Genomic DNA, 72,089 nt, shown 5'->3' with positions numbered 1-72,089 from the left:
CCTGAAATCAGAGGGAGAGGAGCCTGAGGTCGTGGTACATATTGGTACAAATGACATAGGTAAAAAGAGTGAAGAGGTCTTGAAGGGAGGATTTAGGGTGTTGGGAGGAGAGTTAAGGAAAAGGACCAAAAAGGTAACAATCTCAGGATTACTGCCTGTACCACGCGACAGTGAGAGTAAGAATAGAGCGAGGTGGAGGATAAATGCGTGGCTGAAAGACTGGTGCAGAGGGCAGGGATTCAAGTTTCTGGATCATTGGGACTTCTTTTGGGGAAGGTGGGACCTGTACAGAGAGGATGGGTTGCACTTGAACCCGAGGGGGACCAACATCCTGGCGGGGAAATTTGCAAAGGTCACTGGGGAGACTTTAAACTAGAATGGTTGGGGCGAGGGACTCAAATAGAGAAAGCTAGTAGACCGAATGGGAGGCAGGAAGCAGAAAAGGGAAGCACTCGGACACAAGAGGAGAAAGAAAAAAAAGGAAATAAACAGAGAAGAAGAGACGGGGGGTTTCTTAAATATGCATATTTTAATGCTAGGAGCATTGTAAGAAAGGTGGATGAGCTTAGAGTCTGGATAGACACCTGGAAGTATGATGTTGTGGCGATCAGTGAAACATGGTTGCAGGAGGGCTGTGATTGGAAACTAAATATTCCAGGATTTCATTGCTTCAGGTGTGATAGAATTGGAGGGGCAAGAGGTGGTGGTGTTGCATTGCTAGTCAGGGAAGATATTACAGCAGTGCTTTGGAAGGATAGATTGGAGGGCTCATCTAGGGAGGCTAGGGAAGCGGAAAATCAAAATGTGACAGGAGGATCCAGAATGTGTGAAGATAAAGCTCTAGATGTAAAAGGGGCAAAAACGGAAAGGAAGGGTAGTAAAAATCATCTGAAAGTGCTTTATCTAAATGCGCGGAGTATTCGAAATAAGATAAATGAATTAACGGTGCAATTAAGTATATATAGTTATGATATCGTGGCCATTACGGAGACATGGCTGCAAGGGGATCAGGACTGGGAGTTAAATATAGAGGGGTACTCGACAATTAGAAAAGATAGGCAGGAAAGAAAGGGAGGAGGGGTGGCCCTTTTAATAAGGGAGGGAATAACGGCAATGGAGAGGAAGGATATTGCGTTGAAGGATCAGGATAGTGAAACAGCTTGGGTACAGATAGAGAATAACAAGGGGAAAAAAACACTAGTGGGTGTAATTTATAGACCTCCAAATAGCTGTGACGCTGTTAGTCAGAACATAAATCTGCAAATAGTTGACGCATGTAAAAAGGGAACTGCTGTAATCATGGGGGACTTCAATTTTCATATTAATTGGGCAAACCAAACTGGGCAGGGTAGACTAGAGGAAGAGTTTATAGAATGTATTAGAGACGGGTTCCTAGAACAGTATGTCACAGAACCGACAAGGGGGGAGGCAATCTTAGATCTGGTCCTGTGTAATGAAGCAGGATTAATTAAAAATGTCATAGTTAGGGACTCGTTGGGAACAAGTGACCACAATATGGTCGAATTCCATATTCAAATAGAAGGGGAGCAGGTTGAAACTCAGGCTAGGGTGCTTAGTCTAAATAAGGGGGATTATGAAGGTATGAGGACTGAGCTGATCAAAGTTGACTGGGATAGCAGACTCAAGAATAAGACGGTACATGAGCAGTGGTGTACGTTTAAGGATCTACTGTATAACATTCAAGAAAAATTTATTCCTATGAAGAAAAAAAGGGGTAAGGGTAAGAACAGTCAGCCATGGCTCAGTAAAACTATAAAGGATAGTATTCGGCTGAAGGCAAGGGCATATAAGGTAGCCAGAGATAGTGGGAGGGTAAAGGATTGGGAAGCATTTAAAGGTCAGCAAAAAGTAACTAAGAGATTAATTAAGACGGGGAAAATAGACTATGAAAGGAATTTAGCGAACAACATAAAAACTAATAGTAAGAGTTTTTATAGCTATATAAAAAGAAAAAGGGTGGCTAAGGTGAACGTTGGTCCATTGGAGGGTGAGACTGGAGAGTTGTTGGTGGGGAACATGGAAATGGCAAAGGCATTAAACGAGTATTTTGTATCAGTCTTCACCATAGAAGACACAAAAAATATTCCAACGCTGGATAAACAGGAGGCGGTAGGAATGGAGGAGCTAAATACTATTAAGATCACCAAGGAGGTGGTATTAGGGAAATTAATGAGACTGAAGGAGGATAAATCCCCTGGGCCTGATGGATTACATCCAAGGGTCTTGAGGGAGATAGCAGTGGGGATTGTGGATGCATTGGTGATAATTTTCCAAAACTCCCTGGAGGCAGGAACGGTCCCAGTGGATTGGAAAATGGCCAATGTAACACCTATATTTAAAAAAGGAAGTAAACAGAAGGCGGGTAACTATAGACCGGTTAGTCTAACATCGGTGGTGGGTAAAATGTTAGAGACAATTATTAAAGAAACACTAACGGGGCACTTGGATAAACATGACTTCATCAGACAGAACCAGCATGGTTTTGTGAAGGGGAAATCGTGTTTAACGAATCTGCTCGAATTCTTTGAGGAAGTAACAACCCGGGTGGATAAAGGGGAACCGGTGGATGTGGTATATTTGGACTTCCAAAAGGCTTTTGACAAGGTGCCACATAAGAGACTATTGCTAAAAATAAAAAATTATGGGATTGGGGGTAATATATTAGCATGGGTAGAGGATTGGCTAACAAATAGGAAGCAGAGAGTGGGGATAAATGGTTCATACTCGGGATGGCAACCGGTAACTAGCGGGGTTCCGCAAGGGTCGGTGCTGGGACCCCAGTTGTTCACAATTTATATAAATGATTTGGAGGAGGGAACCAAGTGTAATATATCAAAATTTGCGGACGATACGAAAATGGGAGGGAAAGTAGGGGATGAGGAGGATAGGAAGAGTCTGCAAAAGGATATAGATAAGCTAGGTGAGTGGGCAACAACTTGGCAGATGAAATTTAATACTAATAAATGTGAAGTCATTCACTTTGGGGAAAAAAATGATAGGGCAAGTTATTTTCTAAATGAGGAGGAGCTGCGTTGTAATGCAACGCAAAGGGATCTAGGGGTATTAGTACATGAATCACTAAAAGTCAGTATGCAGGTGCAGCAAGCAATCAGGAAGGCCAATGGAGTTTTGGCCTTTATTGCTAGGGGGATTGAGTATAAAAACACGGAGGTCTTGCTGCAGCTGTACACGGTATTAGTGAGACCACATTTGGAATACTGTGTACAGTTCTGGGGTCCATACTTAAGAAAGGATGTACTTGCCCTGGAGGCAGTGCAGCGAAGGTTTACAAGATTAATTCCTGCAATGAGGGGATTGACATATGAGGATAGGTTAAGTAAGCTGGGACTCTACTCTTTGGAGTTTAGAAGAATGAGAGGCGATCTCATTCAAACGTATAAGATCGTGAGGGGCCTTGATCGGGTGGATGCACCGAGGATGTTCCCAATGATCGGGGAGGCTAGAACTAGGGGACATAGTTGCAGAGTGAGGGGGGGCTCTTTTAAAACTGAGATGAGGAAGAACTTCTTCACCCAGAGGGTAGCTGCCAAGGGGATAAGGGGCTACGGGGAGAGGGCAGGGATATGGACCTAGGTATGGTTAGTATAGTAAGACCTGAGTGATCTCCTGGACAAGTGTCGATCGCCTGGATTGGGGTCGGAGAGGAATTTCCCGGATTTTTTTCCCGAATTGGACCTGGGTTTTTATCCGTTTTTTTGCCTCCCCCAGGAGATCACGCGGTTCTTGGGGTGGAGAGGGGTGATAGCGGTATAAAGGGGAGGGTAGTGTCTTGTGTTCTGTGTCTTGTGTCTACTGTTTGTGGGTAAGTGTGTCTGTTTAGTGTTCAGCCATGAGTGAATGGCGGTGCGGGCTCGACGGACCTGGTGGTCTACTCTCGCACCTACTTTCTATGATTCTATGATTCTATAACCCTGCTGCCCTTGTCCTGAAGTCACTAGCTTAGGCAATATTATCAAAGAAATCCTGACAAGATGCTGTAATGCATTTTCCAAATGGCATCCCATGTAATCACAATGGCCCAAGGGTAGAAGGAGTGAATATTTTTGGTGGCGGGTGGAGTGTCAATGAAACATTTCCTGTAGTGTGTCAAATTTTGTGAGTGTTGTTGAAGCTAAGTGGAGATTTTTCCATCACATTCCTAACATTAGCTTTGTAGATGGTGTGAAGGAACTGGAGAATGGTGTGATTAATTCATTGCAAGATATCCTGTTTCTAGCATTGTATTTGATGTGGGTTTTCTGTTTAAGATTTGGATCATATATTGTGCATGTGTGAACCAAATTGAACTCAGCTGATAGCTAACTAGTTAGACTACTATTGCTCATATAGTAGATGCCCACATCAAGAATAGTCACTTAGCCAAACTAGCCGAAGCAATATAACACTCTACAGCACTGGGAACAGCAAATATGAACACCTGCTGAACACAAAGAGAAGAATCTATATCTATCTAATATCTATCTTATAACAGGGAATTTAACAGGGCCATTGTATATTTACCATTTGGTGTTTACTAATGGCAATGCATGGGTTATTTGAAGATCTTCCCACGTCATTTGATATGTACGATTTACAAATACGTTTACATTTTTAAACAACTTTTGAACCTTAATCATCTCATCTCTGCATTGCAGTTTGTGTTTGTGTGCTATATGCAGGTAATTAACTGTTTATTGAATACTGCTGAAACCTAAAGATAACTGTTCTGAGTGTCTTGCCAAACCCTGCAGGCATTTCAGTTTTGAAGAGGTTTATCATCAAATAGCCTATATTTAATGTATAAGGAATAACAGATGGTCTGTGGTGAGTTACAGATGTTTATGAGATCCTGCGTGATTTTCAACTGAGCCAATACAGAACTTCATGCACATCTGTAATTCATCCCCTGACCATCCATTTATTTGTATAATGTAAATAAAAAGTAGATCATTCCTTGTTTCTCTTGATGAAAAATTGTTGCCATCATGTCAAGGATGGTGAGGAGGTTGTCAGTGATGAAGAATCATGACATTTTAACCTCACAGGTGCAACATAACATCCAAAGTTAAATGCACCTTGTCTGGCATGCTTGTTGCAAATATTGGTGAAAAAGTAGCTTTGACTTAATATAAGAGTAATGGAGTTACATCCCAGTGGACACCCTATCCATGTGCTACACTTTGAGATTGTTCCAATGCATACTCAGTTTATGGCTAGTTTCCATAAGAAAAACAAATCCCCTAAGCAAACTGAATCCCTTAGGAAATAGCTGACTTCATTCTCCATTGGATTAGATTAGCGTAGTTCAGGCTTTTAACAGTTCTGAGTTATGATAAACAGCCAACTGGTGATTGTATGGGATGCCGTACAAAGGTAAGGTATTGGGCCATAATGTCTAGCATACTCTTTTAGGACAAATGATATACAACTACAGGAGGTGATAGCCACCAAATGCAGGAATCAAGTGCAGATATGTATTCTAACCCTAATGGAAAAGGCAGCACAGGTCACTAGGAATTTATTCTAGTGGCTACAAATCTATTGAAAATGATTAGATATTCATATCCAATACTTCTTTCCAGAGCAAACTAACTCTTACTCTGAAGTTAAATTCAGCCAGCAGGCACTATATAGCCTGCAATTCTTCCGCTTCAGTTCAATTTTTTTGGATTGTAGCAGAGGCACATGGAGCCAGTTGTCTAAGGTGAGAGGGGAGAGATTTATGTTGAGGGGGAAGAGATTTAAGAGGGACCTCAAGGGTAACATTTAAACTCAGAGGGTTGTCTATATCTGGAATGAGCAGCCAAAGGAAACTATAGTAATGGATTCAATTATAAATTTTAACACATTTGGGCAGATATATGGATATAAAGGGTTTAGAGGGATATGGGCCAAATGCAGACAGATGGGACTAGCGCAATATTCCTATGTTGGTATGGGCAAGATGAACTGTTTTCTGTGCTATACATTTCTATGACTATGACAATGAATATGACTCTTTGGCATAGTTATGGGATATGAACATGCACCAGCAATACTGGGCAGCAAGTTCAATGTTCTGTATCTCACAGTTCCAACACTTTTATGCTCTCTCTCTCTCTCCTTCATCCTCTTCCATCTCCCTCTATTTCCTCCATATAGATCAGTCTTGATTAACAAACCTTCACTGCCCTATCTCCACTGGCTGTATTATCAATTACCTCATTCAATCACTCTTGGCCACCACTCCACCATTGATATTTACTTTCCTCTCTCCACCCTCTTCCTTCAAACATGCTCGATGTCTTCCCTTTCCTAATTCTAATGCAAGGTCACTGGCCTGAAACATTAGCTCTATTTCTCTTCCCTCAGATATCATATACTCAGTATTTCTCAACATTCTCAGCAGTTTTCTTTTTCTTTGAATGCAATTTTCATAATTTAACAAGACTATATTGATTTATTCCAATATAAACTGATTGTATAATTGTGTGTTAAAACACTTGGTGACTTGTAAAGTTCATTATTTTTTAAAAGGGAAGCAATAAAGTGTTCAAAGTGTAGGTATATCTTTAAGAACTGAGGGCAGCAGTTACCTTAACTATTGAGAAATTGTTGGACACTTCCTCTTCTCTCTTCTCCCATCAGGCAGAAGGTACAGAATGTTGAAACCACATACCTCCAGATAGGAGGAAAAAATTCTTCCCAGCATTCATCTGGCAATTGAACGGTTCTCTCATCAATTAGAGTGCAGTCTTGAACCCCCATCTGCCTCATTAGAGACGTTTGTACTTTCTTAATCAGACTTTATTGGACTTCAATGTTATATCTTTGCACTAAACTTTGTATCCTTTATCCTTTATCTTTGTACTGTGGACAGCTTAATTGTATTCATGTATAGTCTTTTTTGACTGGATAGCACACAAACTAAAGCTTTTCATTGTATCTCGGTACACATGATAATAATAAGCTTACAGTCTAAGACTTTTGCCTCCATCACAGTGAGGAGGTGTTTGGTGAACTCACTGTGGTGGATGTTAATTTGTGTTTATTGTGTGTTGTTATTATTACATGTATGGCTGCAGGCAACAGCATTTCGTTCAGACCGAAAGGTCTGAATGACAAATAAAGGATAAAGGATTCAATTCAATTCAATTCAATTCAGCTAAACTAAACTATTGTACCATGCACTTCTGTTAATTGTGAGTTTACTACCATCGGTGAAGGATACTCAATTGATAGTTACATTTCTGTTATTTGCCTTTGTATGCAGTAATACCAAGTAGACTACAGGCATTACACCGTTATCCCTTCTTGCTTTCAGTTATCCAGGACTGTGGGCAGGTTAGGCTATGTAGAAAGGGCATTAGGATAGTGAGGACATAGATTACTGTTATTAAATGTCATGCCACAGACACCAGCTAAACTGCTGACTCTACTTTTAACAGTCTGCAATAAGAAAGAATCATGGATATTTTGAACACAGCAGGAAGAATGTTTAGATCATTATATCCATGCCAGCCAATTCAAGAGCTATTTGGACCAAATCCCACTTCACTCCTTAGCCCCTTGGGTTCAATCTATAAAGTTCATCCAGAGGTTTTCTGACTTCAAAACCCTTTGAGATGGTGGATTCCAGAACAGCACCTCACCAGTGAAAATAGTTTTGTCTCAATTACCCTCTAATCGTTCTAACAAATATATTAAAACCATGCCCCCAGACCATTGCCAAATCCCAGGTGAACCAGTGCACCATATCTGGACATCTCATTATTTTAATCCTCTGAAGTAAATCTCACCTCGGCCTTCACTACTGCAAAGGAAAAAAAGCATATCCAGTCCTGGTAACATCTCCGTAGCTCCCTTCTGCATCCCCTCTGACACCATGGCATCCTTGCTGTAGTATGGTGCGTATGCAGTAACCTGGTTGTGCCCCAAGTTGTGTTTTGTATGCTTTTAGCAGGACCCCTCTGCTCTAATAAATTAAGCCCCTGTCCCACTTAGGATACCTAAACAGCAACCTCTGGCAAGCTATTTTTAGTCGAGGCTGGTTTTAAACATGATGAAAAAATAGCAGCAACCTAGATGAAGCTTCGACCACGCGGAAACCACTTTTGACCATTAGGGAGAGTGACCAAAACCTCCGGTAACCTCATGGAAACCTTGGGTGGTGGGCAAGGTCACCAGAGGTTGTTGTTTAGGTCTCCTAAGTGGGACAGGGGCTGAATTCAGCTCATAAAATGCAACCATTCCATATGCCTTATATGTTATGTACCTGCCCTGCTACCTTGAGGCATCTGTACCCAATCTATTCATTTATACTGGGCAAGATTGTGTATTTACTTGCACCCCCAAAAATACACCAACTTACACTTTTCCAGACTGAATTTAATTTTCCACTTTTCTGCTTGCCTGCCTGATTGATATATTCTTGCAATCCACATGTTACTTACACACATTAAACAATCATTGTTTGCATCTTCTGCAAGTTTCTTTATCAAGGCTCTGCACATAATCTGAATCATTTATATGTCACGAAAAGCAAGCAAAGTAAACTGAAGTCTGTAGAATCATAATGCACATAGTCTTGGACTCACCATGGTAAGACGTACTGTAAGCCTGTGACTATTGATCTGGAGAAATGAGTTTGAATTGCTACTATAGCAGCTATGGAATTTAAGTGAAAGTAAATAAATCTGTATTAAGAAGTTCGCCAACATCAATAATGAAGGACATGAAACAACCAAATTGTTGTAAAACAAACAACATTCAAAAAACAGTAATGTTCTTAAGGGAGTGAAATATACACTTGCTGCCCAGTCTGGTCAACATGTGTCTGAAGGCCAACCTATATCATTGACCCTTTGCCTAGAAAGCCACACAGTGAAGAATGCAGTTATTGGCAGACAAATGTGTCAGCCTTTTTCCAATGAAACTCAGTGCCCATGAATGAACATGTTGGATTGGTGCTCTAAAGAGGCAGTAGGCCCTTATTAGACAAGGGCTTAATTTAGGCATCAACATCAGGCAGCAACATTTCCCTTCGCCAAAGACAGACATTTGGTCACCTAATTTGAGGAAGGACATTCTTGTTATTGAGGGAGTGCAGCGTAGGTTTACAAGGTTAATTGCCGAGATGGCGGGACTGTCTTATGCTGAGAGAATGGAGCAGCTGGGCTTGTACATTCTGGGGTTTAGGATGAGAGGGCATCTTATTGAAACATATAAGATTGTTAAGGGTTTGGACATGCTAGAGGCAGGAAACATGTTCCCGATGTTGCGGAAGTCCAGAACCAGGGGCCACAGTTTAAGAATAAGGGGTAAGCCATTTAGAACGGAGATGAGGAAACACCTTTTCTCACAAAGAGTTGTGGGTCTGTGGAATTATCTGCGTCAGAGGGCGGTGGAGGCCGGTTCTCTGGATACTTTCAAGAGAGAGCTACATAGGGCTCTTAAAGATGGTGGAGTCAGGGGCTATTGGGAGAAGACAGGTACGGGGTACTGATTGGGGATGATTAACCATGATCACATTGAATGGCGGTGCTGGCTCAAAGGGCCGAATGGCCTACTCCTGCACCTATTGTCTATTGTCTATTGTCTAAAGGGGAACAAGAGATATAACCGGTACTTAGGACAAATTAATGGAAGATATGCAAAAAGCTATGATAATCAAGGAAATGTGGAGCCCACAATGGTCCATTGTTGGCTGTGGGATAGGTAAATTTGGTGGGTGGAGGCCATTGTTATGTTTACAACATACTCATTCCTCAAACAAAACGATCCTTGCATTTACTTTTATGCATTGATGCTTATGCCCCCAGCAGCTATTTAACTGCCATTTAATTAAGGAACTCACAGAGAGGAAGCTTGCAGGAAAAAATACAATGTGGAATATCACTGATAGATTCTTGTATCTGCCTTCCAGTTGAAACATGATGCACTGAAATGCTGACTGTTCAGACCAGCTATAAAAACTTCTCACCAGCTGGTGGTCCCACTGATTGAAGTTGTTTATAATAACCCTGCGGCATTTCTTGTGAAGTCTTCTTCCATGGGTTTAAAATGTGCTTATTTATTTTCAATAATCAAGAGTCTATTTAGAAACTGAAGTTTCAGTTGAAATTGCTTTTTGAATAAGAGATCGCAAATGGGTGGGAAAATAAAAGTTGAATAATTTTGCGTAACACATCCTGCAGAAATGGGATTCAGTTTACTGGTAACATTCATTGCAGCTTGCATTGAGAGTTGTTCTCTGCCTTTTTGCTGTGTTTCTTTTTCCATGCAGGTTAAATTCATGGCAGATGGACTCTGATACTGGGTCTCTCAATGCATGAACAATGTAAAATGTGTCAGTGCATTAATTGTTTCTGTGTGGCTTTCCTGGGTTACTTCTGGGTTTGCTTCGTATTATGTCTGTCACAAGCACTGCAGGTTCCAACACTTGCAGTGGGCTCCCGCTGAGTCCACTTGATGGGGAAGCAGAACTTTGTGTGGGGCAGCGGCTATGCACAGGCACTGAAGCCTCTAGCATAGACCACATGCCAGCTCCCAAAGCATCTTCAGCTAGCTTCCTAGTGCCAGAGTTTCAGACTTTCTGAGCTAATTTGTGAACACTGAGATTGTTGCTGGATAGAACCCTGGCACCTAATAGCCATTGAAGAACAAGTAAGTTTCTGCTAGGTTACTCCATTGGCAAACTGGGAGTGCTGGATTTTGCCATCTTCGACAAAGTAGTAATTAACTTTTAATCATAAAAATGCCACTTACTTCTTATAACCCAGGATACCAAGTTCCTGATGAATGGGGTGCAGAAGCATTGTGTGAAGATGGGTAATTCCTTGCTCTTGATGTTAAAATAAGCTCCGTCACAAAATTGGTCCGGACCTCCCACTGATGTTGTAGTGAAGATGGTTATCAGGAATTTCAGTGGAATCTTGATCAACTGGACAGATGGGCCAAAGAATGGCAAATGGAGTTTTATTCAGATAAGTCTGAGGCACTGCATTCTGTGAAGTCAAACCAGGGCAGAATCTTCACTATGAATGGTAAGGCCCTGGGATTGTTGTATGGCAGAGGGGTCTAGGAGTACAAGTAAAATAGCATCACAGAAAGACAGGGTGGGGAAGAATTATTTTGGCATGTTGGTCCTCATCAGTTAGGGATTTGAGCATAGAACGTGGGATGTTATGTTACAATTTATATACAATGCTGATGATGCCACACACAAAATATTGAGTTCAGTTTTGGTCACCTGCTGTAAGAAAGTTGCCATTAAGTTGGAAAGAGTGGAGAGAAGATTTACGAGGATGTTGCAGGGCTCGACGGGCTGCACTAAAGTGAGAAGTTGGGTGGAATAGGAGTGCAGGCGAGTGAGAGATGATCTTATAGAGGCGTATAAAATCATGAGGGGAATAGCTCGGGTGGATGCACAGATTCTTTTCCCAGGACAGGGGAATCAAGATCCAGAGGACATAGGTTTAAGATGAGAGGGAAAGATTTAAAAGACATCTGAGGGGCAACTTTTTCCACACAGAGGGTTGTGAATATATGGGAGGAGCTGCCAGTGAATGGTTAAGGCAGGTATAATAACAACATATGAAAGACATTGGGACAGATACATGGATGGGAATTGTGTAGATGGATATTGGTGGGCACATGGGGCAACTTAGAAGGGGCATCTTGGTCAGCATTGGAGTTGGGCAGAGGGGACTGTTTCTGTGCTATATGACTATGACTCCAAGCAGTCTATCTTTATCATATCTCAGAGCAAAACTGCATGTCAGGCGGAAGGTGGCAATTGTTAATGTCTTCTGATGGCTGCTTTGCTTCTTACCTCACTGTTCCACCTCCTTCTCCATTGATGTCATTGAGATACAAACCATTGAGATTGTACCAACATCTCTGGTCAAATAAATACATTAGGTGGCAAATACAAAGATGAGCTGGAGCTAAATCACTTAGTGGTTGGGAGGTGGGAGGTGTTGCCATCACCATTCTGACATGCTCTCTGGTCAATGGTAAATCTCCATGAGAAAAGCTTTGAAAAAAAAAGGTTTAGAAAACATTTTCAAAGCCAGAAATCAGCAAAGTTTATTTTATTTCCCAAGTCTCCACTATGGCTCACTTCCACCTGAAATAGTTGACTGAGAGAAACTGCTGTTCTGTTTTTCAAGGGATTTTAATTTTCCAGGAGTGCAGTGGTGGCGTTAAGGCAGGAATTCCCAGACATAGCATCAACAGATGATGGTGTTCCTGTGGGAGGAATATGGTGGAGTTTGGGTAGGCAGATTGTCAAAGTTAAAAAAAGATCAAAGGATCTCCTGTTGAGCACATTAAAGAGCAGAAGTGGCACGTTCACTAAGTGAGAGTTTCCTAGATGGCTTTTTAAAAAATACAAGTACAGCAAAAAAACAAAGTAAGCAGTGAAGATTTTGGGGATAAAGGTACATGCTGCTTGCTGTACATCTGCAGTCATTCGGTATTTACAAATGGTTTGCATAAGGTAATTATCGGGCATTTCTTATAAAATATAGAGCAGAACATTAGATGTACACAGAAGTCAGTTGAGTTCTTTTTATAAGATGACACAAAATACTGGAGTAACTCAGCGGGACAGGCAGTATTTCTAGGTGGAAAGAATTTGTGTTGTTTCGGGTCATGACCCCTCTTTAGAAAGGCTAGTTTAGTTTGCTTTAGTTTAGTTTAGTTTAGTTTAGTTTAGTTTAGAGATATAGTGTGGAAACAGGCCCTTCAGCCAATCAAAGCTGACCAGCAATCACCCTGTACACTAGTACTATCTTACACACACTGGAGTCAATGTACATTTTACCAAGCCAATTAGCCTACAAACCTGAACGTTTTTGGGGTGTGGGTGGAAATCGAAGCACCCGGAGAAAACCATGCAGTCACAGGGAGAAAGTACAAACTCCATACAGACAGCACCTGTAGTCAGGATTGATCCGGGGTCTCCGCGCTGTAAGGCAGCGACTCTACTACTTAGCCACCGTGCCGCCCTCAAGGTAGTACTCGAGCTGTTAAAAATATATATGACTAGAAATCAATGTGGATTACCCCATTTTGGCTGGAAGAAGTAGGTGTGAAGTTTATCATGTTAGCAGTAGATCAGCTTGTAATTCAGCTGCAATTACATTGATCACATGGAGTTCTTACTTGGGCATGCCAGGTGAGATCCCTGACAAAATTGTAATTGCCATTAATCTCTTTATAACTGCAGGTATGTGGAAACGTGACCGAAAGGTTACAGATTCTCATGGAAGAATATTTAAGAGAAAAAAAGGTGTCAATTTTATCAACAAAAAAATAAGAAGACAAAAATGTTTTTTCTCTGTGAATAAATAAATTGCTTTAGAGTCTTTGCTGCATTGAACGATATGCAACTTTAGTGCAGAACAAGCACATTTTGCAGAAGTGGTGATGCTGGAGTGAACTGCGGTGAGACTGCTGAAGGAAAAATCCTCACTCCACTTCAGTCCAGAGTCACGAGGCCTTCACGTTCCATTTATGTGTCAAGTAGAGCTGTGTGATGTGAGGTGGTTTTGGCCTTTAACCAACACTAATCTCCTGGTGTGTGATTTCACTATGAAATATACGACCCTGCTGCATGGACACTGCAACAGTGCTCCTCTCGTGTTAAATGTGCCATTACATAAATGTTGTTCGACCAAACGACCAGCTTTTCTTGTGATGTGGTGGTTCTGAGAATTTGAGTTTCCATCCTATCAAAACATTTCTCCTCAGAAAAGCAGGTTATGTCAAGAATTGCCAGTGAGACATCACATCCAGGGTGGTTGTCCAAAGCTAGCCAGATGTAGATTTTGATGAATATAAATACTTCCAGTGTACCGCTGAGTGAGTCATACATTCAACAGCAGGTGTGTTGTATCAGAGACACCAGTCTGGCACTATACTCAGTCAGGGCATATATGCAGCTGCACAGAGAAAGGAGCAGGCAGTGGAGAGTGAGCTGACTGCATATTGGATAAATCACCATTGTTCTAACACACTCCTCATATTAAATGTGAGCAATTGGCCAATGTCTTGCTGCTTTGATATGCTCCCTTCAGTTGCTGCTACTGTTGCTGTTTGTTCAAAGATTATTGATGGCAATAACATGTTAGACATGTTAGACATCCATTGTACCTCTTTGCTTCGATTGAAGTGAGTGTTGGAACATTGCTACCCTGGCCAGCGAGAAGCCTGTGTAAATAACGTCTTTGCATTCTGACTGGCTTCATTTTAACCACACAGACTTATTCTGCCATTAAAAAGGTGATATGTTGTTCATATTCCAGAAAGCACAAAGTCAAGATGAAGATTGGACTGTGTAGAGCTACCACCTTTGGATGGTAGCGTGGCCGGTGGAAAGAAAGAAATGTTAAGTTTTAAATCGTGATTGCAAGGTGGTTAAGGGAAAGTGATAATGCTGGGAGTGTGGAGATCCTGTTAACAGCAGGACATCGTTATCATTATTTTACTCAGAGCATTTTCCACGGAGCATTGGGCCAGATAGAGGAGTCGGTCAACAGCTGGGTGGGAAACTCTGTGATACAAGGCAGCAGCCAGGGAGAATGCGTCTTGGCAGAGAGCGAGTCAGACTCACAATTCTGAGGGAAGAGGTCCAAGACAGGTCATGGATAGGGGTGAGTGAGCGAAGGACAGATGTTGAGGTTTCCTGAGCATTAGGAAACCCAGACAATTCATGTCAAATTCAAGTATATAATTACCCAAAAGGATCAAATTGATTAAAAGCTGAGGAATTTGGAATGACCAAAGTCTACAAATGCCAGCTTGACAGAGTGTGAGATATGACATGAGCTGTGTGGCATTGGACAATGCAGATTTTAAAGAAATCCTTAAAGATCCTTAGAGCTGAAGAATCCTGGCAAAACAACACCAAGAACCCCATGGTGCGACTGGTAGTCTGAGCGTGCACAGCTCTAATTGTGGTTTTTTTTTTAAATTTCAAAATAGACTTTATTCAAGTAAATAAATACATACAATACACAAACCATGCATAAAACTTCATCTGACATTCTCAGAACCTATACAAACATTCAATACTCTTTACCCAAATCACAATTTTACCCTACACCCTTGCCACTCATGTGGCTCACTGGCGTGAAATCCCTTCCCTTATTTTGAGGGGTATCTCCACCACACCCTGCCCGCCATGTCCAGCAGCGGAAGGACCCTAGACTGTCGCCCTCCCCCACAGGGCCTTGGCGTTGGCTGCACCAAGCTTCAGTGTGTCCCTCAGCACGTACTCCTGCAGTCTGCAGTGGGGTAGTCGGCAAAATTCCCTGATGGACATCTCGCTCTGCAGGGAGGTCAACAAAGCTCGGGCAGACCAAAAGCATCTTTCACTCGATGTCCGTCTCCAAATGCGTCCCTGGGAACAGTCCGTAAATCACAGAGTCCTCTGTGATGGAGCTGTTCAGAATAAATCGTGACAGGGTCCCTTGCAAACCTCTCCAGACTCTTTGCAAATCCACATTCTGTGAGCATGGCTTTATTCAGAGCATCAACACTATTCATTTTTCACATTGGCTCAGAAGATCGAGTCTCTGCTGAGAATTCACTTTACTGCAAGGGAGACTCAGACCACTCCTTCTAAGAAAGAATAGCATTTTGGGAAATGGGCCAGGGCATTTAACCCCTTCAGCCTATTTTACCTAATATATGGTCTAGCTCAATACAACCCTCACTTCCCCATATTTACTAGCATGGTGGGGTAGTGGTCGAGTTGCTGCCTTACAGCGCCAGAGTCCCGGCTTCGATCCTAACTACACGTGCTCATCTGTACGGAGTTTGTATGTTCTCCCCGTGACCAGCGTGGGATTTCTCAAACACTCCAAAGAAGTATAGACTTGTAGTATAATTGGCTTCATATAAATGTAAAAACAATTGTCCCTAATGTATGTAGGATAGTGTTAGTGTGCGGGGATCGCTGGTCGGTGGGCCAAAGGGCCTGTTTCCACGCTGTATCTCAAAACTAAACTAAACTAAATCTAAGTATGCCTGAATGACATGGAAAAAAAATAATCAACCAGATATCAATTGGCATATATGTAAAGAATTTCCTTGTTTTAATTTTGAAAGGTTTAATTCTGGCTTTTGAATTATATGTTGCAGTCTTCAATGCTTCAATTGATAAAAAGTTATTTCTATCCACTAGTTAGTTTCTGTTAGCAGTTATCAAAGGTTTCTCAGCACGTTCGGAACTTTGGTAAGATAATTTGCACATTTATAATATTTTAATCTGCTCCATCGAAGCCCTTGGGGAGGCCCAAACCATCAAGACATTTGGTGCAGTTCAACAAGAAAAGAATATCTGTGCAATACCAATTATACTGGAACCTTGATCATCCATATTATACCTAGAACTGAGTGAGGTGCAATATTTTTGGTAGTTAAGCTTTGTTGCCAATGGACATATCGAAGAATAAAATGGATTCATCTGCAAAGAACATTTCAGGCTGTCTAATGACTAATTTATTGACTCATAATAAATTAAAAGATACTTGGACAAGTACATGGATAGGAAAAGTTTAGAGGCATACAGCCCAAATGCAGGCAAATAGGACCAGTTTAGATGGGGCATCTTGGTTGGCTTGGATGAGTTGATCCAAAGGGCCTGTTTTTGTGCTAGATGACATAATAACTGTGAATAGTGAAAAGGGAATCTTTGGTATACACCTGACTTTATGGAAAAAATATTAGAAAATGAATAATTCAAATATTTTATTACTAAACAAAATACTTTATTGATAACATTGCTAAATTGTTTTACTCGTAGCTTATAGTAATGGCAATTTATGTTTTTAATGTTAGACTTTATCAAATGCCATGGAAATATAACGTGACTGTGATTCAATAGTCAGTATAAAATTAAATAACATAAAGATCAAGCTCAACGATGGAATATTTGCTAGAGAATGACATTGGGAGAGGGATGGGGATATATTTTAAATTTGATGGGTGTTTAGGTGGAGGCTATTCAAAGATATTTTCCTGTTTGCGGAGATTGGAAGCAGGGAAAGTAGCCTCAGGATACATGGCTAGTGAAGCGATAAGGAGTCTCTTCACTGAAAAGGCCTTTGAATCTGGAATTTCTCACCCAAAGGGCTATGGATTCTTGGTCATTAAATATATTCAAGGCAGTCATGGATAGATTTTTAGATACTTGGGAATCTTGGTGTTTGGAAATGGTCCAAAGAAGCGGAATTGTGTAAGAAAATTAGCTATCACCTTATCTACTCTTGCTTCTAATTCTTCTGTCCTTAAAACGTGTAGGATTTATAGCCCTAAGGTTAGGTCTTTCATCCTGCATCCATAACTACTGAAGCCCACTATGAAGGCTAAAAAATGCCTGAGCACAGAATAAACAATTTTTAAGATATTAGGAATCAAAATGTTATAATGTGTTTGTAACTAAGCACTAGAATGCAAAAAGCAGGTTTATGCGGAAACACTTCATCGTAAAGTATTATCTACACATCACTTCATGCTGCCTCAGGATAACAGCCAACAAAATCAAAGACACCCCATCCCGTTCATTCTTTCTTGCATCTCCTGTCTGGCAGAAGGAACCTAGGTTTGAAAGCGCGCACCATCAGACTCAGGGCCAGCTTCTTCCTCTCCGTTTCAGGCTTCTGAATGGTACATAAGCTAGTGTACTCTCCAATTCACCTCTACCCCATTGTGGACATTTGACCATGGAACTCGTGCGCTACAATTTTGAGAACTATATTCCCCACTCTGTATCTTCCCCTTTGCTCTATTTATTGTACTTGAGTTGGACTTGATTGTATTTATGTATAGTCCTATCTGATCTGATTGGATAACATGCAAAACAAAGCATTTCACTGTATCTTGGTTCATGTGACAGTAATAAACCTAAACTTTATCCACTCTCACTATTGACGGCACCACTGTCTCCCCATCTCCTCAGGCCCGCAACCTTGGCGTGATCTTTGACTCAACCCTCTCCCTTGAGCCTCACATCCGCCATGTTGTCAAAACATCATTTTTTCACCTCCGCAACATTGCCAAAATCAGACCCTCTCTCACACCCCCCGCTGCTGAAAGACTCATCCATGCCTTCATCTCCTCCCGACTGGACTACTGTAACTCTCTTCTCTTTGGCATTAATTCCAGCAACATCAACCGACTCCAACTGGTCCAGAATGCAGCCGCCCGACTCATTACCCACACCAAATCCAGGCACCACTTCACCCCAGTCCTCAAAGAACTTCGCTGGCTTCCCATTTCCCACCGGATCATCTACAAAATCCTGGTCCTCACCTACAAAGCCCTCAACCACTTGCCCCCCCCCCCCTTATCTCACTGACCTCCTCTCCCCCTACCAACCCTCACGGTCCCTCAGATCCATTTCAGCCGGTCTCCTCTCCATTCTGAAATCCAACCTCTGCACTTTTGGAGACAGAGCCTTCTCCAGGGCAGCTCCCAGGCTCTGGAACTCCCTCACACAATTGATCCGAACTTCTGAGTCCCTCACCATCTTCCAGTCCCGCCTCAAGACCCATCTCTTCACCTCTGCATACCCATAGTCCCATGTCCCCCTCCCCTTTGCATCTCGGTCTTACTGCTCTATTTTGTTTTGTTCTTGACTCACCATGTAAAGCGACTTTGAGTCCTTGAAAAGCGCTATACAAATAAAATGTATTATTATTATTATTATTAAACTTTGACAGTATCTGCTTTATTTTGGAATAATGAGAATGCCTATAGATCTTTTGTATTATTCACATCCTCGGAAGCAAATTGAAATCTTTATATACACAGCGGGCTTATTTCGCATTCAGTGTTTGCCATTAGCAATATTGCCTGATTCAATTTATGTCAATTTATCGGTTAAATTACATCCCATTTTTGGGAGAATTTACATTTTCAATGTTTTTGTCAAGTTTTCTTCTTACATTTTTGTTTTATTTCCAGAAAGAATCGCTGCACATTTACAATATTGGTGCATTCAGCCGAAATTAAAGCGTCATTAATTTTCCCTCCTTCTGATAGGAATGCAAAGGATAATATAATTAACTGTGAAAAATATATCACAGTTGACCTTAATTTATATCATAATCTATTGTAATTTAGCTGCTGAAATTAATATAAAATGTGGAGAACTAAAGTAGCCTGCACCCCTTGATTTTGCAGTCAATTTGTCAAGAGGTGCCAGAAGAATTAATCAATTTCCAACTTCAAATGCTAAAAGAGGCATGGTGACTGTAGATGGTTTATGCATGCAACCTATAATGTAGCTACCTCATCACCATTACCACGCCCCATCATATTAGTATAACTGTGATATCCTCCCTTTGTTTCCTCCCACTTGGTCCCGGTATGCCTGAAGGCTGGATGCAGCCAGTGCTGGGACGTGTGTGCCATGTGCTTTAATAAATGCTTAGTAAAGGTTACAGTGTGTCAGACTATGTACCTTTACAGTGACATTAGATCCTGTGACTGTCTGGAGTTGCACTGGTATCCAAAGGCTTCCAGGAAAGTGAAGTTGCATATAATGAGAAAAAAATAGATATCAAAATCGCATTGTTAAAGTTCTTCAATATACCGGATATGATCCAATCAGTTTCCTCTGCCAGTTAAGGCCAAAACTTCCACTGCCCATCCATACCATCATCTTTTTCCTCTAATTAGGTTACCAACATTCATCTGCTTGTTAAAAAGTGAAATCTCTTACCCTATGCTTTCCAGCTATCTGCTGTGTTCTCTGTAATCAAAATCTGCAGGAATGACAACTCAAATAACAGAAATGATGGTAATTCAAAGCCTTGCATTTCACTATTCAACCAGTTTGCCTTGACAGAAGCAAGAGTTGTGAATTGACATTATTTATAACAGTGTAAGATTTCTTCATTAAATGTAGGAATTCAAGCCGGCTGAAAAAAATCCAGATTACATATTCAATTCAAGGCTGTACATGTTTCTTCAACAATACACCCTTTTTAGGTTTTCTGTCAATGTACCACAACTTTATACAATCCGCAGCAGGATTAATGCCTTATGATTCCATCAACAACAGTCAAAGTCTTTCACTTTGAACAGATTGAACATTCTTGGCTTCCAGCTTGTCATATTTGCCCTTTTGTGATGTGGCTGATGCACAAGCAATGATCCAAGGGTCATATTCGTCTTCATGTGGTACACAGCAGTCACCTGTTATCAATTATGCTCCAGGGGTGTATTTACAGTGTGACTGCAGCTTTGATGAAATGTGGCTTGGCTTCACACCAACATTGTAGTTCGCAGATGCATTCTGAATGCATGTCCTACCTGACCCTGATCACATTTTCAGAGCAGACAATGGTGGGATGACGTGGACTCTGGCACTTCCCAATGCGAGTGCTTCAGCAATGGCATGAGATGAAGCTCTGTCTAATGTCTGAGATGAGCTCTGTCAAAACTGATCCATTCAATTGATAGTGCAAAGTAAATAATGCCAAGAGACAACACAATGCAATCCTGAATTGTTGAGAGCCAAACATGCGAACACTTGAATCATTTGACCATTACGTTTTTAGGTGATTAGACAACACACGAATGACATGTTATATTTCTGACTTGAAATATAACCTCTGTATGTTAATTGGCTTGGTATAAATGTAAACTGTCCCTATTGTGTGTAGGATTATGTGCAGGGATCGCTAGTCAGTGAAGGCTCGGTGGGCCGAAGGGTCTGTTTCTGCACTGTATCTCTGTACAAAACAAATCTAAACTAAACTATCAGGCCTGCCTTCAACCTCAGGTGTTCCAGAGAAAGCAATCCAAGTTCAAGAGAAAATATTCCATGGATGTGCAATTAACACAACGAAGAACAGGTGAGAAGAGCAGAGTTATGTCCTTATGCAAACAATTGGAGTACACATGGTTGCCTTTGGTGGGCCGAATGGCATTTGAAGTCCCACTGCCAGTCTACGTGAGATCTGAACTCAAGACTTGCTTTTATTAGGATCAGTCAACCGAAGGTCTAAAGCCAGGCTTTCATATTTCACCAGTCTGAAATATAATAGTAGAAACATGCAACTTCAGATGTTGTGTTACAAAAAAAGACACAAAGTGCTGAAGTAACTCAGCAGGTCAGGCAGCATACCTGGAGAACATGAATAGGTGCGAGTTCACTTGGGGCATAGGGGAGGGGTGGGGGGGTGAGGAAGAAAGGATCATGTGGACACAAGCTTATTGCTGTATCAACCTATGACCTGCTAGGCTGTGTCCTTGCCCTCCCTCTCTTCCAGCTTTCTTTCTTCCACAAACTGACCCCCCGCATCTCCCCAAAATCAGTCTGAGGGAAGGTCCCAAACCAATGCGTCTCCTATCCAGGGATGCTGTTTGACGCGTTGAATTACTCCTGCACAGTGTGGGATTTAATAGTCATTGTCCAGGAATGGATAGAGTGGGCATGAAGAACAGGATTGAACCAACCTGACAGTAGAAGGCAGGATATAATGGGAAAGGGATTAAATGTGTAAATGTGGCAGCCTAGGCCTTGACCACCAGCACCCTGTGCTCTAAGTGACGGACAAGCCTCGGCGGCAACGTTGGATCCTCGTGGCTGATGGAGCCTCGCCGTGGCGACGGTGAAGCCTCATAGGTCTCTTTTGTGTGCAGTTTTGGTCTCCTAATTTGATGAAGGACATTCTTACTATTGAGGCAGTGCAGCATAGGTTCACCAGGTTAATTCCCGGGATGGCGGAACTGACATATGAGGAAAGAATGGGTCGACTGGGTTTGTATTCACTGGAATTTAGAAGGATGAGTGGGATTGTTATTGAAACATATACAATTCTTAAGGGGTTGGACAGGCTAGATGCAGGAAAATTGTTCCCAATGTTGGGGGAGTCCGGAACCAGGGGGCCACAGTTTAAGAATAAGGGGGAGGCCAATTAGGACTGAGGTGAGGAAAACGTTTTCACCCAGAGAGTTGTGAATCTGTGGAATTCTCTGCCACAGAAGACAGTGGAGGCTAATTCACTGGATGTTTTTAAGAGAGAGTGGATTTAGCTCTTAGGGCTAATGGAATCAAGGGATATGGGGGGAAAGCAGGAACGGGGTACTAATTTTTGGAGATCAGCCATGATCATATTGTATGGCGGTGCTAGCTTGAAGGGCTGAATGGCCTACTCCTGCAATTATTTTCTATGTTTACATATCTAACCTTTGTCGATGAGGGTGCGGGGGAACCACCGTGAGGGGGGGAGGGGGAAGAACAATAGAGGACCCGGCGTGGGGGATCCACTGGGAGGGGGGGAGGGGAGTGTAGGGGGGGAGGGGAGGGGAGGGGGGGAGAAAAAAGGAGCCGGTGAGGGTACTTCATAACTTTGTCAGCGCCGTATATGGTGACTATTTGCATATCTTGGGCATGCAAGCAAAGAATTTCACTGTGACTTGTCACATGTGACAATGAAGTATTCCATTCCATTCCAAGCTGAGGTGTTTCTCCAGTCTCCTGCTATGGCCTGGGGCTGTAGACTGCCTCTTTCTGGAAGAGCGAGGGAAAGTTTTTGCAAGAGTATTCCCATTGTGTACAATTGCTCTGCTTGGTTCACCTTTCCCAATTCAATCACATTCAGTAAATCTCCAGTGCTGGGATTATTTTACAACTTGACAGAGTGAAACCACTGAAGGTCACCAAGGACGTTTTTTCATCCACCTTGGGAAGTACCCAAGATTGCGCCAAAGCCAGGTGACTCTGCGTGCTGGTCACAGAAGAGAGATCTGCAATCATTTGTTACAATCGTTCCATTCTTTTAAACCACTACTCTACACTATACATTGTGGGTGGCTTGATTGTAATCATGTATAATCTTTCCGCTGACTGGATAGTACGCAACAAAAAAGCTTTTCATTATACCACGGTTTAGTTCAAAATAAACCAAACTAATCTAAATTTCACTCAACATGAACTTCTTCTGTATGTGAGATCAGACCGCATGGGTATACATCTGGCACTCACCCTCACCGTCTAACCGCTTGTCCCAATCATTCCACTGTCTCTATGTTAACAGTCAACTCTTCAATACTCTTCTGCAGAAACTGCAATTCCCTTCAGTGAAAAGCAAGGAATACTGACACCACAGTCTTTGCATCACCCCACCCTTTATTTCTATCAGCACTGCCAATGTCTCAGGTAGTTGTGTAATTTTGTATTCTGGTTATATTGTTTCTCTGCATTTGATGCCAAAGCCAGGTCCACCTACATAACATTAACCCTTAAGTGTTAGAGGTTATGGGGAGAAGGCAGATGAATGGGGTTAGGAAGGAGAGATAGATCAGCCATGATTGAATGGCAGAGTAGACTTGATGGGACGAATGGCCTAATTCTACTCCTATTCCTTATGACCCTCTGACATGACCTATCTAGCGCACCATCCCTCATCAAAACTTCAGTCACCTTAGGGATGGTGCGGGAGATTGCAACTTTCACGTGGTCCGCCCTGTTTCGATGAATACAATCAACCTGGTGTGCACAATCAAATAAGATCAAATAGAACAAGTTGTCCTACAACTTTAGGCTGTGCACGCCATAAGCAAGAAGAAGAGGATGAAGACCTTAGGGATTTGCTATTCAATTGTTTTCTTACTTCTCCTCCCCGCATTATAAAGGTAATCACATCCAAAACTCTGCTACTTGGTGCCCAGTTCTGTTCACCAGTCATTCATCCGTGTGTGTTTCAAGAATTTTAATTTTGTAATTCCCATTCCCCCATCCAAATCCCTTCACAATCCTGCGAGAGCACTAAAGCTTTTTGCCTCTGACTATTACACATCCTCCACTCCCCTTACACCCCACCATTAGTATTCAGCCAATAGTTTTAGGCAGTTTTAATCCTAAACTTCTTTTTCCTTCAAAAGCCACATTGTGTTCAGTTCCGGGCACCATGTTCTAGAAAATATGTTGTCAAGTTGGAAAGGGTACAAGGAAGATTTATGAGGATGTTGTCAGGACTCGAGGGTCTGAGCTGGGTTGAGTAGGCTGGGAACTATTCCTTTGAGCACAGGATGATGAGGGGTTATCCTATGGAGCTCTATACATTCATGAGATGAATAGATCGGGTAGACTCACAGGGTCTCTTGCCTGGAGAAGGGGAATAGATTTAATAGGAATCTGAGGGATAACTTTTTCACACAAAGGGTGGTGGGTGTGTGGAACGAGCTGCCAGAGGAGGTAGATGAGGCAGGGACTATTGCAACGTTTAAGAAACAATTAGACAGAATCATGGATAGGATAGATTTAGAGTGATATGGGCCAAATGCAAGCAAGTGGGACAAGTGTAGATGGTCACTGGTGTTCGGTGTGTACAAGTTGGGCCAAAGGGCCTGTTTCCATGCTGTATGACTATCTATGACGTTATATCTAGATCCCTTTTTTTTGACTGATGCTGTATTCACACCTCTTAATACCTCCATTTTGTTGGTAATATTTTTTTAATCTGATATGCCATTGTGGCATGCCTTAAAAAGTTTATTTCCACTCATGGCACTGCATGAATGTAAGCCGCCACTGCTATTTTGTGGATTGTTGTGAAGAAGCACGCATAAGGATTGCAAGCACTCAATTTGTGGCCTAAATTCCTGGTATGCACTCCTGCCATGGGAAGCTCTATGTTGGGAGCTCTAAATCATAAAGTAGCCACAGAGATAACAATTTTCACTTGTGAACTATCTGAATAATCTCATTGGAAAAACACAGACTACATTTTTTTCCCACTGCAAAATGTGAACATATATAATGATGGCTGATGCGGAAGAAGTTTGAAGTTCTCAATTATTAAAACTTAGGTCCTTGAAATAGGACATCGGACTGAGGCCCATGGGATTATTTAAACAAGAGCTGTTCTCCACATGTTCTAGCCAAGGGGGCTCACTCAACAAATATAACTATAAACGGGAAAATTGGACGTGATCCAATCCTCTGAAAGTGGCTACCAGTTATTCCAAGTCACAATGATCATTGGCATTTCAGCATTCATTTTATGTGATATGCTTTCAGCCATATGAGTGAAATGTATTTAAGGCATTATATAAATGCAAACCTTTTACATTGCTGACAATGACAAATTACATTTATTTAACAGACTTAACAGTATTCCTAAAGTAATCTATTTTACTTTGCATATTTATCTAACCTCACATTCAATTAAATGGGAATCATTGAGCTAGATGAAACATTCATAAGTGTCATTATTTACAGTATATAACCCCTTTAATGGAGCGCTTCATTAGTACCTAAGAAAACCCTGGAAACTGTGTTTCAGTAAAATGACATGTAATAGATGAGACTCAATGCATAAATATAATTTTATTAACTTGAACATAATTGCAGTGGAAGCCTAGAACCTTTATGTTTGTTTCAGAATGAATCACTTTCCAAAATGTCATTGTGCCTATTTTAATTTCTACCTATACGATGCCCTGGCAAGAAATACATTTAAAAATATAAATAACAGAAAATAAATCATGTTTTTGTGTACGTTTTTATTTACCCTGAGACGTCAAGGAGGGTCGCCATGCAAACTTGTACTTTAATTACTTGGAACACACATGTACTTATAATTACGTAGATCTACTTTATTTCATTTCAGTACTGGCCTTTTAAAATGGCCTGGGGAGTCAATTTTCCAAGAGCCACCTACACTTCTTAGTCCCCAGCATGACAAATCCAAAAATAGCTTTATTTTTCCAGCCCTGACTTGCTTTGGCCCAAACTATACACTTGATATACTGGTTGCATTCAGCAAGACAGGTTGCCTACAACCTTGTCATGCTTAACAATAATTAATCTGGATTATATAATGAGGACTGTGCTGTTATTACTCAGTATCAGGAACACCGTCAGTCATACGGTTGAAATGTCCACGTTATAAACCGAGACAGCTGATGACATATTAGCAGTATATCCACTTCCATTTGCAGAAGTTTTATGCATCAAATTTTTTATTCCAATACACATCACAGATACCTTAAAGCACGAAATTATTTGGGATATTGTCCAATAAAAATAACTGAACTATTAACGTTAATTAGGAAAATAATTGCAATTGTTAAGCCTGCCTTCCTTTTTTGACAGCAAATCTGATGCACACACAAGAGAAATGAAGCAGACCAGCAATTATATGATTTTACATTCCATCTCAATGTTTCCAAGCATTGTTTGAGTTTTAATACCAACAGGGTGTTATCAGAGATATCACTGTGGAACTAAAAATAGATTGTAGCGACAGATCCAGAGATGCAGCTTCTTTCATTAACATGATTAAAACTGACATATTTATGGTTTTCCCAGTAATTTTGGTAATCATTATGGGTTAAATTGGAATTTTTATTTTGCCCTCTCTTTTTGGGTTGTAAAGATACTTATCGGGTGAGTTGGTTGCGGTGGCAGCTTGCGTTGCTTTGTTTTAAAGAGAAGGTCTGGTTAGATGAGCATGTGAAACTTACTTCTAAGTGTTATGCACTTTTCCTTTCTCCCCATTATCTCCGTGTTGTGCTGTAGAAGTGGATATTGGGGGCATGTTTTAAGATTTCCTTTAATTTACAGCAGCTGAAATAAATATTCCTGCTGTCAGTTATGGTCTGGAAGGGACAAAATTGATCACAGGCTAAATTCCTTAAATGTGTTCACCTCTGGGTGGTCCAACACCCCAGAGGTTTTGTGTACTGCTTCATATGGAATGTATTCACTGCAACACATTTCTACTAATTCCATTCTCGTCTTGGATAGGTTGTTTTGTGATGGCACAGAACTTTGTTTGCTTCCTACATTGTTTCCACCCACGTGCATCATTGTTGGATCCACTCTGGTCGGCTCAACTGATTGTTCAGCAGATCACGAAGATATCTTGGACTGAGAGATATTGGCAGGGACAAAGTCCTGTGTGGAAACATTAAGACATTTTCTCGTATAACGTAAGTGTGAATTTTAAGTTTCAGGGCTGGTCATTTCTGAAATAGCTGGGGGACTTTTTTATGGCCTCAAAATTCCTCGGCTTGCGATCTCAGCACAATTCTGATGGTTACACTGAGATCATGTCTGTCGATTCCCACCCACACTGACCCCTCCAGCGTTTACATTGTCCAGGAAAGCCGACTTTATTTGCATGGAACAGGCAGACATTTCCATCATGCCAGTACTTCTGGCAATTCCAGTGACTAATCTTGCTGTTAAATGAGGGTAAGGAGGGTCACCCACAGCATGTCTCGTTCAACTTATATTATCCTGTTATATTGGATTAGATGCGTTAACCATTTTAAATAGAGGGTAATCAGCCTACGTGCACATTTTGTAGGAGAAAATAGTTGCGAGACAATGGTATTCAGGGAACATTAGTGAGGGTCCCGAACAAAGGAAAATGGTGAGATAGCTGACTCAGGTGTTAAGAAGCTGACCTGGTTGTACAACCCACTTATCAATTGTCTCATAATGGGGCAAAGATAGGGACTTTGTTGTAGTGATCACCCAGTGTAAATGGGGATCCACAATCTCTCTCTGGACCCCGTCCAATTCTTACTGAAAACAAGGGGTGTGACCAATGATATATTGCGTTTCGATCTTTGTCTTTGGCTGTTGAAGGCTGCGCTGAAATAAACAAAAAGCTGAGCCAAAGGAAGACTAATTCTAGAGTCTGTGTAGTAACACAGTGATTTAATTGAAAATAATCAGATATATGTTTCAGGCAATACGTACAGCAACAAGAAAATGTACGAAAAACACATCATTATCTTAAAAGTTCGTCAGAATTGAGAGCAAAATAACCCCTTCTTTTGTACAGGTTAGGACATGTGGAGATGGTGAACTAAATAACATCTCTGCTTTTTTACAAAACACAAAATGATGGAGTAATTCAACGGGGTAAGGCAGCATTTGTAGAGGGAATAGACAGGCGACATTTCAGATTGGGACCCTTCTACAGACTGATCGTAGTAGCAGGGAGAAAGCTGGAAAAGAGGTGGGGCTGGGACAAAGTCTGGCAAGTGATATGCAGATACAGATGAGAGAGATTTACTCAAGATTCCAGTTTCTGCAGGTCATGGTGTCTCTGTTTACACCAGGCAAAAAGGTGAGTCTCCTTAAAAGTAAGTGAACACATACACTCCACACTGGCAACAAATCCTTAAGAAGTGGCGAGATCCCTTCTTCTATCTTAAATGGTTTCCTACCTAAAAACACCTTCAAATAAGTAGCATGTCAAATATATTTACTTTGTTTCTGTGGGATGAGACACATTGTGGAGTCAATGATTAATGAGAGAAATTGAGACGCATTCAGGAACCTCTATTTGTCTCTGTTTCAAGTCCTGTCCGAACAACATTGATCTAAACCATAAACAGTTCATATTTTAACATCGATTTCTAGATCCTTAAATTGCTGAGGACCTAAACTCTTCTTTGTTAGGCCTTGATTTAGTCAGTTAATTAAGTTAAAAGGTGTTTGTTACATAAACAAACTTGATTGGTGGCTACAACTAGATCATAAGGTGAATCGCAAACACCTGATTACATAGTTGCATTGGATGAGTGTCGAATTGGATGATATCTCTAATCAGGTCATTCGGTCCACCGAGTCAGCACCGACCAGCAATCCCCGCGCAGTAACACTATCCTACACACACCAGGGACAATTTACATTTATACCAAGATAATTAACCTACAAACCTGTACATCTTTGGAGTGTGGGAGGAAACCGAAAATCTCGGAGAAAACCCACATAGGTCAAGGGGAGAAACTCTGTACAGACAAGCATCTGTAGTCAGGATAGAACCAGAGTCTCTGGAGCTGTAAGACAGCAACTATACCCCTGCGCCACTGTGCCATCCTGTATATGCATATCCAAATACTTTTCAGTCAGTGTGGATTTTTCCTTCTATTATTTATACTGCCAATTAATTTAAGATCCCAAACATCCTTTTGATGTAAACATTTCTCTTTATCTCCCCTCTGATCCTTCTGACAAGGCTTACACTAGGCAGAAAGGTGAGTCGCCTTAAAAATAAACGAAGAAGTATATTCCAAATGCTTTTTAAACATTCTTGCTGACCAGGTCTATTTGCATCACTTCAGCTGTGACCTAACTGACGTTTTATTTAGTTTCAGCATAATTTCCTTGCTCTTTACTATCCAATGAGTCAATAAAGGTTGAAACGGCAAAAAAAAGTAAGTGTAATCACACTACTGAGGCACAGGTGCATGTATAGGAAAGACTTAGAGTAAAATGGGCCAAACACAGACAGGTGGGACCAGCGTAGATGGGGCATCTTGGCCAGCATTGGCAATTTCGGCCAAATGGCCTGTTTCGTCTCTGTACATATCTATGACTCTCTGACACAGGTACAGGTCCTTAGATCCATAATGTCCGCACTGAATGTAATGCCAAGTTGAACTAATCTCTGCTGTTTACACGTGATCCTTATTCCCCCATTATCTTGCATGTCCATGTGTCTTTCTAACGCCTATTAAATACAATTATAATATCTGCCTCCACCAACATCCCTGGCAGCGGGTTCCAGGCACCTACCTCCCTCGATGTACATCCCTCGATGTAAAAAAAACCTGACAATGGTAAGGGGTTTCAGGCATCTTTATTAACTGGGATGAGTGCAAACATTTTTAAGTGTGTTTTTTTTTTAAATGGCTTATTTGGAACTTTTGATCCATAGCGCAGCACGGTTCTGTACTTAGTTCTGGAGTATGAATCAGGACAGCAGGTGGGAGATTCAGTTGGATCGCACTTTGGTGGTTGTGACCATTATTTACTTGGATTTGGCACTGCCGTGGAAAAGGACAAAAATAGACAAGGATTAAAAATTCTCAGTCGGATAAAGGTCAATTTTACTGAGTGGAGACGCGATTTAATAATCGTGGAGCAGAACACAGCTGCAGGACGACAAGTCGTAGTGGTGGGTGGCATTCAGGAGAAATTAGCGTGGGCTCTGAGCATATATGTTTCCAAAAGGAAACAACGGTGGGACCCCTAAATGTGGAATCATTTCACTGTCAGGGAACAAACGGTATATCAAGGATAAAAGCTGCAGTGTACAAGACAAGGGATAAAGACTTTTGTCAGATATGGAGAAAACATTAAGAGTAAAAACCAATGGGGGGTGAAAGTCATATGGAAATCACAGCCAGAGATTTACAATATAGAAATGGCACTCAAAGGGTAACAAACAGACGACATGAGAAAGTACAGGCAAGAAAAATTAAAAGATGTATTGGAAACATATAGAAAGCAAAGAAAGATAAGGCTTTCTCAGGGAACACATAGATAACCAAAGATACCAAGTGCTGGGGAATCTCTGGAGAACATGCTGGAGTAATTCAGCGGGTCAGGCAGCATCGCTGGAGAACATGCATAGGTGATGTTCGGGTTGGGATCCTTTTTCAGACTGAAGAAGAGTCCCAACCTGAAATGTCATCTATACATATTCTCCATGGATGCTACCTGACCCGCTGAGATGCTCCAGCACTTTGTGCCCTTTTTAGTAAACCAGCATCTGCAGTTCCTTGTTTCCTCACTGATAACCTATGTGTGGAGGTGGAAGATCTGTGTGTAATTCCAAATAGTTAAGACTGCAGTGATTAAGTTACTGAATCTGTATCCAGAAGCTTAGACTAATAATCCATGATTATTAGTTTGACCCCCACTGCGGCAGGTGGGGAATTGAAATTCAAGTACGTAAATAAACTTGAAATAAAGACCTAATATCAGTCGAGGTGGTCATGAAAATTTTAGAATGCCATAAAATCTATTTGCTTCATTGATGTCCTTCAAGGAAAGAAATAGGCTATCCTTACCTTGTCTGGCCTGCATGTCACTCTAGACCTTACATGACGTTTAAAGGGGCAGCTAAGAGATGAAGCAATAAATTGTAACCATGCCAGCAACATCTGCATCCTGTGAAAAAATAAAAAAAACAAGTCTGTTTTTACAGGCTTCGTAATTGAGAGCAGGACCGAATAAACATACCAAAAGGAGCAATATTAAGAGTTTTGGAATATTTGAAATTGGATAAATCACCAGACATTTTTGCATTGTATTGTTGGCTGTTCCCCCGCATGACCATTGTTGCCTTGCTGAGCAAAGCAAGGCTTAGATATTCTAATGAACCCCAGGCAATGCTGTCAGGAGTTTAGACTTTTAGTTTTAGAGATACAGTGTGGAAACAGGCCCTTTGGCCCACCGAGTGCACACTGAAAAGTGACCACCCGTTCACTGGTTCTACCCTACACATTAGGGTCAATTTACAGAATCTGATTTACCTACAAATCTGCACATCTTTGGAATGTGGGAGGAAACCAGAGCACCCGAGGAAAGCCATGTGATACAGGGAGAATGTACAAATTCCATATAGGCATTACCCGTAGTCAGGATCGAACCCACGCCTCTGGTGCTGTCAGGCAGCAACACTACAGCTGCATCACTGTGCCACCCTACCTGTGGTAGGGTCATCGATGGCAAAAGCATCAAGGAAAGATTGCCCTGAAACATCCTCAGATGTGGAGCTGGAGGAAACAGTCTGTGGCCCCAATATCATTGACTAGGAACAAGTCCCATTTGTCGTGCTCCTCCAAGCCATTAAATGTGGATGTTATTTGCTGAGATGGTGAGCAGCAAGTTACTACAGTAAGGTCAACGTGTGGAGGCTTTCCTCATACCGTAAAAGACCTCTGGTATGGGAGGATCGATGGCATTTGTCGAGCTGTGATACCTGGAGGCTTCCATGCCGAAAACTTTCCCCTTATTTACGGTAGGTGGCAAAAGTATTAAAAGGAAAGTTGATGGGCACTCGTGAAAGAATAGGTTTGGGAAAGAATAAGAAGAATGGGAAAAAGGTCTGATGGGAGTGCTTAGCTTGGGGTCAGCATAGGGTTTTGAGATTTTGATTTTAAAAATCAAGTCTGCAATTTATCCCATCAGATAAAGCATAAAAATAAGTTTAATTTGACACCTAATTCACTTTCATATCTCAAGTATTTAAAAAGTTATGGCCATTTTCATACTCGGAAATGAGCATCTTGTTCCCTATTGATTTTCTATGGATATAACAAAAAAGCTGTGATCGTGAACAGTCAAAAGCCCATAACTTTCTTAAAAATTAAGAGAACTGAATGAAATTTTCAGTTATCATAGATTGAAGCATTCTGAAACAAATATAAAATAATCTTACTTGGATGACCTGAAATTAAAGCATATAATTAGTTAGTTACCTAATTGTAGCTAATTTCAGACTTCAATTACTAGATCTATACATCTATCCATTTCTTAATAAATGATTAACATTTTTAAATAGCCTAAATGTCCAAATAATATTCACAAATAATTCACAATAAAACATGATTTTAAAATCTCATTTACATTAATTTATAGGCCAAATGGAAGGAATTCAGTGTTCAATTGCTGTAAATAAATGCCCATTTTAAATCAGCTTTCCAGTGGGTCCCTGTGGAACGCGCTGGTTTAGAAAGTTCACATTGCGGTAGATTTGTGCCCCCAAATGCCCAGAAAAATACTGCGGGATATAATGGGCCCTAAATGAGCTACTCGCAATATTAAACTTTGTATAAAGGGATCTTTAGTAGCCCTTTTTAATGTAAAAATATACAGCCTAACTTCAATTGTTTGCTTTATGAGACCCTGCGGTTGCTGGTGGTCGCGGGTTTAGAGATTGATTTTTAAACTACTATAACTATTATACGAGGCCTTTAAAACTAATAATAGCTTTTGCGACGGGGTCTTCCAGCGATTTTTCGTTAATAATTAACTAGGCTGAACATCTTCGATTTGAACAGCCTAGAGAAAATCGCGTTTTAAACCCGCCCCCCTCTAAACGGCGCCAAAATCGCGCACACCCGCAGCGACAGATTTTCAGCGACGCTTCAGGTAGGCTTTGCAACATACCTACTTTAAGGGTCTGAAAGTTGCACATGATGCCCAAAATGAGGGATACATCACACTGCTGAAAAGGGGAACAGAGGGAATACTCAAATGCAATATTCTTCTATTGTAAAACTGGCACAAAGCAGCTTTAGTTTACTTTAGTTTGGAGATACAGCGTGGATACAGGCTCTTTACCCATTCACACAATCTCTTTGTTATCTCACTTTCTCATCCACACCTTGTGCACAAGGGAAAACTTACACTGACCAATTAAACTACAATCCCCCGCTTCTTTAGTATGTGGGAGGAAACCAGAGCACCCGGAGGAACCCCACTCGATCACAGGGAAAGTGTGCAAACTCCACACAGACATCACCCAAGGTCAGGATTGAACCTGGGTCTCTGGCACTGTGAGGTAGCAGCTTAACCAGCTGCACCACTGTGCCACCAACTGACTTTGGCACAAGTTTCCTTCAAACTTTTCTGCATGTAAAATGTTTAGTCTTATACTAGGCCAGCATGCCTTAATTGCACAATTATGTGGTAAATGTACACATGAAATCTGCCATATTCAAAATAATTGTATTGAAATTATGTTTTCGATTCTGAGATATCAATCTAAGCATGTTGCCGTTTAACCTTTACATAATCAATAGACTTAATATTGTACGTTGCATCATACCTTACTATTTCAACCACATAATTTCATGTGTTCTCAGAAGCCAATTGTACCACTCATTTCTGGTGTTGGATTACGTAGTGTCACAAACCTCGATATGAGAAAGGAATCTTTCCTTTGCTCTGCAACCACAAAATGGCAAAGTATAAGCATGTGTGCATCACTTTTCTCTCTCTGCACTGAGCTCATGCGGCTAAAGAAAATCTGGCAGCTGTGAGGTAGAGATCGAGCTTTGGTTTAATCCTGTTTTAAGTTTCTTCATGATAGCAGTCACTGGGGAGGCCAGCTATGAAACAGGAACGAGAACAGATGGTATTTTTGACAGAGTATGATTCTCCCTTGCTCACCACAGTCCACATTCCGTTAGGATGCTAAACTTCCTTCAAGTGAACTGGATACGGAGTGCAAATGAATGATAGAAAAAATCATTTTCCAACGAACAGGCTAGATAAGAGAACAAAATTACAAGACATATCTTCTGTGACAAATCACTTTGGTATTATAGAATTATGGTAAAGGGAGAAATTCCACTGATTATTATTTCTTACAAATTGTTCAAAATCCAAGTAAAATCCGTTCTTATCAAATTAAGACTGGAGATCCCACGGCCTGAACATGCACTATATTGAACACTCAACATATGTTTTCCTTGCTATGGTTAATCTGGTTTAAATCTTCAGGATTACCAAAATAACAAACCAGCGTTGCATGTTAAATATAGTAAAAGTTTCATCAGATGCATTTCTGTCTGAATCAGGCCCCTATATTACTTGCACTCGTACTATTTTTGTGTCATTGAAGATTTTGCTTTCAATATCATTGACCGCATTTTCTTAGCTTGTGGAAACCCATTTTAATTAGAACCAATTGCTCTGCCCTTAACTGAAAAATATATTGTTTAAATTAATATTTTGATAATTGACAGGGTTGTATAAATTGTAAGATTAAATTAAATGAGACATCTGTTTCAGTTTGCTTAAATAAATAATTGATGATGCTCTCAGGGTGGGGTATAGAAAAAATGTCCCTCATGTCTTCTGCCGATTGGAAATCTTTCAGCGTTTCATCGTTGTTGTGAGATTTAAATCCTAGATCTTGCTGCTCCACTCCCTGTGGGAGTTCACTCACCAGGACTGCTACAGTTCAAGAAGATGGTTCATCACCACCTCCTCAAGGGCCATTAAGGATGGGTGGTAGACACTGGCCTTGCCAACAACCTGGGTCTGCCGCAGATCCTGAAAACGAACTAACAAATAATAAGTGCATTAACTTAAATAAAACTCATATCAAAACTCTGGCCTTCAGAAAACTGGGATTAGTTTAAAATAAATGTTGCAGCAGTAAGGAACTAAAAAAGAACAATTAGGTACAAACCTAGAGATAAGGAACTGCTGATGCTGGTTTACAAGATAGACACAAAGTGCTAGAGTAACTCAATGGGTCAGGCAGTATCTCTAGAGGACATCTCTGGAGAGTCTGAAAAAGAGTCTAGACCCAAAACGTAATTTATCTAAGTTCTCCAGAAATGCTGCCTCATCTGCTGAATTACTCCACCACATCGTGTTTTTTTTTGTAAACACAATCTGCTGTTCCTTGTTTCGACATGAACTTGCTGTTGTTACCCAGCAGAGTTTCTGGAATTTGTTCCCAGAATTTGTTCCAGATTAGACCATCCAAGGTCTGTGCTTCCATTTATTTTTATGGTTGTTTTATGGCACTTGGTGCCTTTTTTTGGTAAGACCCAGATTTTGCTCCTGTGTTCAGGGAGTAAATCAAGGTGCACAGGGGTTCAGTTTTGATCTACTGCACCCTGTGTCCTTATGATGGCTGAGAAACCATTGTCTAAAGGTTGTTTGAGGTCCCATGTTGTGTATGTGAGTTGATACCTTTACACCTTTATAATGCCTATATTATGATCACTCACAGTGATAACAATGGTCTGGTCAACTGTACTCCTAAACTGCTCCGCATTGCACTGAGCCCACTTCATCTACTGACCAAAAGTCCTTCCTCGGAATTGCATTTATGATTAACAAATCAAGAGAAACTAGAATGTGGCACACCAGCGCATCGGTAGAGTTGCTGCCTTACAGCGCCAGAGATCCGGGTTCAATCCTGACTACGTGTGCTGACTGTATGGAGTTTGTACGTTCTCCCCGTGACCTGCGTGGGCTTTCACTGGGAGCTCCGGTTTCCTCCCACACTCCACAGACGTACAGGTTAGTCGGTTAATTGGATTGGAAAAATTGTAAATTGTAGGATAGTGTTAGTGTGTTGGGATCACTGGTTGGCGTGGACTCGGTGGGCCGAAGTGCCAGTTTCTGCGCTGTATCTCTAAGTTAAACTAAACTAAAGAGTTATGTCTGTTACACTGCATCGTAGTCACCCAACCTGTAAACACACTCATTTCCATCCCAACCCCATTCCAATGTCTTGGGATTTGGTTCTGACAATGAAACTAGGGTCTTGGCATTTGTGAGCAGAGATCATGGGTCTTTAGCTTGAGGACATTTTTCTACATTTTGAAGGTGTTGCATACATGAATGCATTTGGTCTAAACCATTAGTTCGGTGCTTAACTGCTATTAAAATTGGGAAGTAAAACCACAGTGTTTCACTACCAGAAATATATAGTGGAAAAATCAAAAAAAGACCCGGCTATTCCCTGAGAACAAAGGTGCCTTGCAACTTAAGTAAATTTAAAAAAAACACATTGCCAGAGCCAATTTTGTGTGATAATGTCCATATACAGCATAGAACAGTACAGAGCATGAACAGGCCCTTCAGCCCACAATGTCTGTGCCAAACATAATGCCTAGATAAACTAATCTTATCTGCTTGCACAGGATTCATAACCCTCCATTCCTTGTATATCCCTATGCCTATCCAAAAGCCTCTGAAACATGTGATTCTGTTTACCTAAATACACTCACAGGTAATCAACACAGATATTGAATTAGAGGACACATCCGTTAGGCTATCAGACCTATCAGTCAAACTCTGTCTTTTACACTTTAAATTTTGGAGATACAGCATGGAAACTGGCCCTTCGGCCCACCGAGTCCGAACGACCAGTGACCACCCGTGCACTAGCAGTATCCTATACAGCAGGGACAATTTACAAATGTACAGAAACAAATTAACCTACAAACTTGTGTGAAAGGAAACTGGAGCACACGGAGAAAATCCACGTGGTCACAGAGAGAACGTACAAACTCCATACACACAGCATCCATAGTCAGGATTGAACACGGGTCTCTGGCAAACTCCAAGACAGCAACTCTACCGCTACGCCCTGTCATGCAATAACAAGGAACTGTAGACACTCATTTAGACCCAAGAAGGACACAATATGCTGGAGTAACTCAGCGGGTCAGGCAGAATCTCTGGAGAACATGGATAGATGACGTTTTGGGTTGGGGCTCTTCTTCATACATTGCACAGGGTGGGGGCTGAACGAAAGCTGGATAAGAGGAGGGGCAGGACAGAGCATGGCTGTTAATATGTGCACACAGGCAAGGTTTTTTTGATAGGCAGATTGGTAGAGCAGGAAGGGGATGCGGGGGGCGGGGGTGTGGTCTTGGAAGATAAAAGGGATAGGGAATTTGTGAGTTAGTTCCCTAAAACCGGATAATTTAAAATTCATACCATTAGTTTATAAGCTACCAAAGCGGAATGAGGTGCTATTCATCTGTTGTCTTATTGTCAAAAGGGGCAGAACCATGATGCATGGGATACAGATCTAAGTTGGCAATTCTTATTCAGCCTTGCAAAGTGAAATCATCGTAACCCACCACTCACAGAGCCAAGTTTACAGGAGAAAGTGGGGAGGGACAGGATATTTATCACACTTGTGGTTTGGCAGCCCTTAGACTGATGGACAGCAGGAACTCAGTCGTAGCAGGTTACAATCAGGCTAGAACATGATGGTGCTGGGGCTGGAGGAAACAACAGTTAATGGTGCAATAGTTGATCCTAACCAAGCAAGTGCCTTAGATGTTAGAGTTTAGAGTTTAGATATACAGTGCAGAAATAGGTCCATCTGCCCACCGCGTCTGCACCGACTAGTGATCCCCACACATTAACACTATCCTACACTAGGGAAAATTTACATTTATACCGAGTCAATTAATTACAAACCTGTACCTTTGGAGTGTGGGAGGAAACTGAAGATCTCGGAGAAAACCCACGCAGATCACGGGGAGAACATACGAACTACGTACAGACAGCATCCGTAGTTAAGATCGAACCTGGGTGTCTTGCATTGTAATGCCCGTCCCACTTAGGAAACCTGAACGGAAACCTCTGGAGACGTTGCGCCCCACCCAAGGTTTCCGTGCGGTTCCCGGAGGTTGCAGGTGGTTGGCGGAGATTGCAGGTAGTGGAAGCAGGTTGGGAGACTGACAAAAACCTCCGGGAAACGCACGGAAACCTTGGGTGGGGCACAAAGTCTCTAGAGGTTTCCGTTCAGGTTTCCTAAGTGGGACAGGGTCATAAGGCAGCAGCTCTACCACTGCACCACCATGCCCCCCTAGGTGGTGCTCCTAGTGGTGCTCTGGTTTCCTCTCACTCTCCAAAGACGTGCAGGTTTGCAAGTTAATTGGCCTCTGCCAAATTGTTTCTTTTCAAAGAAAGATATGTTATATGTTCAAAAGATTTTGTAATGGCTTCCCTACATATGAATTCTGAAGTGACAGCCATGAAAGCACACCAACGCCTTTACTTCATTAGGAGAATTAAGGAATCAGCATGTCTCCAGTGACTTTTACAAACCTTTACAAATGCACCAGAGACAGCATACTACCAGGCTGCACCCCAGCTTGGTTTGAGAACAGCTCAGCCCAAGACCGCAAGAAATTGCACAGAGTTGTAAATGTAGCCCAGTTCATCACACAGGCCAGACTCCCACCATTGACCCCATCTGCACTTCACACGGTCTCGGAAAAGCAGCCAACATAATCAAAGGTAGACACAAAGTGTTGGAGCAAGTTAACAGCAGGGCAGGCAGCATCTCTGGAGAAAAAGGATGGGTGACATTTTGGGTCCAAAACCCTTCTTCAGATTCAAAGACAAGTCCCATCCTGGGCATTCCTTCTTCTCCCTGATCCCATCCAAATGAATGTAAGAAGCTTGAAAGTGAGCACCACCAGACGCAGGAACAGCTTCCTCCCCTTTGTTATCAGCGTTACATAGAAACATAGAAACATAGAAAATAGGTGCAGGAGGAGGCCATTCGGCCCTTCAAGCCATTCATTGTGATCATGGCTGATCGTCCCCTATCAATAACCCATGCCTGCCTTCTCCCCATATCCCTCGACTCCACTAGCCCCTAGAGCTCTATCTAACTCTCTCTTAAATATATCCAGTGATTTGGCCTCCACTGCCCTCTGTGGCAGGGAATTCCATAAATTCACAATTCTCTGGGTGAAAAAGTTTTTTCTCACCTCAGTCTTAAATGACCTCCCCTTTATTCTAAGACTGTGACCCTTGGTTCTGGACTCGCCCAACACTGGGAACATTTTTCCTGCATCTAGCTTGACCAGTCCTTTTATAATTTTATATGTTTCTATAAGATACCCCCTCATCCTTCTAAACTCCAGTGAATACAAGCCTAGTCTTTTCAATCTTTCCTCATATGACTGTCCCGCCATCCCAGGGATCAATCTCGTGAACCTACGCTGCACTGCCTCAATCACAAGGATGTCCTTCCTCAAATTAGGAGACCAAAACTGTACACAATGCTCCTGATGTGGTCTCAGCAGAGCCCTATACAACTGCAGAAGTACCTCTTTACTCCTATACTGAAATCCTCTTGTTATGTAGGCCAACATTCCATTAGCTTCCTTCACTGCCTGCTGTACCTGTGAGCCAACTTTCAGTGACCGGTGTACAAGGACACCCAGGTCTCGCTGTACCTCCTCCTTACCTAACCTAACCCCATTGAGATAATAATCTGCCCCATTGTTTTTGCCGCCGAAGTGGATAACCTCACATTTATCTATATTATACTGCATCTGGATTCAGCGTTCTGGATGGTCCTTCTATTAGCTCCATAAGCCATGGTCTGATTCACCTCCATGCCATTGCAGCTATTGGGCTTTGTCCCTGAAACTGATGCGCCACAATGCTGAGAACCAGATTCTGCACTCTGTACCTACCCTTTTGCTCTCAAGATTCAAGAGAGTTTATTGTCATGTGTCCCAGATAGGACAATGAAATTCTTGCTTTGCTTCAGCACAACAGAATATAGTAGGCATAAATAAGTACAGAACAGATCCGTATGGCCATATACCATTGAATATATATATATACACACATAAATAAATATTCACTATTGTATTTGAGTTTGACTTGACTATACTTATGCACAGTATTATCTGATCTGATTTGATCGTATGCAAAACAAAGCATCACGTGGTTGCAATTGATCTAAACCCAAAGAGGGGCAATGGAGGGCAGTCAGTGGAGTGGGGTCTTGGTTACTTCCTCCCATCAGCCAACCATGAAGGGACAATGGGGATGGGGCTTCACCATGGGAGCCCATTGGGAGCCCATCATGAACTGCTAACACTGGAACATCTGAGAGTATGGATAGAAAATGGTGAAGAACTGTTGTTTTCCAGTTTTAAGCCAACTCTGAAGGTGTCAGGAAATGCAGACGGGTTCCTGACCCAAGACTTCTCCTGTCCATTTCCTTCCACAGATGCTGCCAGGCCCGCTGCGTTCCTCCAGCACTTTGTTTTCTTTTTATTTTCTGAAGGAGTCAGCATTGAAGGCATTGATGAGATCAATCCCTGTCCTTTTAATGAAAATGCTCAGTCTTTTTGAGTTATGTGGGATAATCTAATAAAGGTTGGCATGTTTTCTTTGGAAAAGAACAATCTCCAGAGAAATTTACCTGAAGTTGTAAAGGTTTTGACAGAAATTGACGAATTGAGCAAGGGATTTTTTTTGCTGTGAAGTATTCAAAATAACAAGAGGTTATAAATGAAAATTTGACATCAGGAGCAACCTAAATCTGGCAGAATCTTATCTTATGTGAAAATAATAGAGTAGTGGGATAAGTTACTGAGGAGAACAGCAGAAGGAGAAGAGTTGGAAGAAAGAAACATAGAACAGGATTGTGAAAAATGATTGGAAGTGGAAACAAAGTTGAGTCTGCTGTAAACAAGAACCATGGATTTTGGGAACTTAATGGCATTGAATTGGCTTAGAAGCCCCTTTGCACAAATCCAAGTAAAATGTGATGTCCTCCTGAAAATTGATCAATTTGTGGGCATATCAGTATTCACAGACAAATCAACGCGTCTTTTTTGGCTAGATTTCTATTTATGTTCACATTTTCATATTTTCTGGCATAAAACTCCCCCTCATGGCATCAACAGCAGTGTGACTCGCAAACATCATAATTTGGGGTGTAGCACAATTTTTAGTACAGCTGTTAACCCCACTGGCTTTAAACATGAAAATTCACAGAATAATATTTTACTGACATTGTTATCCCTGAAACCATGCCATTTAAAAAGCCAGCAGTCAAATTCCATTCTCTGATCGATCGGAAGATGCAGCATAGAAGCAGACCCTTCAGCCCTTCAAGTCCACACTGACCATTGATCACCATTTACCCAAGTTCCATCTTTTTCAACTTTTCTCACACATTCCCTGCACACTAGGATCAATTTACATAAGCCAATTAACTTACAAACCTGTGCATCTTTAGGATGTGGGAGGCAACCCCTGCAGTCACAGAGATAACATGCAAACTCCATATAGACAACGCTCGAGGTCAGGATCGAACCGTGGTTTCAGGCAATGCGAGGCAGCTGCTCTACCAGCTATGCCTCTGTACCGACCTTGTTTTCACTGAGATTCATGAGCTTCTATGATCTCAGACATAGCCTCAGAACTCAGCTTGAACCATCGGACTGAAAACAACATTGTTTTGACATTACACACCAAAACTGCATAATGCCGAAATAAAAGACAAAATGTGGGAAATACTCAACAGGCCAGGCAACATCTGTGGAAATAGAAACAGTGTCAATGGTTCAGGTCAACGACTCTCGATTAACTCTACACATTTGAAGATCACAATTTTTGTTTAAACGCAACCAAAATTTATTAAAACAGCTTCTCAGCCCACTAGGTGGTCAATAAAATAGGGAATGTTCAGAAACATTGAAGAATTTAAGAGTGATCTCCTGTTGGGCACTTCAGGAACAGATATCGTACAACATGAAAACAATTTTCATGTTAGCTTTTGGTTTATTTGTTTTAAAATATTGGCGATGTTGAGAAAAGTCATTTGCATCACTTTTCTTTCAATCAGAAATAAAATAATGCACTTTTCCAACTGGTCTGGGAGCAGTGGGGTGAGTTTGAGGATGGAGCAGTTAAAGATCATGTGATGTAACCTCCCAAAAGATATCCAAGCTGGATTGGCAATCTTAACCTGACTTTAAAAGCAGTTTAATTGCCTGTTCCTGTGGATGTATGTAGTCATAAAAATAAAGAGCAAATGCAATATATCGGGCTGTTTCTGCCAGTCCATCAGTGTGAATTTAATATACTGAGTCCCACTATAAATGTGATATAAATGTCAGTTTAGTTTTAGAAGCCAGGCTCAAGGCAATTAAAAGACAAACTCTTTACTGCAAATATCTGAAGCTGGTGACACATTGTTAGCTGAGTCATACCACAGAAGAATTTTAGCCAGAGCAGTTAACTATTAATAACCACATTTATTATGCTGTTTGTCCTGGTTTAAGTTTTTCCCATATATAGCAGTATCCACAAGTGGTCCATAAAGCAGATATTTCCAGTTTTCTGAGAAGACAATGGAATGGGTGGGGAGCATTTTCTTCACAAAGAATGGCGCCAAATACTGCATAAAAAACAAGGCACATTTATGCTGGTTTGTTTTTTCTGGCCCACTCAAGGGCAAGGTAGTCATCAAGATAATTCCTCAATAATGCTATGGGCTATGTAAACCGGGGCTAGCTTATAACAGGTCTGGGTCCATACACAACAGCAGACTTGAGTGTTGTTGCCCTGGCAGTTATAAGACAGAATTCAGTGATCACAGATTTTCTGAGTTTGGTCAGAATCTCCACTTCCAGAAGTCTTCACTCATCAGAGCTTGTTCCACATTATGAGTGCCACATCATCAGTATTCGTTGAGGGAATTCATTCTTGATGTTTTGAGGCTTAATGGTCTTATTTTGCAGTTGAACTCTAATTTTTTGGTTGCCAAATAATGCCCACATGCAGGTGAAGGAATTGGCACATAGCAGGAGATTGAAGAACTTGCCCATAAGCCAAGCTTCCAGACTATGTTATAAGCAGACAATAGGTCGATGAAGCATCTCTGGAGAGAAGGAATGGGTGACGTTTCAGTTCGAGACCCGTCTTTGCAGTCTGAAGAAGGGTTTCGACCCAAAATGTCATCCATTCCTTCGCTCCAGAGATGCTGCCTGTCCCGCTGAGTTACTCCAGTATTTTGTGTCTATCTTCCGTGTAAACCAGCATCTGTACTTTCTTCCTGCACAATATGTTTATGAATGCATCCCCTGTTGTGTGGAATCCTGTCTGAGAGTTATTCATCAATGGGAGGACTACAGGTCGATTGGCACTGTAAACCTACCTGCCACTCATGGAGAGAAGTTTCGGTGATGGGAAAAATACTTCAGAAAATGGGTCCTCAGCCTATGGGTCATATAGTGCGATGAGAGTTGTCAATAGCACTTTGGATCTATGGTCAGTTTCCCTCCCTGCAGAATGATGATGACTATGGCATCTCACCAAACTCATACGGGTCATCAATATCTTCTGTTGAGCGAAATTTTGTAATGACCCAACACCAACAAAGCTTGCAGTGTCCCTTGGCATGTCACTGACCTCTTCAACCCATCTACAAAATGTTGTGGACAAGATAAGATCTTGGATTAGTTGATATTCCAACTCAAGGGCTGATTCAGGTGTATTGTAGACCACGATTCTCAATGCCACATACTCTACTGCCAGATACTGCATGCTAGTATGTTTAGAGAGCTTGTGATCAACTTAGCAATGTGGATAGTCACTGGAAGCTTAAAGTTGGCTCCAACCTAATGGCACATGTTGAAGTTGAATGTTGTCTTTCCTCACATCAAAATAGTACTGTGTACAAACCATCAGTAACTCAATTCACTCGGCAGGACCTCTGTGACAACACAACTTGCTGCTTGGTTTTCTGGTTTGGCCACCATCACTTAGCCAGTGAGGAATGGAATAAAGTTTTGACTGAAAACATCATCCAAAACAAGGAACCCATTCCTGACTCAACAGAAAAGGATACCTGCACTCTATAAGCCTTAAAGAACATGGTTGGATATAAACAGGATATGCATGTGGTAAATCAAACTCTGCTATGAGTATGGCATCTTAAATCAAAACATGGAGGTTTTGTTGAGATAACTTTCCTCTCTGGAAAGGATCCACTATGGCTTATAAACCTTAGCCAATTTGTACACAAAAGAACATAAAGTGCTGGAGTAAACCAGCAGGCCAGGCAGCATCTCTGGAGGACATGGATAGCTGACATTTCAGGTCAAGAGCCTTCTTCAGCCTGATTGTGGGTGGAGAGAAGAAAGCTGGCAAAGGAGCAGAGCAGGGCAAAATGTGGCATGTAATAGGCCAACACAGGCAGGGTTTTTTTTTGGCAGGAATATGGTTGGAACAAAAGCCAGAGTTAAGAATATAAGGTGTGAGAGAGGTTTGAAGAGTTGCGGATTGTGAAGCCAGGGGGAGGAAAGTATGTGTGGGAGTCCAAATGGAAGTCGTCAGTTCTTTGTTTCTGTCAGTTTGTCCATGTTGTTCCAACCATATATAAGTAACAGATGCAAACGTGAGGGGCTGGGGGCAGTGAGTATTGAGTTCAGAAGGGGACAGCATTTGGCCCATTCATTCCTTTTTCTCTTAACAAACTTAATTGTTTGCCTCATCATTTACCGTGAATGATAGTTCTCAAACACAATAGAGAAAGTAGTCAGGCACATGCTTATCATTCACTGACCGCTGATCATTCCCAGAGTACTTAAGGAACTAGCCCCAGAAATAGTGGATGCATTAGTGATAATTTTTCAAAACTCTTTAGATTCTGGAGTAGTTCCTGAGGATTGGAGGGTAGCTAATGTAACCCGACTTTTTAAAAAGGGAGGGAGAGAGAAAACGGGGACTTACAGACCATTAGTCTAACATCGGCAGTGGGGAAACTGCTAGAGTCAGTTATTAAAGATGGGATAGCAGCACATTTGGAAAGTGGTGAAATCATTGGACAAAGTCAGCATGGATTTACGAAAGGTAAATCATGTCTGACGCATCTTATAGAATTTTTCGAGGATGTAACTAGTAGAGTGGATAAGGGAGATCCAGTGGATGTGTTATATCTGGACTTTCAGAAGGCTTTCGACAAGGTCCCACATAAGAGATTAGTATACAAACTTAATGCACACGGTATTGGGGGTTCAGTATTGATGTGGATAGAGAACTGGCTGGCAGACAGGAAGCAAAGAGTAGGAGTAAACGGGTCCTTTTCAGAATGGCAGGCAGTGACTAGTGGGGTACCGCAAGGCTTAGTGCTGGGTCCCCAGCTATTTACAATATATATTAATGATTTGGACGAGGGAATTGAATGCAACATCTCCAAGTTTGTGGATGACATGAAGCTGGGGGGCTGTGTTAGCTGTGAGGAGGATGCTAGGAGGCTGCAAGGTGACTTGGATAGGCTGGGTGAGTGGGCAAATGCATGGCAGATGCAGTATAATGTGGATAAATGTGAGGTTATCCACTTTGGTGGCAAAAACAGGAAAGTAGGCTTATATCTGAATGGTGGCCGATTAGGAAAAATGGAGATGCAACGAGACCTGGGTGTCATGGTACACCAGTCATTGAAAGTAGGCATGCAGGTGCAGCAGGCAGTGAAGAAAGCGAATGGTATGTTAGCATTCATAGCAAAGTGATTTGAGTATAGGAGCAGGGAGGTTCTACTGCAGTTGTACAGGGTCTTGGTGAGACCACACCTGGAGTATTGCGTAAAGTTTTGGTCTCCTAATCTGAGGAAAGACATTCTTGCCAAAGAGGGAGTACAGATAAGGTTCACCAGACTGATTTCTGGGATGGCAGGACTTTCATATGAAGAAAGACTGGATAGACTCGGCTTGTACTCACTAGAATTTAGAAGATTGAGGGGGGATCTTATAGAAACTTACAAAATTCTTAAGGGGTTGGACAGGCTAGATGCAGGAAGATTGTTCCCGATGTTGGGGAAGTCCAGAACAAGGGGTCACATTTTAAGGATAAGGGGGAAATCTTTTAGGACCGAGATGAGAAAAACGTTTTTCACACAGAGAGTGGTGAGTCTCTGGAATTCTCTGCCACTGAAGGTAGTTGAGGCCAGTTCATTGGCTATATTTAAGAGGGAGTTAGATGTGGCCCCTGTGGCTAAAGGGATCAGGGGATATGGAGAGAAGGCAGGTACATGATACTGAGTTGGATGACAGGAAATTGCAGGCATTGTATTAGCTCAGGTAGTTTTTGTTAGGTGGCCAATTGAAGATTAATTAAATACCTGCTTGTTCATAAGGTTATGGGCCAAATGCAGGCAAATGGGACAAGCCCAATGTGCCAAATTAGTCGGCATGGAAAGGTGGGCTGAAGGGCATGTTTCCATGCTATACAGCTCTATGACTTACAGTATATAGGAAGGAACTGCAATTCGTGGTTATGCATAGAAGATAGACGAAAAATTGTGGAGTATATCAGCGGGACAGGCAGCATCTCTGTCGAGAAGGAATGGATGACATTTAGGGTCGAGACCCTTCTTCAGGCTTTCTTTTTGAGTCGAGATTGAACCAGGGTTTCGACCCGAAACGTCACCCATTCCTTCTCTCCAGAGATACTGTCTGTCTCGCTGAGTTACTCCAGCATTTTGTGTGTATCTTCAGCTCCCTGAGCTTATGGCTATAATTGGACAAATGCCAGGATCATGATGGTCATGTTTGCTTTGCCCTGGACTCGTAACAACTATGCCAATTGATGACAGATCTAAAGCCTTATTCTACTCTTGATTCCTTTTCATAAGGTAGATGTTGAATACAAATTTCAACTGTTTTATACGGTTCATTCAGAAAGTATTCAGACCCCTTCACTTTTTCCACATTTAGTTATGTTACAGCCTTATTCTAAAATGGATTAATTCATTTTATTTATCATCAATCTACACACAATACCCCATAATAAAAAAGCGAAAACAGGTGTTTAGAAATTTTTGCAAAGTAATTAAAGAGAAATAACTGAAATATCACATTTACACAAGTATTCAGACCCTTTACTCAGTACTTTGTTGAGGGACCTTTGGCAGCGATTACAGCCTCATGTCTTCTTGGGTATGACGCTATTTGAGTAAGCTGTATTTGAGTAATTTCTCCCATTCTTCTCTGATGATCCTCTCAAGCTCTGTCAGGTTGGATGGGGAGCGTCGATGCACAGCTATTTTCAGGTCCCTCCAGAGATATTTGATCGGGTTCAAGTCCAGGCTCTGGCTGGGCCACTCAAGGACATTCATAGACTTGTCACGAAGCCACTCCTGCGTTGTCTTGGCTGTGTGCTTAGGGTCATTGTCCTGTTAGAAGGTGATCCTCCACCCCAGGTCCAGAACGCTGTGGATCAGATTTTCATTAAGGATCTCTCTATACTTTGCTCAGTTCATCTGACTACTCTCCCAGTTCCTGCCGCTGAAAAACCATTCCCACAGCATGATGCTGCCACCACCATGCTTCACCATAGATATGGTATTGGCCAGGTGATGAGCGGAGCCTGGTTTCCTCCAGACGTGACGCTTGGCATTCAGACCAAAGAGTTCAATCTTGGTTTCATCAGACCAGAGCACCAGAGAAAATTACCCTTTTGGCAAACTCCAAGTGGCTGTCATGTGCCATTTACAGAGAAGTGGCTTCAGTCCGGCCAGTCTACCATTTGCTGGAGTAGCCCAGATATAGTTGTCCTTCTGGAAGGTTCTCCCATCTCCACAGAGGAACTCTGTCAGAGTGACCATCGGGTTTTTGGTCACCTCCCTGACCAAGGCCCTTCTACCCCGATTGCCCAGTTTGGCCGGGCGGCCAGCTCTATGAGGAGTCCTGGTGGTTCCAAAGTTCTTCCATTTAAGAATGACAGAGGCAACTGCGCTCTTCAGGACCTGCAATGCTGCAGAAATTGTTTTATACCCTTCCCCAGATCTGTGTCTCAACACAATCCTGTCTCGGAGGTCTACAAACAATTCCTTCATCTTCATGGCTTCGTTTCTGCTCTGACATGCACTGTCAACTGTGGGACCTTATATAGACAGGTGTGTGCCTTTCCAAATCGTGTCCAATCAATTTAATTTACCACTGGTGGACTCCAATCAAGTTGTGGAAACATCTCAAGGATAATCAAGATAAACCTAAGCTCAATTTTGAATGTCATAGCAATGGTCTTAATACTTATGTAAATGTGATATTTTAGTTATTTATTTTTAATTACTTTGCTAAACACCTGTTTTCGCTTCTTCATTCTGGGGTATTATGTGTAGACTGATGAAGAAAAAAATTAATTTAATCCATTTTTAAATAAGGCAGTAACGTAACAAAATGTGGAAAAAGTGAAGGGGTCTGAATCCTTTCTGAATGCGCTGTAGCACGTTACTTGTCTGATGCATTTGGAGACATCAGATGGATGATATTTCCCCTTGTGGTGGCTCACTATCAAAATGGTCGGAAGGTAATGTGGCGAGTGGAGTGCCGCAAGGCTCGGTGTTGGGGCCGTAACTGTTTACCATATATATTAATGATTTGGAAGAGGGAATTAGGAGCAACACTAGCAAGTTTGCGGATGACACAAAGCTGGGCGGCAGTGTGAAATGTGAAGAGGATGTTAGGAGGTTGCAGGGTGACCTGGACAGGTTGAGTGAGTGGACAGATGCGTGGCAGATGCAGTATAATATAGATACATGTGAGGTTATCCACTTTGGCAGCAAAAACAAGGGGCCGGTTATTATCTCAATGGGGTTAGGTTAGGCAAGGGGGAGGTGCAGCGAGACCTGGGTGTCCTTGTACACCAGTCACTGAAAGTTGGCGTGCAGGTACAGCAGGCAGTGAAGAAAGCTAATGGAATTTGTTGGTTTTCATTATTTGGATTTCAGTATAAGAGTAAAGAGGTTCTTCTGCAGTTGTATAGGGCTCTAGTAAGACCACATCTGGAGTATTGTGTACTGTTTTGGTCTAATTTGAGGAAGGATATCCTTGTGATTGAGGCAGTGCAGCGTAGGTTCACGAGATTGATCCCTGGGATGGTGGGACTGTCATATGAGGAAAGGTTGAAAAGACTAGGCTTGTATTCACTGGAGTTTGGAAGGATGAGGGGGATCTTATAGAAACATATAGAATTATAAAAGGACTGGACAAGCTAGATGCAGGAAAAATGTTCCCAATGTTGGGCGAGTACAGAACCAGGAGCCACAGTCTTAGAATAAAGGGGAGGCCATTTAAGACTGAGGTGTGAAAAAACCTTTTCACCCAGAGAGTTGTGAATTTGTGGAATTCCATGCCACAGAAGGCATTGGTGGCCAAATCACTGGATGGATTTAAGAGAGAGTTAGATAGAGCTCTAGGGGCTAGTGGAATCAAGGGATATGGGGAGAAGGCAGGCACGGGCTATTGATTTGGGACGATCAGCCATGATCACAATAAATGGTGGTGCTGGCTCGAAGGGCCAAATAGCCTCCTTCTGCTCCTATTTTCTATGTTTCTTTGTTTCTATGTAATTGTGGCGAAGACTATAATTCTAACTTAGTTCCTTACCTGTGAAGCAGAAGTACTGACTGTTGTTGACATATCAAAGGAAGATTATTGTCATCATTGTTGTTGTGTCTTCACCTGTCTTGGACCCAAGCTCTAGAATTCTTCCTGTAACTCATTTTACCTCTTCTTCTACTTTGAAACCTCTTTTCCAGATATCTCTTTGACCAACATTTTGGTCATCTGTCTTAACATCTCCCGAAGGTCAGAATAAGATGTAATTTCATACATTTCTGATGATGTACCTTGAAGGGTAGACATTATAGGATTTATATTCAATCGCGTGACAGTTATAGGTGTGTCTGAAGAAGGGTCTCAAACCAAAACATTACCATTTCATGTTCTGTAGAGATGCCTCCTAATCTCCTGGTTACTCCAGCACAGTGCCTTATGCAAAGTTCCAGCATCTGCGTTTTCTTGTGTTGAGTTTGAAGAAGAACCTGACCCAAAACATAACCTATCCATGTCCCCCAGAGATGCTACTTGGTCTGTTGACTTACTCCAGTACTTTATATTCTATGCAGCATCTGTAGTTCCTTGTGTCTACAAGTTATAGTTGTTGGTCTGAGTTACCTTCTAGTATTATGCTTTATCTGATTACAAAAGTGGGATGAAACTGGAAAAAAAACAATCCAGTAGACAGCATACAACATCCTTATATCACATTGTTAAACTATCTGTTGGTTCTTGCCAATAGAGGGCACTCTTTCATTATATTCCATCTTACTTAGGAAAGCAGTCTGTAAATTGAAAGTCACAGAGAGGGAGAGAGAGATAGATACAGCACAGACACAGGCCCAGCAGCCCTGTGAGTCTGCACTAACGCTCAAGCGACTGATTGTACACCAATCGCACAGCTAACTGTAGCCTCCCTTTGATCTGGTATTTTGTTCGTTCACATGCTTGATCAATGGTGTTTTATCATTAGTGTTTTATTATTATTATTATTATTATTATTATTATTATTATTATTATTATTATTATTATTATTATTATTATTATTATTATTATTAATGTTTAGTGTTTTCTGAGTCATTTGTAACTGTCACTGTATGTCATGTTGTTACTTGTGGGCAGAGCACCAAGGCAAATTCCTTGTATGTGAATACTTGGCCAATAAATTTACTTACTTACTTACTTACTTAACCCATTTCTGCTTATGAAGTTCCCCTGGTCCTATCACTCATCTGCAGGGGGCAATGTACAATGGTCAATTAACCTGCCAATCCTCACATTTCTGAGATGGGGAAAGAAACAAGAGCACTCGGAGTTCACCTACACTGTCACATGGAGAACATGGAAACTTCACACTTACAGCACCGGAAAATAGAATTGAGCCCATTTCAATAGATGATTAATTTTGTTTTAGTTTACTTTAGAGATATCAGAAAAAGCATAATACTAGATGGTAACTTAGACCAACAACTATAACATAACATAGGTATGTTGCAAAACCTAACTTCAGCGTCGCTGCAGATCTGTCCCAGCCCGTGTGCGTGATTTTGGCGCCGTTGAGAGGGGGGCGGGTTTAAAACGCGATTTCCCCTAGGCTATTCAAATCGAGGTTGTTCAGCCTACTTAGTTGCTGACAAAAATCGCTGGGACGTTGGTTCGCTGGAGCTATTTTTAGACTATATTGGTTAATTTAGTTGTTATAGTAAGTTAAAAATTATCCTCTAAAGCCGCGACCGCCGACAACGGGATGGATCTCATACAGCGGACAACGGAAGGTAGGTTTTTTATTTTTACATTAAAAAGGGCTTCTTAAGATCCCTTTATACAAAGTTTAATGTTGCGAGTAGCTAATTTGGGGGCCCATTAAATCCCGCAGTATTTTTCTGGGCATATGGGGGTACAAATCTACCGCAATGGGAACGTTCTAAACCAGCGCGTGCCACAGAGTTCCACAGGATCCCACTCGAAAGCTGATTTAAATGGCCATTAATTTACAGCAATTGAACACTAAATTCCTTCCATTTGGCCTATAAATTAATTGCAATGAGATTTAAAAATCATGTTTTATTGTGAATTCTTTGTGAATGTTATTTGGACACTTAGGCTATTTAAAAATGTTAATCTTTTCTTAAGAAATGGATAGATGTTTAGATCTAGTAATTGAAGTTTGGAATTAGCTACAATTGGGTAACTAACTAATTATATGCTTTAATTTCAGGTCATCCAAGTAAGATTGTTTCATATTTGTTTCAGAATGCTTCAATCTATAATAACTGAAAATTTCTTTCAGTTCTCTTAATTTTTAAGAAAGTTATGGCCATTTCACTGTCCTCGATCACAGCTTTTGTGTTAAGTCAATGGAAAATCAATAGGGAACAAGATGCTAATTTCCGAGTATGAAAATGGCCTTAACTTTTTTAATACTGAAGATATGAAAGTGAATTAGGTGTCAAATTAAACTTATTTTTGTGCTTTATCTGATGGGATAAATTGCAGACTTGATTTTTTAAATCTCAAAATTTTGTAACATTGCTACATAACATGGACTTTGCCTGCTGAGTCCACACCAACCATTGATCACCATTCCACATCAATTCTATGTTATTCCATTTTCAAATCCACTCTCTACACACTTGGGAGTAATTTACAGCGGTGAATTATCTTACAAACCTGCATGTCTTTGGGATGTGGGAGGAAGTCGGAGCATCCGGAGGAAACTCATGCAGTCACAGGGAAAACAAGCAATTTTGACACAGATAGCCCCTGAGGTCAGGAACACACTGGGTCTCTGGTGCTGTGAGGCAGCAGCTTTATCAGCTGCACCACTGAGCTACCTCATGTGCAGGCAGCTCTACGAGCAAGTCACAAATTCACGTTCACAAGTTATAGGAGTAGAATTAGGCCATTCGGCCCATCGAGTCTACTCTGCCATTCAATCAAAGAGCAAAGAGGTCCTTCTGTAGTTGTACAGGGCCCTAGTGAGACCACACCTGGAGTAGTGTGCAGTTTTGGTCCCCTAATTCGTGGAAGGACTTTCTTGCTATTGAGGGAGTGCAGCATTGGCTTGCAAGGTAAATTCCCGGGATGGCGGGACTGTCATATGCTGAGAGAATGGAGCGGCTGGCTTGTATACTTGTATGTTTAGAAGGATGAGAGGGTATCTTATTGAAACATAAAAGATTATTACGGGTTTAGCCACGCTAGAGGCAGGAAATGTTCCTGATATTGGGGGAGTCCAGAACCAGGGGCCACAGTTTAAGAATAAGGGTAAGCCATTTAGAACGGAGATGAGGAAACAACTTTTCACACAGAGAGTTGTGAGTCTGTGGAATTCTCTGCCTCAGAAGGTGGTGGAGGCTGATTCTCTGGATATTTTCAAGGGAGAGCTAGATAGGGCTCTTAAAGATAGGGGATATGGGGAGAAGGCAGGAACAGGGTACTGATTGGGGATGATCAGCCATGATCACATTAAATGGCGGTGCTGGCTCGAAGGGCCAAATGTCCTACTCCTGCACCTATTGTCTATTTTCTATTGTTTATTTTCAATCATGGCTCATCTCTGCCTCCTAATCCCATTTTCCTGCCTTCTTCCCAAAAACCTTGACACCCGTTCTAATCAAAATTTGCGTATCTCTGCCTTAACAATATCCACTGACTTGGCCTCCACAGCCCTCTGTGGCAATGAGCACAGATTAACTACCCTGCTCTACCATGCCACATTGTTCAATTTTATTTGACCCTCTTTTCCAGTTTACTTAGACTATGGAAAGAACAGTTTTGGCTGGAGTATGCTCATTCTTCCATTCATTGGCAAAGGTTGTAAAATTAACCTTTTGTCACTGAAACCATTCTACATGTTTGCATGAATGGAACATGTTTTGGGTCGGTACCCCTCTTCAGGAGAGAGAAAGCTGGAAATAAATGATGAGTGGTGGGTCAAAGAATGGCAATTGATAGATGGATTCATATGAGGGGTGTTGGGGGGGGGGGTATTTATGCAGATAGATGGAGTAAGTAACATAGGCTCGATGTGAAAATGAGATGACTTTTTGATTCTTGATTAGTCTAGGTGTCAGAGGTTATGGGGAGAAGGCAGGAGAATGGGGTTAGGAGATAGATCAGCCATGATTGAATAGCGTAGAATTGATGGGCCGAATGGCCCAATTCTACTATCCCTTATGACCTTATGACCTAACTCTGCCTGCCAACTTCGCCCCTTTCCCTTGGTCCCATCTAATCCGATGCATGCATACTTCCCCCATTATCTCCCACCACTCCTGCCACCCTCCTCTTTTCCCCTCCTCATCTCCCATCCCCATGACCCATTTTTCCCCATGTTCCCCCTCTGTGCGCCACATGGGAAAGTGGGATAACATAGAACTAGTGTGTATGGGTGAGCGGTGGTTGGTATGGATTTGGTGGGCCAAAGGACCTGTTTCCATTCTGTATCTAAACTAAAGTAAATTCACCCACCTTCCAATCCCATTCCCCTCCCCACCTGTATCCACTTCTCACTTGTGTTGGAAGGAACTGCAGATGCCGGTTTATACTGAAGATAGAGACAAAGTGCTGGAGTAACTCTGCGGGTTAGGCAGCATCTCTGGAGAAATGGAATAGGTGATGTTTTGGGTTGGAATCCTTCTTCAGACCCTGAAGAAGGGTTCTGACCTGAAACATCACCTATTCCTTTTGACCCATTGATTTACTCCAGCACTTAGTGTCCACCACTCACTTGATAGGCTTGTCCCATCTCCACCTCTCTGTTCCAGCCTCCTCCCCTCCTCTAATTAGTCTGTAGGTGCCGACCTGAAACATTGTCCATCTATTTCCTGCACAGAGGCTGTCTAATCTACTCCGTTCGTCCAGCACTTTGCTTTTTGCTGAAGATTATAACATCTGCAATTTCTTGCGTCTCCATATGTTGGAATATTCATTAGTATGATCGGTGAATTCCTTCATGGGGTGAGGAGCAAAGGATGTTATTGGCAAGGATTGCATTTGACATAATTGTTCTGAAAGCAATGAGAGTTGCTGTGCAATCCATGTGCAGTAGATATGCCCACGACGTTGTCAGATGGGAATGATCCTGGATATTGATTTCACAATGCTGAAGGTGTGGTGATTTTTTTATTGTCATGAGATGAACTTGCAGGAAATTATGTTGGCATGACATCCTGCTTGTGGGGAAGGTTACATGAATAATTGCAAGAACAACATTTCCTGAGATCATTCCATTAAACGATGAGAATTCAGAGACAACCAACAGTGCACAAGTTTACTGAATATGGCAGGAGGTGGAAATGATAGGTTCGAAAAGCGACCGACTGATTTGTATTTGGTTGTACTGAGCACAGATTATTCATATCCACATTCAGAATAGATACATTGGGAAGAAATGCAGGTTCCTTGGTATTGTGAGTATGGATTCTGATTTATATTTGAAGTTTTAGACAATGCCCATAGAGGGTTGGACATTTCTCTCTTTACATCATTCCCCAAGACGCACATTACATTTTTCATTTGAGACCTTAATTCATGTGTTCTTCTTACAATGTACATACTCACTGGTCATGAAAAGGTCTGCTTTACATTATGATACCATATTCAGAATAAGTAAAGCTTATGCTGAAAGATTTAAGTCATTGTATTAGGCCCAAATAGGATAATCAAAGTCCACCTGATATTGCATAGACTATCTCGTTACCATGTAGAGTCCGTTATTCCTTTACCAGCTGCGGTGCTACAGAATAACAAATATATGATATGCAAAAGAAATATAACTTTTAGCCAAGGTTCCAAATCTAATCATACGCATCCTTGGATTGATTTTATTGTAATCGTGGGAGAATTAATCAGAAACGGGGTATGTTTGATAGAGATGACAAAAAGCATTAAATTTTATCTCATGAAATCTCATGCCTTCATTTTAGTAATATCTCTTTAATGTACCTACTTTAATGACTTTCCCCCTTCTCTTTCCAAAAGCAACAAAAAATTGAATGTACCTCAATAGTGAAAATTACAGGAGAGGGGAATCAATGTCAGTGAACATGCTTTCTGCACGATCAGGGCCATCAAATAAGGTCATAAGGACACAAGTGATAGGAGCAAACTTAGACCATTCGGCCCATCAAGTTTGCTCCGCCATTCAATTATGGCTGATCTATCTCTCCCTCCTAACCCAATTCTTTAGCTTTGGAAACATAGAAAAAATAGGTGCAGGAGTAGGCCATTTGGCCCTTCGAGCCATCACCGCCATTCAATATGATCATGGCTGATCATCTAAAATCCCCGTTCCTGCTTTTTCCCCACATCCCTTGATTCATTTAGCCCTAAGAGCTAAATCTAACTCTCACTTGAAAACATCAATTGAATTGGCCTCCACTGCCTTCTGTGGCAGAGAATTCCACAGATTCTCTGGGTAAAGAAGTTTTTCCTCATCTCAATCCTAAATGGCCTACCCCTTATTCTTAAACCGTGACCCCTGGTTCTGGACTCCCCCAACTTCGGAAACATTTTTCCTGCATCTAGCCTGTCCAATCCTTGAAGAATTCTCCCCATAACCCTTGACATTCTTTGAATAGTCCTTTCATTGACTGAAATAGCTAATAGCTAAATATGTTTGGGCTATGTAACAATCGAACCAATGTGACATAATATCTTGCGAGGACTGCTCTCACCCCAGCCACAGTCTGTTTACCCTCCTCCCATCCGGGAGGCGTTGCAAGACCAGCAGGTCCAGGAACAGCTTCTTCCCTGCGGCTGTTACATTACTTAATTCTGCACCTCGGTGATTGCCAGTCACCCCCCCCCCCCCCTCCCCCCGGACACTCCTTCCCCCAGAAAAATTGCACTACTACGACTGTATGTACGCTTATATATTTATTGCTCATTATTCTATGTTCGCTCTTCTGGGGAGATGCTAACTGCATTTCGTTGTCTCTGTACTGTACACTGCACAATGACAATAAAGTTTGAATCTGCATCTGAATCTGAATCTGAATCTGAGAACACAAAGAGCTGGTGTAACTTAGCAGGTCAGGGAGAAACTCTGGAGGACCTAGATAGGTGACGTATCAGGTCAGGACCTTGAAATGTCCAAACCCGAAACATTGCCTATACAGTACGTGTCTTCCAGAGATGCTGCCTGACCCGCTGAGTTATTCCAGCACTTTGATTCCACAAGATTCCAGCGTCTGCGGTTCCTAATGACTGTTACAATAACTTCTTTGATATCAGTTTGATAAGCCAACCTATTGCAGAAAAGTCTGTCCACCACTGATTTGTAGAATAAATCATAATATAATAGTGGGACACCCCCCAGTAAGCAGCTCGCACTTTAGACACATCATGAAGCAAAGATTGAGCAATCAAAACATATTCAGCAATTGAGAACAAGCAAATCCCCTGATGCTATTCCTAACCTTCATAAGTTCATGCTGCTAAACAACCACACAGACAAATATTTGTCACGGAGTCAAATATTTGATCCAAACCCACATTAGCATGAAATGGCTCATTAGGTGATTTATTGAATTGAGGTGAAGATACCCATAATAATGCCTGTAAACGTTTTTTGTCAATTACTACCACTGTTCTATTCTTCTATCCAGCAAAACATGATGTTTCGAGATTAAATCAGCACCAGTCTAGCAAAAAAATCCGATTAAAGACTTTGATAATGTCATGGAAGAAACTGCAGATGCGGGTTTACATCGAAGATAGAGACAAAATGCTGGAGTAAATCAACGGGACAGGCAGCATCTCTGGAGAGAAGGAATGGATGACTTTTTGGGTTGAGGCCCTTCTTCAGACCATATAATGTTGGACTTGTCGAAACAAAGCCTTACGGGCCTGTCCCACTTAGGCGATTTTTCAGGCGACTGCTGGCGACTGTCATAGAAACATAGTAAATAGGTGCAGGAGTAGGCCATTCGGCCCTTCGAGCCTGCACCGCCATTCAATATGATCATGTCAGAGTGGAACACACACACACACATCGCTTCCTTCACCAGCCCGTTATGCAGGTGGGGGACAGGGTAAGCAGGGGGAGCGCTGTCTGAGTGAAATTCACATGGTGCAAAGCCAATGTGATACAGACATACACCGTGATGAACAGGAAGGTTTGCACTGTATTTAAGACGGTGAAAGCACCGTGTACGGGAAGGGTCACGTAAGTCCGTTAAAAGAGGGGGGGAGAGGGAGGGGAGAAGGGGGGGGGGGGAGAAGGGGGGGAGAGGAAGGGGGAATAAGGAGTGGAGAAGTAGTGGAGACAACTTTTAAGAAGCCAGAGATATATGGCCATTAACATTACCGGTCGGTTATCCTTGGTTCTGAAATCTACTGCTTACGTTTTTTTTCCCCCAATGAGCCAATGAAATTCACCGGTCAGCACTGGCTACAACCTGCGAGAACCTTCGGCCTCCTGGCAACCCACTAGGACCTCCTGGTGACCCAACTACGGCACGAGAATTCTCGCTACTCTCCATGGCAGTTTCATTCTGGTCGCTGCTTGACCAGAAACGTCATCTATCCATATTTTCCAGGGATGCTGCCTGACCTGCTTACTTCGGCACTTTGAGTCCTTTAATGTTATACTTATTACGAGGAACCTTCTGGTGCTTCTATTGAACGAAGGAGTTGATGTGACGCTAGCTGCAATTTCAGTACCGGTGCCGGTGCTTTCCTGTTTTGGGCCTGGTAAATGTGCAAAACACATCACAATTTCTACCTCAAGTGGATGAGAATACTGAACTAATTATGGTTCTAGTTTTTAGACAATTTTCAGACAACAGAAAAGTGGTGGAAAAAGCATGAACAATGTTATCAAGCAGCACTTGCTCACTAATAATCTTCTCCTGGATGATCAAACTGAGTTCCAGTTGGCTCACATGGCTCCAAAATCCAGGATGAACTTCACCTGTTTTGACATTCTGAGAACCCATCTCTTGAATTGGTCAGGGCGGCCCCAGTGGCGCAGCTGGTGGTAAAGTTGCTGCCCTACAGCTCTTGCAGAGCCAGAGATCCCGACTACGGGTGCTGTCTGTATGCAGTTTGTACGTTCTTCTCGTGACCATGTGTGTTTTCTCCGAGCTATTCAGTTTCTTCCTATACTCCAAAGATGTACAGGTATGTAGGTTAATTGGCTTGGTGTATGTGTAAAATTGTCCCTAGTGTGTGTAGGATAGTGTTAATGTGCGGGGATTGCTAGTCGGTGAGGACTCGGTGAGCCGAAGGGCCTGTTTCCACTCTGTATCTCTAAACAGAAGTCAGGAAAAAGGGAGAATAAAATCCTAAAAGTTTGGCAGTCCAATTAGGGTGACATCGGGATTTGTTTTTCACATTACATTTCCATAGTTGCCAAGGCGCTCTCTGTTAAAAAATGATTAGTGATAGAAGTACAGAAAAATAATGCAAATCATTTTGATGTAATTTAGAAGAAAGAAGCTATGGCTAAATAATAATTTCAATATTTCCTGTGACATAAACTGTCTAATATTATCTGGCAGATGATGGAGAAACATAATGCTTTTTATGGTCTATTAAGCAGGTTAATTGGAGATTAGCATCATTATTGCCTAATGGACTGTGAAATATGCATTCTCACAAGTTCTGTTATTTTAATAAATGTATTTAATGCAATAAAGCAAATGAAATCTTTCTGCTAAGTAACCATAAAGAAAGGCACATTCAGGTGTAACTTGACAAGTCTTACCAAATAACGTTAAATTGACTGATACTTCCTGCTGCACTGTAAATGTCAGGATCTATTTGGCACCCTAAAAATTATGAACTTTTATTTAAGTACACTGCAATCACAAATCCTGGTTACAAATAAGGATTATCTTTTTATTTAATACAAAATAGATTAGTTTATGCAAAGATTTTATTGACCGGTGATTCTAAATATTTCATATCTTGCCTTTAAAAAATAAGTTTTATCAGATGAAAGTTTAGTTTAGTTTCTCGTCACGTGTACCGCGGTACAGTAAAACACTTTTTGTTGCATGCTAACCAGTCAGCAGAAAGACTATACATGATTACAATTGAGCAGTCCACAGTGTACAAATACATGATAAAAAGAGTTACGTTTAGTGCAATATAAAATCCAGTGAAGTCTGATTAAAGATACTGCGAGGGTCTTCAATGAGGTAGATAGTAGCTCAGCACGGGTCTCTAGTTGATAGGTTAGTTCAGTTGCCTGATAACAGTTGGGAAGAAACTGTCCCTGAATCTGGAGTTATGCATTTTCACACTTCCGTACCCCTTGATTATGCTGGTGGCCTTGCTAAGGCACCAAGAAGTGTAGATGAATGTACAGGTTCTGAAGCATAGATGACATACCTTTCTTCAACAAATTATTTGCATTAACTTAGAAAAACAACTTTGTGCATGAAAAAGCGAAACCATTATGACACAAAAATATAATCCACGTTCTATTTTCAAAATGTTATACCCAGAAGTCAAATGTCACATTGAAATGTTGACTTTTTTTTAAAAACAAGACTCACCCAAGTTCCACAATAAGTCACGTCTAAAGACAAATATTACAGAATTAAATGGAGTTCATGCCTGCCAGATTGTTATTGACTGTCATTTTTTTTTCTTATACCTGCTTCAGAATGGTGTTAATATTGTACAGTAAATAACAATTAAAATAAATTGCACATGCTAGAAACTGGAAATAAAAACAAAATGCTGAAAGCACTCAACCGACTCAGACAACATCTGTTTCTCTTTCCACTGATGCTGCCTGACCTGCGGAGTGTTTGCAGAATTGTAATATTAAATAGCATTATTCCAGATTAATAAATAAAAAATACGCTTTCCCCCGAGATCCCACTAAAATACACATGCTTTTCCAAAAATCACAGCAATGTAACATCCACATGTTTCTGCTATTTGGATATGAAGTGTGCGTGCAACAAGTAGTTTTTATGAAGTGAGGCCGTCAGGTTTTTTGTATCTGTTTTTAAAAACTTGTTTTGAGATTTTGGTTTTATTCATAAAGTAATTTCTTCTGCCGTTACATTCCTCCATTGAACAACAACATCTGATGCTTCATAATGCAAAATTCCAATCAACATTTCCCTCCTTATCACATGCCATACATCCCTTGATGAAAGTTCATGTTCATAAATTATAGGAGCAGAATTAGGCCAATCAGCCCATCAATTCTAATCCGCCATTCAATCATGGCTGATCTATCTTTCCCTCTCAACCCCATCCTTCTGCTTTCTCCCCATAACCCCTGATTCCTGTACTAATAAAACTGATCTTCTTTCCTCATCTCACTTGCCTCCCACCCAGGCTCTCCACATCAGAACAGAATATTTTTCTGAAATCATTAGAATTGTACCAAGACACGGAATACATCCTTGTCATATTTGAGGTGTTTAATTGGAATGCAAGTAACAATGATAATGGCAGACTTTTTACTGGCCCCACAAATAAAAAAAATACCCATATGCCACCACATATTTCCTGTATATTGATAATCAGAGGTGAAGACACTACGTCTGTGTTGACCTTGTATGAACTCTCTGCCATTCAGTTCTATGCATCAGGCAAAAAAGACATCATGTTTCTTGACTATTTTATCAACGTGTCCCACTACAACTTCATAAGTCTGGAGACACTCCCTCCAAAATCCTTAATGCTTACTGCTTTCTTGCTATTTATCATTTTTTCACTTACCTTATTGGCCTATGATCTTACTTTAGGCTGCTGTGTAGTTGTACAATGCTTCATAAGCTCAGTCCCAATGAGAATTTCAGAAGTAAAGTGAGCTTTTATATTGGGCATTTGGTGCAAGTAACTATAAAACTTCTAAGCAGAACAATTCAGTGGCCTGTTCCTGATGCATGTTCCTGATGCTTGTATTAAATGTACATTTCTTATTCATAGGGTCCTACATTTTAAATCCTGGGTCATTGATATATCCTATGAATGACAAAACACCCAACTCTTAAGTTTTTCAGTCTTCTTCCTGCTCATTAAAAACTCATTGACATTTTGCTTTCTGCCACTGAGCAGTTAGGATCCAATTTTCGACTTTCATTTGAAACCCTCATGCTTTGACATGATTAATTAGTTAAGGGAGTCTATCAACCACTTTATTAAAATCCATGCATACTTCATCATACTCTGTGTTATAGGTAAGTAAATTTGAATTATAGTTGCTAATAGACTAAGCGTGGACCCATTTGGTCCCTGTCACATGGAAGTAGTACATCAAAAAGGCACGGATACAGGGGCCACTGCCACTGGGAAGTAGATTAAAATGGTGATGTGAAAATCGGCAAAGGCAACCCTAAATAGCCCAGACTGGTTTTAGAAATAGTTTTCATTTTGATTGGAATTGTATCCAAAAAAAGCCAAATTTTTCTTAATCTCCAATGATTTGCAATAAAGCTTGATTCAACCAGACTTGGCAGTTTTTAATATATGTGCACAAACTTTTTTGTTCCAATTATGTGTTTATAAAGGCATTTTGGTTACGTGCTGCTGAACACTAAATTCTGACTTCATTTCAAAGTTATGTTTGTGTCTTAGATTGTTAATTGTGACTGAACCATTCTGAAAATTGTGGAAAATAAAAATAGACATTTTGCATTGGAATTCACTTTTTTAGAATACAATCAATCTCAATGAAAATGGTGATTTTTGCGTTTTTCTTTAAAGTAACCTGAACACAATTTTAGTTGTTAATGAACACGGACGAATTTGATTAAAATGGAGGGTTTTTTTAAGAATAAAATCAATCTCAATGAAAATGGTGATTTAAAAAAAAAGGAAACAGAGCTTACCTTTAATTCTTTGACCGTGTACCCTCTCATTCAGCAGCAGTGGCAGCTTGACGACGCCGGCCATTGCTTTGTGTGGGAACAAGCCCCGGCGGACAACCAGCGTGCTTTGAGCGGGAATAGCCGGCGACCAATCAGAGCAGCAGCGGTGCTCCCCCCACGCGGAACCCGGAACAGCGACCAATCATGCATCGAGTGGGAGGTTGGAACCAATCAATCAACCCCACATGGGGGGAGTGGCAGGAGCCAATCAGGGCATGCCAGACCCCAAGTAGAGGGTGGTGGTAGAGCTAATCTTGAATCTTTTTTTGTAAAACATTGAGGGGTGGCATCTGCGCTCCCTGGAGCAAATAAATGGACTTGACATAGGGGGCAGCATCGGCGCCCCCACTAGCCAATCAATCCTTCCAAAGTTTGGGGGGGGGGAGGGGGGGGGGGGATCGGAGGAAAGTTCTGGATTTTTTTTTTTGTAAAATACCAATCAATCCTTCCCATGTGAAATGAAACCTCTCCCCTATTCCACCCCCTCCCCCACAATGAAATGGGGAGCTCCTCCCCATCCCACCCCCCACAAGAAAAATCACAATTTTTTGATTAAATGAAATCTCTCCCCTATTCCACCCCCTCCCCCACAATGAAAAAGCTCCTCCAAGAAATCTAAATGAGATTTCATTGTGATGAACCCCCAACGCAACCCGTTCCCCCAACGCGATATTCCACCACTCACCCATAACCCTCAACTGTGCAGGCGCGGCTCATACACTCCCTCCCCCCACGTCTTCACCCTCCCTCTTCTCTCCCATCTCCTCCTCCCCTCCTCCACTCCCCAATCACCTCTCCCTCCATCTCCTTTTCCCTACCTTCAGTCACGTACTCCCTCACCTCTCCCCTTTTGCACCCCCCCCACGAAACACAATGTTTAAATAACATGTTTGGATGAGGGATTCAAAGTAACATTAGCAAATTTGCAGATGAGACAAAGCTGGGTGGCAGTGTGAACTGTGAGGAGGATGCTATGAGAATGCAGGGTGACTTGGACAGGTTGGGGGAGTGGGCAGATGCATGGCACATGATGTTTAATGCGGAAAAATGTGAGGTTATCCACTTTGGTAGCAAAAACAGGAAGGCAGATTACTATCTAAATGGCGTCAAGTTGGGAATAGGGGAAGTACAACGGGATCTGGAGGTCCTTGTCTATCAGTCTATGAAAGTAAGCATGCAGGAACAGCAGGCAGTGAAGAAAGCGAATGGCATGTTGGCCTTTATAACAAGAGGAATTGAATATTGACGCAAAAACGTCCTTCTGCAGTTGTACAGAGCCCTAGTGAGACCACACCTAGAGAATTGTGTGCAGTTTTGGTCCCCTAATTTGAGGAAGGACATTCTTGCTATTGAGGGAGTGCGGGGTAGGTTTACAAGGTTAATTCCCGGGATGGCGGGATTGTCATATTCTGAGAGAATGGAGCAGCTGGGCTTGTACACTCTGGAGTTTAGAAGGATGAGAGAATATCTCATTGAAACATATAAGATTGTTAAGGGTTTGGACACGCTAGAGGCAGGAAACATGTTCCCGATGTTGGGGGAGTCCAGAACCAGGGGCCACAGTTTAAGAATAAGGAGTAAGCCATTTAGAACAGAGATGAGGAAACACTTTTTCTCACAGAGAGTGGTGAGTCTGTGGAATTCTCTGCCTCAGAGGGCGGTGGAGGCAGGTTCTCTGGATGCTTTCAAGAGAGAGCTAGATAGGGCTCTTAAAAAATAGCAGAGTCAGGGGATATGGGGAGAAGGCATGAACGGGGTACTAATTGGGGATGATCAGCCATGATCACATTGAATGGCGGTGCTGGCTCGAAGGGCCGAATGGCCCACTCCTGCACCTATTGCCCATTGTCTATTCCTCCCCTCCCCCACTCCCTACAACAATGTAAGAGCTTATCCCAACACTTTTGAATGGCAGCTGAGATCCCATTGTGATGTCATGGTGGGACACAGCAGTTTATGTAAATGAGATGCCATTGTGATTGGAGGACGGTGAGATCCCATTGTGACTTCATAGGTACAAATTGCCAGAATCTCCCATCAACTGTCAGAGCATCTGTCAAGTAATATTCCCCAAAGTGTTTTTTTTAAAACATTTAAATGTCAATAACGTGAAATATAACATCAATCTGAACAAAACTTTATAAGAACGACCATGGGGCAAATGTGATCAAGGTGGTACAAAGATTCTAGTATGTTCGTGTACTGTTTTTGCGTAGGTCCTGGTCCACATTAAGATGGTCAGACAGACAGACAGACAGAAACATACAAGATGAGAGTTTTAGTAATATACTAGACTAAGTCGGACCCGTTGGGTCCCATGTTCACAAGGGAGGGCTGGTCCCCCAATGCAATATTCCACTTCTCCACCAATTCCAATATTGGTGGCCAGTGGGGGGGGTTTCTGTAGCACTAGTATGAGTGTTGTGGGCCGATGGGACTGGTTTCCAGAGGGCTTGTATGGACATTGTGGGCCGAATGGATTCTTGGACTGGCAGCTCAGTCACTCATGCCTGGTGGGCTGGTAGCTCAGTCACTCAGGCCTGGTAGGCTGGCAGCTCTGTCACTCAGGCCCGGTGGGCTGGCAGCTCAGTCACTCAGGCCCGGTGGGCTGGCAGCTCAGTCACTCAGGCCTGGTGGGCTGGCAGCTCAGTTACTCAGAGCTGGTGGGCTGGCAGATCAGTCACTCAGGGCTGGTGGGCTGGCAGTTCACTCATGGCTATACCTTGAAATTCCATTTCAAGCAGAGTGCAGGCCAGCAAATTCAATTCAATAGCATTTCTAGCAGAGTGCTGGCTAGCAAATTCAATTTCATAGCATTTCAAGCAGAGTGCAGGCCAGCAGATTCAATTTCATAGCATTTTAAGCAGAGTGCAGGCCAGCAAATTCAATTTCATAGCATTTCAACCTCCTAACAAATCATTTATTGCAAGTACATTGCAGACTCACAGTTCAGTTGATTCACAGCTTAGAATCACAGTCGTGGACTCTCCCTCGTGATCTTTCAGAGTGACTGACTCACATCCAGGCATCTGGGGTTTGACAGGCGAGAGGACCAACCAGCTGATCTCAAGATTTTTTAAACACTCATAACTTTTTTATTTTTCATCGATCGGAAAATTCATTGGGGCTGCCTCAGCTGAGGAGAAATGTGAGTAAGATGGCCAAACATCATAGCGATATAGGGTAGTGTTTTTCTAAAATCAACCTACAGCGCAGACAGGATGTGGTCAAAGATGAGACTTTTAGTTATATAGATATATAGATATACTAGACAAAGTGTGGACCCGTTGGGTTCCTGTCATACGGAAGTGTTACATCAAAAAGGCCTTCCATTAAAAAAATCAGCATATGCACATATACAGGTTCTGTCCAGAAAAAGTGTTATTGGAATATGGCCAATAGTAGATACATTTATTCCTGGTTCAAACCTAAATGACCCGTGGAGCCGTTGGGAAGTAGATTAAAATGGCAATGTGAAAATCGGCCATTGGGAAGTAGATTAAAACAAACAAACAAACAAACAAGATGAGTATTAGTAATTAGACCGGTTGGGTCCCTGTCACACGGAAGTATTACATCAAAGGCCTCCCATTAAAAAATAAGCAAATTCACATATACAGGTTCTGTCGTCAGAAAAAGTGTGATTGGAATATGACCATTGGCAGATACCTTTATTCCTTGTTCAAACCTATATGACCCGTGGAGCCGTTGGGAAGTAGATTAAAATGACGATGTGAAAATCGGCAAAGACAATCGTAAATAGCCCAGACGAGTTTTTGAAATAGTTTTCATTTTGATCGGAATTGTATCTAAAAAAAGATGATTTTTTCTTAATGATTTGCAATAAAGTTTTATTCAGCAGACTTTGTATTTTTTTTAATGTATGTACAGAGAGGCCCGGGGAGCCGTTGGTGAGAGGAGGACTTACCTGCAGCTGTAAGTATAAATACAGCGCGGGGTTTGCTTCTACAGAGGCCCGGGGAGCCGTTGGTGAGAGGAGGACTTACCTGCAGCTGTAAGTATAAATACAGCGCGGGGTTTGCTTCTACAGAGGCCCGGGGAGCCGTTGGTGAGAGGAGGACTTACCTGCAGCTGTAAGTATAAATACAGCGCGGGGTTTGCTTCTACAGAGGCCCGGGGAGCCGTTGGTGAGAGGAGGACTTACCTGCAGCTGTAAGTATAAATACAGCGCGGGGTTTGCTTCTACAGAGGCCCGGGGAGCCGTTGGTGAGAGGAGGACTTACCTGCAGCTGTAAGTATAAATACAGCGCGGGGTTTGCTTCTACAGAGGCCCAGGGAGCCGTTGGTGAGAGGAGGACTTACCTGCAGCTGTGAGGAACCCAAATCTGTAACGTTCCATCTCACTTCCAGAGAAGGATTCTGGTGGAAGCCACTGATTGGTGGAAGCCTCTGATTGGTGGACGAGGATCAGAGGAAGCAGCTGATTGGCTTGTATTGTATTTGTATTGTAATTATAAGGCTTTATTGTATTTGGATAAGGGGGAGAATGAGGGCCAGGGCAGTTTACTGTTCTGGATGTCAGATGTGGGAGGTCATGGAGTCTGAGTGCTCTCCAGACGTCCACATCTGCGCCAGGTGCGTCGAGATGGGGCTCCTTAGGGACCGCGTTAGGAACCTGGAGCAGCAACTCGATGACCTCTGTCTGCTCAGAGAGAGCGAGGAGGTCATAGAAAGGAGTTACAGGGAGGTGGTCACTCCAAGACCACGGGAGACAGAAAACTGGGTCACAGTTAGGAAGGGCAATGGGTAGAGGCAGGGACTGGTGAGTACCCCGGTGGCTGTACACCTTGAAAATAAGTACTCATGTTTGAGTAAGGGTGGGGGAGACAGCCTACCTGGGGGCAGCGACAGCGGCCGGGCCTCTGGCACAAAGACCGGTCCGGTTGCTCAGAAGGGTAAGGAAAAGAAGGGGAGGGCAATTGTAATAGGGGACTCTATAGTCAGGGGGTCGGATAGGCGATTCTGTGGACGCAGACAGGAGTCCCGGATGGTAGTTTGCCTCCCTGGTGCCAGGGTCAGGGATGTGTCTGAACGTGTCCAAGAAATCCTGAAATGGGAGGGAGAGGAGCCTGAGGTTGTGGTGCATATAGGTACCAACGACATAGGTAAAAAAAGAGAAGAGGTCCTGAAAGAAGAATTTAGGGAGTTAGGTAGAGAGTTAAGGAGAAGGACTGGAAAGGTAACAATCTCAGGATTACTGCCTGTGCCACGCGACAGTGAGAGTAGGAATGGAGCGAGGTGGAGGATAAATGCGTGGATGAGGGACTGGTGCAGTGGGTATGGATTCAAGTTTCTGGATCATTGGGACCTCTTTTGGGGAAGGTGCGACCTGTACAGAAAGGACAGGTTGCACTTGAACTCAAGGGGGACCAATATCCTGGCGGGGAGATTTGCAAAGGCTACTGGGGAGTACTTTAAACTAGTATGGTTGGGGGGAGGGACTCAAATTGGGAAAGCTAGCAGTCAGTGTGTGAAGCAGGGGGCAGAGAATGGTAGCACTCTGACCCAAAATGTAGGGGAGAGAGAAGAAAAAGAAAATAATCAGAGAATAAGAGAGGGTGGGTTTCTTAAATGTGTATATTTTAATGCTAGGAGCATTGTAAGAAAAGTGGATGAACTTAGAGCCTGGATTGACACCTGGAAGTATGATGTTGTGTCGATCAGTGAAACATGGTTGCAGGAGGGCTGTGATTGGAAACTAAATATTCCAGGATTTCGTTGCTTCAGGTGTGATAGAATTGGAGGGGCAAGAGGTGGAGGTGTTGCATTGCTTATCAGGGAAGATATTACAGCAGTGCTTTGGCAGGATAGATTAGAGGGATCGTCTAGGGAGGCTATTTGGGTGGAACTGAGAAATGGGAAAGGGGTAGCAACACTTATAGGGGTGTATTATAGACCGCCAAATGGGGAGCGAGAATTGGAAGAGCAAATATGTAAGGAGATTGCAGATATTAGTAGTAAGCACAAGGTAGTGATTGTGGGAGATTTCAATTTTCCACACATAGACTGGGAAACACATTCTGTAAATGGGCTGGATGGGTTGGAGTTTGTAAAATGTGTGCAGGATAGTTTTTTGCAACAATACATAGAAGTACCTACTAGAGAAGGGGCGGTACTGGACCTCCTGTTAGGAAATGAGATGGGTCAGGTGGCAGAGGTATGCGTTGGGGAACAGTTCGGGTCCAGTGATCACAATACCATTAGTTTCAATATAATTATGGAGAGGGACAAAACTGGACCTAGGGTTGAGATTTTTGATTGGAGAAAGGCTAACTTTGAGGAGATGCGAAAGGATTTAAAAGGAGTAAATTGGGACAGTTTGTTTTATGGGAAAGATGTGGAAGAGAAATGGAGTACATTTAAAGGTGAAATTTTAAGAGTACAGAATCTTTATGTCCCTGTTCGGTTGAAAGGAAATCGTAAAAATTGTAAAGAGCCATGTTTTTCAAGGGAAATTGGACACTTGGTTCGGAAAAAGAGGGATATCTACAATAGTTATAGGCAGCATGGAGTAAATGAGGTGCTTGAGGAGTATAAAGAATGTAAAAAGAATCTTAAGAAAGAAATTAGAAAAGCTAAAAGAAGATATGAGGTTGCTTTGGCAAGTAAGGTAAAAGTAAATCCGAAGGGTTTCTACCGCTATATTAATAGCAAAAGGATAACGAGGGATAAAATTGGTCCATTAGAGAGTCAGAGTGGCCAACTATCTGCAGAGCCAAAAGAGATGGGGGAGATATTGAACAGTTTCTTTTCTTCGGTATTCACCAAGGAGAAGGATATTGAATTATGTGAGGTAAGGGAAACAAGTAGAGTAGCTATGGAAACTATGAGGATCAAAGAAGAGGAAGTACTGACACTTTTGAGAAATATAAAAGTGGATAAGTCTCCAGGTCCGGACAGGATATTCCCTAGGACATTGAGGGAAGTTAGTGTAGAAATAGCAGGGGCTATGGCAGAAATATTTCAAATGTCATTAGAAACGGGAATAGTGCCGGAGGATTGGCGTACTGCGCATGTTGTTCCATTGTTTAAAAAGGGGTCTAAGAGTAAACCTAGCAATTATAGACCTATTAGTTTGACGTCAGTGGTGGGCAAATTAATGGAAAGAATACTTAGAGATAATATATATAAGCATCTGGATAAACAGGGTCTGATTAGGAACAGTCAACATGGATTTGTGCCTGGAAGGTCATGTTTAACTAATCTTCTTGAATTTTTTGAAGATGTTACTCGGGAAATTGATGAGGGTAAAGCAGTGGATGTTGTGTATATGGACTTCAGTAAGGCCTTTGACAAGGTTCCTCATGGAAGGTTGGTTAAGAAGGTTCAATGGTTGGGTAGTTAATGGTGGAGTAGCAAGATGGATTCAACAGTGGCTGAATGGGAGATGCCAGAGAGTAATGGTGGATGGTTGTTTGTCAGGTTGGAGGCCAGTGACGAGTGGGGTGCCACAGGGATCTGTGTTGGGTCCACTGTTGTTTGTCATGTACATCAATGATCTGGACGATGGTGTGGTAAATTGGATTAGTAAGTATGCAGATGATACTAAGATAGGTGGGGTTGCGGGTAATGAAGAAGAGTTTCAAAGTCTACAGAGAGATTTATGCCAGTTGGAAGAGTGGGCTGAAAGATGGCAGATGGAGTTTAATGCTGATAAGTGTGAGGTGCTACATCTTGGCAGGACAAATCAAAATAGGACGTACATGGTAAATGGTAGGGAATTGAAGAATGTAGGTGAACAGAGGGATCTGGGAATAACTGTGCACAGTTCCATGAAAGTGGAATCTCATGTAGATAGGGTGGTAAAGAAAGCTTTTGGTGTGCTGGCCTTTATAAATCAGAGCATTGAGTATAGAAGTTGGGATGTAATGTTAAAATTGTACAAGGCATTGGTGAGGCCAATTCTGGAGTATGGTGTACAATTTTGGTCGCCTAATTATAGGAAGGATGTCAACAAAATAGAGAGAGTACAGAGGAGATTTACTAGAATGTTGCCTGGGTTTCAGCAACTAAGTTACAGAGAAAGGTTGAACAAGTTAGGGCTTTATTCTTTGGAGCGCAGAAGGTTAAGGGGGGACTTGATAGAGGTTTTTAAAATGATGAGAGGGATAGACAGAGTTGACGTGGAAAAGCTTTTCCCACTGAGAGTAGGGAAGATTCAAACAAGGGGACATGACTTGAGAATTAAGGGACTGAAGTTTAGGGGTAACATGAGGGGGAACTTCTTTACTCAGAGAGTGGTAGCTGTGTGGAATGAGCTTCCAGTGAAGGTGGTGGAGGCAGGTTCGTTTTTATCATTTAAAAATAAATTGGATAGTTATATGGATGGGAAAGGAATGGAGGGTTATGGTCTGAGCGCAGGTATACGGGACTAGGGGAGATTATGTGTTCGGCACGGACTAGAGGGGTCGAGATGGCCTGTTTCCGTGCTGTAATTGTTATATGGTTATATGGTACACAAACGTTTTTGTTCCAGTTATGTGTTTATAAAGGCATTTCACTCCGCTCCTTTTCCCCTCTCCTCCCCTCTCCTCTCCTCCCTTCCCCTTTCCTCCGCCCATCTCCTCTCCTCTCCTCCCCGCCTCTCTCCTCTCCTGTCCATCCCTCTCCGCACCTCTCCTCTCCAGAGAGTACTGGCTTTGGGTCAGTGCTGGCACCCTGACTATTTCTCCTCCACTCTCTGTCAATCTGCTCTCATTGGAGGGAGTTTCTTCAAGAAGGGGGGTCAACCCTACAGTGGGAGAGACTTCCTTGAACTCTTCTCGCCCCGCTGTGCCAGAGACACTGATCCACAAATATCACCATCTCATTCAAGTATTGTATCAGGCCAATAACTTCCAGCATCCAACAGTTGTCAGAGAATACAGAATATATTAAAAATTATATCAATATCAGCTATTAGCCCGGCGATATCAGCCCGGCGAGGGGGCCTGAGCATCGGGCCGCCCGGGGTGGCGACTGCGGGTGCTCGGAAGGCCCCGACCATGGGTGAACATCTGGGAAGATCGGAGGGGAGGCTGGCTGGACTATGGTGCCTTCCTCACCTTGGTGCCATTGTGTTATGTTGTGTCGTGGACTTTCTGTGTTTGTGCTTTTTTTTTTTTTTTTTTTTTTTTTAATTCTATTTTATTTTTAATATGTTTTATTATTTATTATTTATTTATTTATATTTATTATTTATTTATTTTTATGATACTGACTGTAAAGGGAAATTAATTTCGTTGTCTCTAATTGAGACAATGACAATAAATTTGAATACAATACAATACAATACAATATTATTTGTCCTCGCTCTTTGTTTATCTCTGCCTGCCCAATGTCACCACAAAGCAAGAGGAAAATGAGATAAATATCCAACTCCTATTATAGTACATTATTTCCAACCAGTTGAACGTATATAATTACCTGACTATAAAGCAAGCAGAAGACTGACAGTAGTTGCCAATGATCCCGAAGAAAGCTGCTGGAAAGATCTTGCAATCCCCGTGGTATAAATTCCCACTTTCTTGGCATCAGATCCTGTCATAGTATCATAGAGCTATACACCATAGAAACAGACCCTTCAGTTTACCTTCTCCATGCCGACAAAGTTGGCATATTCGGTTAGTCCCATTTGTTTGTAATTGGCCTATTGGTCTCTAAATGCTTCCTATCTATATATCTATCCAAATGTCTGTTGAAAGTTGTAAATGTATCTGCTTCTACAGCTTCCTCTTCCAGCTCTTTCCAGATACAGACTATCCTCTGAGTGGAAATGTTGTCCCTGAGATCCCTCTTAAATGT

At 41.9% G+C, this 72,089-nt stretch overlaps 1 long non-coding RNA gene across 1 annotated transcript; it reads right to left on the bottom strand.

Moving 5' to 3' along the window:
• Positions 1-25,518: 25,518 nt before the first annotated feature.
• On the bottom strand, positions 25,519-33,780 carry LOC116972843. The gene is made up of 3 exons (XR_004411915.1): positions 33,615-33,780; positions 30,850-30,949; positions 25,519-26,929 (listed from the first exon to the last, which is right to left on the bottom strand). It is a non-coding gene; the product is annotated as an uncharacterized LOC116972843 (long non-coding RNA).
• Between the last annotated feature and the right edge of the window lie 38,309 nt (positions 33,781-72,089).

This window comes from Amblyraja radiata, chromosome 5 (genome assembly GCF_010909765.2).
Source record: "Amblyraja radiata isolate CabotCenter1 chromosome 5, sAmbRad1.1.pri, whole genome shotgun sequence".
Taxonomy (NCBI): domain Eukaryota; kingdom Metazoa; phylum Chordata; class Chondrichthyes; order Rajiformes; family Rajidae; genus Amblyraja; species Amblyraja radiata.
The sequence above is the reverse complement of the archived record's forward strand: the minus strand, read 5'-3'. Positions and strand labels throughout refer to the sequence as shown.